The sequence below is a fragment of the Notolabrus celidotus genome, chromosome 11 (genome assembly GCF_009762535.1).
Source record: "Notolabrus celidotus isolate fNotCel1 chromosome 11, fNotCel1.pri, whole genome shotgun sequence".
Taxonomy (NCBI): Eukaryota; Metazoa; Chordata; class Actinopteri; order Labriformes; family Labridae; genus Notolabrus; species Notolabrus celidotus.
The window spans coordinates 35,740,409-35,802,443 of record NC_048282.1 but is presented as its reverse complement, the minus strand read 5'-3'; the positions used below and the strand labels follow the sequence as shown (position 1 = coordinate 35,802,443).

Here is a 62,035-nt window from a genome sequence, read left to right as displayed (position 1 = left end):
AAGTGGTGTTTGTGTCGTGATGCGTTCACTGACCCTCGAAAAGCTCGGTGTTGTCGATCTGACCCGGGAAGGACGAGGAGTTCTGATCCCCGGTCTCCACGAACTCCTTCCACTGCTCATACCAACGACGCTCCACCACGTACCTGAGACACACACACACACACACACACACACACACTTGAGATACACACTTTGACCACAGGGGGCGCCGCAGATACCGGACACCCGCTCCTGAATGGGGGAAACAAACCCGCTAACAAGTCTTAATATTTGACCACGACTGAGCTGGTCTCTCCAAGACTCACAACAGGACCCTGTTAGAACTGGTTTATGTGAGATCCAGAGCTCTGCAGTTCACTTCCAGACCAGGATCAGGACCAGGCTGCGACATGCACAGTCTTGTTCCTCAGAGAGAGTTCATTCAATTCTGACCTAGACCGAGTCAGGTGTTCGTCTTCATGCATCTCATGAGACTCAAAAACTGAACTAAGTGACGTCACCGTCCCAGGAAATCTCGTTCCCCTCTCACCTAATTCTCGTGACTAGTTGAACTATGTGTTGAGATAAATCTGCAGACTCATCCTGAGATTACTCTGACACACGTTGACCTCACTCTGACACTTGGCCCCACGTTTAGAATTTAAATCCAACATTTAGACTCCATAAAATCAGACTTTTTTAAAGCTCCTCTTTAAAGCTACAGTAAGGAGTTTTATGCAAGTTACAAAACAGACTGAAACTAACTTTAAATGACCTCAAATAAAAGACCTAGACCATCATGATGAAGGGCGATGAGTCCTGTAGGGTATTTTAAAGCAGAACACACCTGGAGAGAGGAAGGTGTCGGACCATATAAATAACCTTAGCAGCATTCTTCACCCTCCATCACTGACATTCCCAAACTACATGATTTACTGTACTCTACTGTAGAATTAAAGACAGGTATGATGTTTAAAAGACAAGAAACCTGCAGTTATACACACTTCTGACTCGCCGACCTGTCGGCTGAATATCTGGCTAACATCCGACTTTAACGCTCCGATACACGGGGAGCATCCGATTAAATAAAAGTGAAAAGAAACACTTGAAACTGTCGAAGGAGGGCGGGATGACATTGCTTTAAAAATGCTTATTAAGCAAGTACGGAGGAAAAAATCAGCAATACACGTTCTGACCACAGGGGGCGCCAAATTCAACAGAAACTAAAAGTTACTAACAGGTGCTTTAAGATAAATATGGAGAGGAAGTCGGGTGTTATTCTGTCATTATGTTGTGTTTGTTTCTGTTAGGGCAAAAACAAGTCATCAGCATCGAGTTGATAACATTGTTTGATAACAATAGACTGTTTAAATATGGACGTAGTATCCGTGACGTCACCCGTCTGTTTCTGAAGCGCGGTTTTGAGGCCAATCGGCGGTGGCGGCCATATTGCTGCTGTCGAGCGATTGTGACGTAAAGAGGCGGGCTTTGAGCCTCCTCGCCAACAGCTACAGTGTTCCCGCCTGTCAATCAAGTCAGCTGTGCCTCTCATTGGAAGACTTGTAATCTCAATATCTTCTAAACTGCAGCAAAATAAAAAATTCACCCCAGAGAAATGATTTATCCAGACTACACTCATCTTTTGAACCAGACTGTAAACATGTTTATTTCTGCTGTAAAGATCGGCTTCTTTGAATGGGTGTGTATGTGGTTTCTGGTACTTCCAGAGCCAGCCTCAAGTGGATCCTGGATGAACTGCAGTTTTAACACTTCCCCATTGGACTCATATTTTTAGACAGGGTGTTGCCGCTTGGTGATAACCGGATAAAAAAATACTCCCAGCAGCTTAAAGCTGGGGTTGGTACTCACGGAAAACTAGCATGAATTTGAATGTAGCATTTCCTCAGGACTCCGTCTAAGCCCTCCCCCCCCCGCTCACATGCATGAGCGCCGCTGATTCATGACCACATGATGGTGACTGATTCCAAACCGGTCCTCAGCACATCGTTTGTGTTTTGCACTACATCAACTCATGTCTCACTCAGCGGTAAGAAAACACCAAAACATTCTCATAGTGAAAGTTAAAAACACAAACAAACAGGATGCTTTGCAGGAGGCGGGCAGAACGGCAGGAAGGGATCTGATTGGTTTCATCATTTGGCTCCTGATGGCAGGGATTGGTTGGTGTTTTCCCAGGTTTACTCCGGCTGTAGATAGGAGCTTTTTTTACCTCTTCTTTAAGAACACATTATGTATTGATTACCATCAGGACAGAAAGATCATTTTAACCAGCAGAACAAAAAGTGGATCTAGATCTGAACACCAACCCCAGCCTTAAGAAAAAATAACATTTTAAATGTTTTAGTTTCAGTTTCTAATCTTTAAAATATGGCTGCCTTCCTGTTTTATTTATCACAATAAATTATAAAAAAATACCTTTAAAAAAACTGAACAGTCTACGAGGAAATGTTTGAAATGACCTTTTATAATTTAATGTGATAAATACAACAGGAAGGCAGCCACATTTTAAAGATTAGAAACTGAAACTAAATGTTTTTTATTAAAGCTCCTGTATTTTTTTTTCCTGTTTTCAAACTAGGGATGTGCAAGTTTTTTTTTTATTCTTTATTTTGTTATTGAGGTGTTTTTAACACATTTTTGACGTTTATTGTGAAAAAACAAGCTAAATACTGTTCTGCTTGATTATTATTGGTGATATTTATTAGCAACAGTCCTTTAAACTTCTCTATAATCAGATAAAGACCTGTGGAAAGTGAAAGTGAGGTCATATTATCTAACTTTTGATTCTGTTAAAGCAAAAGTGGAAGCTAAGCTGAGACCCTGAACGCCTCCTCACAGTGACAGTTAGCATGGGAGCTAACAGCTAACGGTCAGTTTAACGTCTCAGCTCGAGCTAACAGCGGCTAACAGGCTAACAAGCTAACACCGAGCCGTTACCGAGTTCAAACAAACACACCGACCTGCTCCTCCGTTAAACCCGGTATGACCGTGAGGTAACGGCAGGCAGGCCGTGTAACAGTGAGCCCGGCCCCTGTGTGTGTGTGTCTGTGTGTGTGTAGCAGAGCGACAGGCGGGCGGACTCTCACCAGCTGTCCCCAGCGCGGAGCTCACTCTCCCGCAGCAGAGACTCGATCTCCCGGCCCTGGGTCTCCAGGCCCGGAGGCTCCGCGGCGGAGCTGCGGCTGTTGGCCGTCATGGGTCGGATCAATCACTCATTAATGTCCGAACTGTTGGAAAGATTAAACCAGGCAGAGAAACCAGAGACAGACCGGAGCATTGATCAACCGATAAACGGGGAAGCTGCACAGAGCTGTGTTTGCGGAAGTAGGAAGTGTTTCACATTCGGATGATGACGACTTCCGGAGTAAGTATCCAGCAGTTCACCGGTCTGTCCACTAGAGGGCGACAGTCTGCAGAATCATTCACTGACAGTTACAGGTTCTCAATGTTAGTATGGATATGAAATATTAAATACAGTAAATATAATTTTGTTTTTTTTATATTTTTTGAAGTAATGTGATTTCTGTCCTTGTATTGCTTTACATTTTATTTGTAAATACATAGGAAAAATATTTGTTCATTTGAAAGATCAAATTAATGCTATTATTTTTATAAATAAATATTCATATATGTTTTTTGTTTTTTTTAAATGAACCTTTATTTAACCAGCTAAGTCATTGAGAACACATTTTTATTTCCAGTGACGACCTGACAAAAGGCATAGCTTTTTGAGGGGTAAAGGGTCAGGGATAACAGTACTGACAGAAACAAACACAAGGTTAAAAAAAACAACAACTTTAAAGACAAGCTAAACATGGGAGAACAGAACAAAGCAAATAACAAACAGAGACAGTAGGAGTCTAGGATTACAAGCAGGTGCAGGTGTGTTTAAGAGAGTCCATGAGAGAGTCCCTGAAGGCTGATTTTGAGATATAGTTGACCAGTTTAATAATAATAAAACAATTAATTAGATATTTGTGGTCTCAGATATATTGTGGGTTTTTATGATGTAAAGCACTTTGTAACGTCTGTTTTAAGAAGTGCTTTATACATAAGATTCAAGATTCAAAGGTTTTTATTGTCAATTTTCACTATATATATGAGACATACAGGAAAAACGAGATGCTGTTTCCCTCTTCCAGATTTTAAATATCTAAAATTTAAATATAAAATACAATAGAATATAATAAAATACAGTTAAATAAACTTTATTGATATTATTATTATTATTATTATTATTATTATTATTATTATTATATTTTCTTCATGAGTTGTTCTTTCTTTTTTCAATAAACAACAAGCAGCTTATTCAATAATAAAAAAGATCTAACAACCAACTAGACAAATAAAATGTAAAATTATTACAGCTTTTTAGAAATCATAAAATAAATCAAATTAAATTTGTTTTTAATTTTTTTGTATTTTATTTTATTTTTTGCAGCATTTTGACGAACAGAAAAAATAAATTGAAGTCTTTTTTAAAGATCTCCCTTGTTTTGTTGTTTTGAGCCAAGTCTCGTTTGTGATGTAAATATCGCGAGTGTTCATCTCGCTCAGCCAATCAGCTGCCAGTAAAGTCTCGCGTGGTTTCCAGGGAGGGAAAAGTTCCCCTGTAGTTCGCGCGCTGACAGGCTGCAGCACAAACACAACATGGAGGTGGAAATGATCGAGGCAGACTCTGAGAGGAAGCCGGCAGACAGCGGGCAGAAGGCGGACAAAGAAGGCGGGGAGACCTCGGGGAAAAGCTCCGGGACTTCCTACGAGCTGCCCTGGGTGGAGAAATACCGACCCCTGAAACTGAACCAGATCGTGGGGAACGAGGAGACGGTGAGCCGGCTGGAGGTGTTCGCCAGGGAGGGGAACGTCCCCAACATCATCATCGCAGGTCAGTCTGGACTCAGTTAGAGGATACAATCAGAGTAAGTCTACTTTAAGAGGACTTTAATCTGAATCTGGTTTATGGTCCAGGTCCTCCGGGGACAGGGAAGACCACCAGCATCCTGTGTCTGTCCCGGGCTCTGCTGGGAGCCTCCATGAAGGACGCGGTGCTGGAGCTCAACGCCTCAAATGACAGGTGAGACTAAAACCCAGAGAGGGGGACTACCTCACCTGGAGGTCCACGAGTGGGAATAAAACCCTGAGAGGGGGACTATCCCACCTTTAGGTCCACGAGTGGGAATAAAACCCAGAGAGGGGGACTACCTCACCTGTAGGTCCACGAGAGAGACTAAAACCCAGAGAGGGGGACTACCTCACCTGGAGGTCCACGAGAGGGAATAAAACCCTGAGAGGGGGACTATCCCACCTGTAGGTCCACGAGAGGGAATAAAACCCTGAGAGGGGGACTATCTCACCTTTAGGTCCACAAGTGGGAATAAAACCCTGAGAGGGGGACTATCTCACCTGTAGGTCCACGAGTGGGAATAAAACCCTGAGAGGGGGACTATCTCACCTTTAGGTCCACAAGTGGGAATAAAACCCTGAGAGGGGGACTATCGCACCTTTAGGTCCACGAGTGGGAATAAAACCCTGAGAGGGGGACTATCTCACCTTTAGGTCCACGAGTGGGAATAAAACCCTGAGAGGGGGACTATCGCACCTTTAGGTCCACGAGTGGGAATAAAACCCTGAGAGGGGGACTATCTCACCTGTAGGTCCACGAGTGGGAATAAAACCCTGAGAGGGGGACTATCTCACCTTTAGGTCCACAAGTGGGAATAAAACCCTGAGAGGGGGACTATCCCACCTGTAGGTCCACAAGTGGGAATAAAACCCTGAGAGGGGGACTATCCCACCTGTAGGTCCACAAGTGGGAATAAAACCCTGAGAGGGGGACTATCCCACCTGTAGGTCCACAAGTGGGAATAAAACCCAGAGAGGGGTACTATCTCACCTGTAGGTCCACGAGGGGAAATAAAACCCTGAGAGGGGGACTATCTCACCTTTAGGTCCACGAGTGGGAATAAAACCCTGAGAGGGGGACTATCTCACCTGTAGGTCCACAAGTGGGAATAAAACCCAGAGAGGGGGACTATCCCACCTGTAGGTCCAGGATTGGGGGACTACCTCACCTGTAGGTCCAGGATTGGGGGACTACCTCACCTGTAGGTCCAGGATGTGGGGACTACCTCACCTGTAGGTCCAGGATGTGGGGACTACCTCACCTGTAGGTCCAGGATTGGGGGACTACCTCACCTGTAGGTCCAGGATGTGGGGACTACCTCACCTGTAGGTCCAGGATTGGGGGACTACCTCACCTGTAGGTCCAGGATGTGGGGACTACCTCACCTGTAGGTCCAGGATTGGGGGACTAACAGGTGTCTGTTTTTACCTGCAGGGGGATCGACGTGGTGAGGAACAAAATCAAGATGTTCGCTCAGCAGAAAGTCACGCTGCCCAAAGGACGACACAAGATCATCATCCTGGACGAGGCTGACAGGTGAGAGAGACCTGATGGACCACTCTGGGTCCTGGTCTGTGAGTTTACCTGAAACAGAAGTATAGAGTGAAACAGTTCTTGTATCTAGATCAGTGTTTTTCTCTCCACCTTGACATGTGGAGACAAACGTCCTGCAGATGTTTTATCAGTAACTGGATCTTGCTCCTCTCTCCTCCTCGCAGCATGACAGACGGAGCTCAGCAGGCTCTGAGGAGGATCATGGAGATCTACTCCAAGACGACGCGCTTCGCCCTCGCCTGTAACGCCTCGGACAAGATCATCGAGCCGATCCAGTCTCGCTGCGCCGTGCTGCGGTACTCCAAACTGACGGACGGGCAGATCCTGGCCCGGCTGCAGGAGGTGGTGGAGATGGAGCGTCTGTCTGTGTCTGATGACGGTCTGGAGGCGGTCATCTTCACCGCTCAGGGAGACATGAGACAGGTGAGGAGGGAGGGGGGCGGAGCTTGATTTTAAGGGGGTTTAAATTAACAGGTACGTCAGCTAACGTCGTGTTCTCGTGTTTCCAGGCGCTGAACAACCTGCAGTCCACCAACGCCGGCTTCGGGTACATCAACAGTGAGAATGTGTTCAAAGTGTGCGACGAGCCCCACCCGCTGCTGGTGAAAAGCATGCTGGGACATTGCGTGGAGGGGAACATCGACGAGGCCTACAAGGTGGTGGAGCAGCTGTGGGCGCTCGGTTACTCTCCAGAGGACATCATCGGGAACATCTTCAGGGTCTGCAAGACGTATCAGATGGCCGAGTACCTCAAACTGGAGTTCATCAAGGTGAGCCAGAACTCCACCAACCAGTCTTTATTTAGTCCTCTATGATCTATTATCAACAAAGTCCCAACATCAAGACCGGATCAGATCCAGTCCCATCTTACAGACAGGACTCAGTCTGATCTCATCTTAATCCACCATGAGCAGAGCACTTTGCAGCATTTAGCAAGTTACAGTGGCAAGGACAAACTTCCTTTAACAGGCAGAAACCTCCAGCAGGACCAGACTCATGTTAGACCCACATCTGCTGAGACCGAGTTGGAGAGAGGGATAGAGGGAGATGAAGAGAGAGAGAGAGATGATAGTGGGGAGACGGATAGTAGTAGTTGTAGTAGTTGTAGCAGCTGGAGTCTGGACCACGTCCACAGCAGCAGAGATCCAGAGGAACCTACGAGACAAGGGAGCTCAGGGACTCCAGTAAGGTCTAAGAAAAGAGAGAAGAGAGGGAGACCAGAAGAAAGAAAGAGAGGAGAATACATTGGGAAGGAAAGGATAGAAGGAAAGGACGGGATGAGGAAAGGAGACATAAAGGATGAAGAAACATTGAAAGAAAGTAAGAAGGAATAAAAATGAGAAAGAAGTGAAGAAAGTAAGGAAAAGGGAAAGAAAGAAAAAAAACACGCCAGAAGAAAGAAAGAAAGAAAGAAAGGATGAATAACAGACCCCAAAAAAGGAATCTCCAGCAGAGATCCAGAGGAACCTACGAGACAAGGGAGCTCAGGGACTCCAGAAAGGTCTATGGTTAGTAACTTTAATGGGACAGGAAGAGTTAAAGTGAGAGACAGGCAGAGAGAGGAGAGAGAGGGAAAGACAGGATCCCAGTGTGTCAGTCTAAGCCTATAGCATCATAACTAAGACCTGGTCCAAGCCTGATCCAGCTCTAACTATAAGCTTTATCAAAAAGGAAAGTTTGAAGCCTACTCTTAAAAGTAGAGAGGGTGTCTGCCTCCCGGACTCTGACTGGTAGATGATTCCAAAGGAGAGGGGCTTGATAACTGAAGGCTCTACCTCCCATACTACTTTTAGAGCCTTTAAATGATAAAGTATTCCAGTGTTTAACGTCACCTGGAGGTCGTCATACTCCTAAAAGACATTCCCAACACCTGCTTCGAATAGAAGCCTGGTCTCTTACCTGGTTGTCTTCTCCTTGTTCCTGCAGGAGATCGGTTACACTCACATGAGGGTGACTGAAGGAGTGAACTCCCTGCTGCAGATGGCCGGTCTGCTGGGTCGACTCTGCAGTAAGACGGCGCCCCCTGCTGCCAGCTGAACACAATAACACCACCACCTGCTGCTCCTGCTGCTGCCTCCTCCTCACAGACATTTAAAACATCCAGTAATCGGAGCTTCAGTGTGTTCCAGCTTCATCTGCTGCTCTCGTTTCACCCTGACGTCACAGTTTAATAATGTAAAATGACAATTAAACTTTTTCTTTCGTAAGATGTTGATGTTTGGATTTCTGGTTTACTAGTGTAAATCTTTTTAAAGCTGCAGTGAGGAACTTTCAGCTGGTTATGAATCACACTCATTATGACCGACAGGCAATAAGACCGTCAGCAGAAGAGTAGACTGTTTCTTTAAAGGTATTTTAAATGTCTGAAACAGTCGACAGATGTTAGGTTTTTACATTTTATAAGGTCGATATGTGATATTTCTGACGATTCAAATTCATCAAGGTGAGATTTCAAACTTCTCTACAGGACAGAATAAGAGATTAGAGATATTACTTTACACACAGCTGGTGCCAAATTATGGAAACAAGAAGTTCCTGACATGAGGGTTAACTTTATTTTGAAAATCTGCACCTTTGTACATAAAAGTTACATGTTTCTATTCTAGTCAATGTGTTAACTTCCTCTGGATCCGCTCCTCTCTCTAATCCAGCAGGTCAGAGCCCTCCGGATCAGATACCAGAACAAAATGAAAACATCCTGTTAATTTTCAGAATAAAAGACTCTGTGTTATCACCAGATCGTATTTCACTTAACTACAACAACAAACCAAAGTCATGATGAGCGGAGCCAGGCCTGGAGTCAACAGGTCAGAGGTTTTCAGAGGACCAGAAAGACAACATGGATGAGGAGAGGAGGAGGAGGAGGATCCTTGATTCAGTGATTACCGGGGGGAAACCTCGGTCACATGACTCCAGCTGTCCAGCGGTCCTGCTCCGTGCTGCGTTCTGAAACACAACCAGTGGGTGTTGATGGACGTGAGAGCATGGAGCCGGACTGCAGTGGACGGACCTGACACGGATCTAGTGGAAGTACGATGTGAGCCCAGCCTCAAGTGGACACTAGAGGAACTGCAGCTCCTTCTTTTTTCCGCACTGAAGGTTGCAGCTTGGATGTAATAATTAAGTAGCCAACACTTCCCATTGTAGTGTAAGACAAAGCATCAATCAGAGAGCGTCCTCTGGTTAACCTGCACTGAATCTAGTCCAGAAAGACCAGAAAGACAACATGGATGAGGAGAGGAGGAGGAGGAGAATCCTTGATTCAGTGATTACCGGGGGGAGACCTCGGTCACATGACTCCAGCTGTCTGGAGGTTCTCTTCTTTCTGTCAGTGTATCTCAGCATGACATATATGCACTGTTTCTGCAGATCCTTAAAAAGTCGGACAATTTCAGGTCATAAAAAGTCCAATTTTTATTCATGAGGCTTCAATTTGAGATTTTCAGGGACATATCTGAGGCTTTATCTAATACTTGATCAAATCTACACTGCTTAGATTGTCTTATGTGACATTTTTTGGTTCATTTTTGTGGATTACTTGCTCACTAAACAATAACAGTATTTACGGCAGCTTGTTATGTTCACATTGATAGAAAAGAGAAGGAGAAAAAGTGGAGAAAATGCAAGTTGGAGGAAATTTGGCCTCGAGATGGAGGAATCAGGAGATGAATGGTGGGCAGAGGTAAACATGAGGGATCCTTTGTGCAAGAAAAGCACAAAAAATGAAGCTTAAGATATTTATTTATTAAGTCTTCCATGTATGAGTCAACCTGTGTGGATTTTTCTGCTGTGGAAAAATTGTTTAAATTTTCTCTTTGGGTCTAAAAATATCTTCAGAGATGTTACGTTTGATTGAGTCTGATCACCTGCAGATGCAAGACTTGAAACCTGATGAACTCTGTGTGTACCTAAGCTTCCCTCACGTCCCAAGTTCCTCAGCTCCGGTCAGGTTTGTACTCGTCACAGGATGTTCTAACACCGTCGTATCGTCACGTCCTCTCGGGTAAATGAAGCGACTAGTCCTCTCTTTTTGGATAACGATCTTTATTAAATTACAAACTGTGTTTACATTAAAAGTCAAGGAACAACAAACCTCATCAGTAACAGCTACTTCAGTACAAATCTCAAAGTAACAGTAATAAATATTCAGAAGTACAAGAACAGACGGCAGAAGTACGGTCAGTATAGAGAGAATAAAGTATCTGAGTGTTCGGGTCGACCCTGTCAGAGACGTTTCAGGAAACTTTAACGGAAGAGACGTTTTCAACTGCTAAGAGTTATTATGTGTTCTGAAGTCCTCCAGCAGGGGGCAGCATCAGACTCAGGCTGTATTTAAAGAGTGGACAGAGGAGGGAAGGCAGATTAGAGAAGTCTATGGGAGCTGATTTATTCTCTCAGGAGGCTTCTTCATGGTCTCAATCTGTAATTTCAAGATGTTCATTTAGTAGATTATGTTGTTTAATTTCAGGCTGATATATAAGCATCATTTAATCCCCAGTCGGCTCCACCCTCCTGTCCAATCACGATCACTTCCTGCTCCAGGAAAAAGCAAGACGGCGACCGTTTGGGTGCCGACCTCGTGTCTGCGTCCACTTTTTTCCCCCAGCCTGTTCCTTAAACTACGATTAAACTTTGGTAACGGCGGCTGAATGTGACACGGCTGCCATCGCCGACGTCTCCCTCCACTGAGTGACGTTTAAAGTGCATTTTAAGGGATCAAGTGCTCGCAGTCGGGGCTTCAGATCATAAATACAAAGATTAACGCGTCAGTGTGAGAAGCCTCTTTCAGGGCCGAGGACGAACCCTGAAGACGCCTTTGAATGCAACATGGAAGAAAGCAGAGCGTTCACCTGTACATAAGGATTCTGGGGGAGTCGTCTCAGAGTTACAGTGAGGCAGTTTTTACAGCTGAACGACGTCTCGGTTACTCACGAGGCCGATACCACGGTACGGTTAGCATGCTAAAAGTCCACAACCAGCAAAACCAGCAAAACAAGCAAAACAAGCGTGCTGCTAACGAAGAGAGGAGCGAGGCGGCGTCTGTGACATCGACGTTCAATTTAAAAAAAGGAGAAGAAGAAGAAGAAAAGGAAGGAGCACAGAGTGCGAGCGTCACAGGAAGAAGAGAAGCTTTAGGAGAGCTTCTTAAATAAATGATGAATGCACAGAGATCACAGCAAGAGGATCAAACCTTCATTTGGGACTCGTGCACGAGGCGGTCTGCAGAGTCGGACTGAAGAGGAGCGGCTCGCTGAAACTGCTGGAGAGATATTCTGAAAAACATTGAATCGTCTTCAAAATGTGTTTTTTTAACTTTGACTTTAAGACTCCCGGGTTAAAGACACGTCTCTGATCGGCTGAGTTTGAGTCCTTCACACCGACACTAAAGGAGACGTGTTCCCAAAACGTTTCTGTGTTTCCAAACGTCATCACATCTAACGACGGCACCACCAACCACAGTCAAACTAAATGATTCTAAGAATAATAATAAAGATGATTAGAAGAGAAGAATTTAAAAAAGAAGGTAAATGCACTAAAAGAAGAGAAGAAGTGAAGTTACAACACAACCTTAGAGAAATATGAACCATGTACATTTACATCTACAGCGTCACAACTGCAACCGCTTGACTCCAGAGAGGAGGGGAGGACGGACATCCTACAGAGAGCAGGATGAGAGAAGCAACATGGCCGCCGCCGCTCAAACCGCACGGGAGAGATCTTTAAATACTTCTGAGCTTCCTGACAAACCCGACACCTCTTCGGGGCTCTTTGGGAACGGGACTGTTTGGATCTGTCTGAGACGGATAGGAGAGTTCAGAGTGCACGAGGCATCTGAGGAAGAGGAAGAGAGGAGGAGGAGAACTGAGGAGGAAAGAGAGAGGGAGACAGAGCAGGGAACATCCTACGCTCCTACGCAGTCATCTGGATGGTGAGAGCTTCTGTGTGGTCGGGCCCGGTGGAGTTGGCGGCCTCTGGCAGGACGTTGTTGACGTTGCGGCCCCGGATGCCGTCCGTGGAGCCGACGCTGGAGGCAGAGTGAGTCCTGGAGCGGACCAGACGAGTCATCCCGGCCGTCGGCACTGAGGGGAGACAGAGACGAGCGTGTGAGGGGTTAAATCATCTGAGAGGAACTCAGTCCGGATCGCTCTGAGCTGATCTGAATCGTCCTGGATTCAAATCTGATGACGGTGAGTCTGAGGCTCCGTTCACACTGCAGACGCTCTGTTCAGTGTGAAACTCTAAAAGCTGCTCTGAGTCACAATGTTTGAATCTTACAGGAGCAGGGGAACAGACGGCTGCAGAATGTGAAGATGAAGGCGTCAGATCAGAATAAATCGGAGCTCCCAGGATTCCTTCAGCGTCTGATCTCAGTTTTGATCACGTTGTCAGTTTGTGAGATGAAGAGAAGCATCACAGACGAGATGCTCGGGGATCAGAAAGCAACAAACTGAAACTTCATGCAGATCAAAACTCAAGTTTGAGACCTTTAAACTACAGAAACGTTCAGACCGAATCTGGTATTTTTAAACCTCAGCTCTGAAATGTTGGGGTCTAAGCCTCACTTTATTTCAACACAGACACAGCAGCCGGCTCTCTTATCAGGTCCTTGTTCATCCTTCTTCTTTAGTACTGAACTTTATAATGACAATAAAAAGCTTTCTAAGGCTTCTGCATGATATAAACATCCTCATCACTTTTACACTTTTACTTTTACATCACTACTTTTAAGAGTAGGCTTCAAACTTTCCTTTTTGATAAAGCTTATAGTTAGAGCTGGATCAGGCTTGGACCAGGTCTTAGTTATGCTGCTATAGGCTTAGACTGACACACTGGGATCCTGCCTTTCCCTCTCTCTCCTCTCTCTGCCTGTCTCTCACTTTAACTCTTCCTGTCCCATTAAAGTTACTAACCATAGACCTTTCTGGAGTCCCTGAGCTCCCTTGTCTCGTAGGTTCCTCTGGATCTCTGCTGTAGATTCCTTTTTTGGGGTCTGTTATTCATCCTTTCTTTCTCTCTCTTTCATTCCTTCTCTTTCCTTCATTCCTTCCTTCCTTCTTTCTTTCTTTCTTTCTTTTTCTTCTTTATTTCATTCCTTCTTCCTCCCTTCCTTCCTTTCTTTTATTCATCTTTCCATTCCTTTCATTCCTTTCTTTCTTTCTTTCTTTCTTTCTTTGTTCTTTCCATGTTTCTTCATCCTTTCTCTCCTTTTCTTATCCCGTCCTTTCCTTCACCATTTATTCTCCTCTTTTTCTTTCTTCTGGTCTCCCTCTCTTCTCTCTTTTCTTAGACCTTTCTGGAGTCCCTGAGCTCCCTTGTCTCGTAGGTTCCTCTGGATCTCTGCTGCTGTGGACGTGGTCCAGACTCCAGCTGCTACAACTACTACTACCATCTCTCTCTCTCTCTTCATCTCCCTCTATCCCTCTATCCCTCTCTCCAACACGGTCTCAGCAGATGTGTGTCTAACATGAGTCTGGTCCTGCTGGAGGTTTCTGCCTGTTAAAGGAAGTTTGTCCTTGCCACTGTAACTTGCTAAATGCTGCAAAGTGCTCTGCTCATGATGGATTAAGATGAGATCAGACTGAGTCCTGTCTGTAAGAGGGGACTGGATCTGATCCGGTTTGAACAAAAAGTGTACCCCTCAGGAAGACGTGTTCTTCCTCTCTGCACGAGGGGATGAATGTTCGTCACGTGTCTCTGAGATATGAGCAGCAGCTGAGGATGGAGTGTGTCTACAGTGTGAACGGAGCTCTGAATATTGGCATGCAGCAAAGCCTGCTGGTCACTTTCACTGCAGAGGGAAAAAAAAATCAGTGTGATCAGCTGATCAACGGCATGCAGACACACACACACACACACACACACACACACACACACACACACACACACACACACACACACACACACACACACACACACACACACACACACACACACACACACACACACACACAGAAAGACAGACACACAGAGACACAGAGACACACAGACGAGGGCGAAGGAGTAACAAGAAACAAAAGCAAAGAAACAAAGATGGAGATGAAGGATGTGAGGAAGAGGAGGAAGAGGAGGAGGGGTTTCAGATTCTGGTTGAAATCCTGATACCTGATTTGCTGCTCAGACGGTTTGATACAACATGAGGGACTTTAGGAAACAAGACAGAGAGAGAGAGAGAGAGAGAGCGAGAGAGAGAGCAGAGAGGAAGGAAGACACTTTGAGAGGTAGTTGTAGCTCTAGTAGGAGCACACACACACACACACACACACACACACACACACACACACACACACACACACACACACACACACACACACACACACACACACACACACACACACACACACACACACACACACAGCAGACATGGGTTTGTGTGACTTGACACACTGCTGTGTTGTGTGTAACACTGCAAACTGCTACTTACATTTAGTGGGGCGAGCTGCAGACACACACACACACACACACACACACACACACACACACACACACACACACACACACACACACACACACACACACACACACACACACACACACACACACACACACACACACTTATTGGAATCATCACTACTCTCAGTAGAAGTGTGTTTTTTTAGTAGCTGTGATTCTTCTTCTTCTTCTTTCTCCTGTGGAGCGCTGATAACTACCTGGATAAAAACTAGGACAGACTGAAGGCTACAGATTTCAGTTTAGCTCTGACCTTCCTTACGGAATGTTCCATTTGTTCTCAGAATTCTGACATCAAAGATAGAATTATGACATCATCAAAGACAGAATTATGACATCATCAAAGACAGAATTCTGGAATTCTGTCTTTGATGTCAGAATTCTAGAACACCTGCTGTTGCTCTCCATACAGACTGTTTTTCCTGCTGACACCTGATTGGTTTAAACCAGGGGTTCACAAAGTGTGGGTCGGGACCCCCTGGAGGGTCGCGAGACACAAATGGGGGGTCGTGAGATGTCTTCCTGAATGTTTGGGGTTTTTTTAATTATCCAAAAATAGTAAATTTTACTCATTATGGTGAAAAAAAATTTCTGACAAAAATAGTAGCTAGATTTGAAATAAAACCTTGAAAATATAAAGTGTAAGGAGTTTTCAGTCTTTCTTTGTTTCCAGATGACTCCTGAGGTTAGGGTTAGTGAACAGTTAATGATCTAAAGCATCAGCAGCAGCAGGTTCATTCATAACACACAGGAAACACAGACACATGCTCATATAGGTAGGGTCATTTTCTGCAGACCAGCTGAATGAAGACACATTGAATCACTTGGAGGGATAGTGGGGGTAGCGAGTCTTTGGCACCTATATTTTGGGGGTCATGGGCTGAAAAGTTTGGGAACCCCTGCTTTAAACTACTCCATTTCAAATGGTGTCCTGTGCCAAAAATCTAGTCCTCCAAGTACCGATTCTAAATTTGATAAATAATCTTAATAGAGATTAATTACATTTTTAGAAATACGAATTCAGACATGTTTCAGTTTCATTCTCACATTTAACAGGCTCATGTTTAGTGTCAGAGGAGGAACATGGGAGAGACACAGAGACAAACAAGACAACATTCTATCAATAAAACATCTCTGTCCTCTTCCATCAGTAAGTTGTTAATAAAATCGCAGACACCTTGATATCTCGTAGACACACATCTGTAGAAAATACATTTGTTTGTTTAATAACAGAAGAAGAGTGTGAGCTAGGAGGAGATACTCACTGTAGCCCATCCCCTGGACAAAATACTTGAAGGCCTCTGCTAGTTTTCCAGGCTGAGGAGAGAAAAACACACTTCAGTACACAATGTTAAAAAATGAACATCATCTAAACATGACAGGCAGAGTTACAAACACTACACCCACTGACAGCAGTACGTCTGGTTAGTTTCTGATCCTTACACTTCTGTATAAAGAAGTGATCAAGGCTGGACTCTTTGAAGCATTAGAAACCTTTAATGATACTTTTATTTTATTATAAGTCTGTAATGAATAGACTAAGAAGAACTGAGTTTGGAGAAACACTGAAAACATCATGACATTAACAGAAGATTGAAAGATTCAAAAACGTTTCTCTCAGACTGAAAGCCTCGAACATTTCTGTCATAATGTTTTTCCAGAATGAAGAATGTACTGATCAGGATGAACAATACTCACTTTGAACTTTCTTCTTTACATATTTGGTTAAATTTAAGACCTAAAAAAGTGGATTCATCCTTTAAACTCACGGTGTTAAAACGCCTAATCGCTCAGACTCACCTGCACCACCTGAGGAAGCCCTCCACAGTCTGCCATCTAGTGGATAGAAATGACATGACATGATGTTACTCACAGAACACAAGGCCATCAAAAAGGTACGATTGATGCTACGGCTGAGCGATACATCGGTTTTATAGATTCATTCTTATTTTAGGATAAATCTTCATTTCCTTGTAACTTCCTTCCTTCCTTTCTTTGTGCTCTCATACCTCACACCTTCCCCCCTTGTTTACATCCAACAGAGACGAGACCATAGACTGTATAAATATGGACGTAGTATCCATGATGTCACCCATCTGTTTCTGAAGCGCTGTTTTGAAGCCATATTGCTGCTGTCGAGCGATTGTGACGTAAAGAGGCGGAGTTTGAGCCTCCTCGCCAACAGCTACAGTGTTCCCACCTGTCAATCAAGTCAGCTGTGCCTCTCATTGAAAGACTTGTAATCTCAATATCTTTGAAATGACTGTGTTCTGAAAAAATTCACCCCCCTCACAGTGTGTGCCGATAGAGAAATGAGCTATCCAGACTACACTCGTCTTTTGAACCAGACTGTAAACATGTTTATTTCTGATGTAAAGATCGGCTTCTTTGAATTGGTGTGTATGTGGTTTCTGGTACTTCCAGAGCCAGCCTCAAGTGGATCCTGGATGAACTACAGTTTTTAGCACTTACGCATTGGACTCATATTTTTAGACCGGAGGTTGTCGCTTGGACGAGACACACACAACAAGTCACGGTCTAATCAGTCTTTTGGAACCGGTTTGGTTTTTCAGGGTGAGTCCTCCGAATAAACCACAGTCCACTGAAAACTTAGTTCAAAGTTTGTTGCAGCTAGAAGCGGCGGCACATCGTATTTATTTCAACATTAGCGCAAATCACATATGCAGCCCATTGCATCACATATGAAACATTTCAATATACAAGTTTGATTTCATGGCTGTCTTTATAAAACATGCTACTGATGATGTCTTAAGATCAGAAACAGAGAAGGGAAACATTAAGTCATGAAGAGGTAGGACTCTGGATGTCATCATGAGTAGACTCCACTTATCTTCCTGTCTGTTTGCTCTGCATCTTTAACTTTTAGTTTGGAGGACTGCTGCTATTTTTATTTTAGTGGGGGTTGCTCGGTTTCTCTTCCACTGCAGGTTTTAGTTTGTGTTTTTGAGAGAAGACAAAAGCTGAAAGTGCCACACTTTATCAGCTCAGTTCACACATAAGTCAGCGAACAGCGACTGTCTCAGAGCGCCACAGGAGCCCTGCAAATGTTACACTAAATACCAAACTGCAGCTTCTCCTGCAGAACACAGAGAGAGAGAGAACCGTCACAAGGTTTGATTACAGAGAGACAGACAGGTACCTTCAGCAGGGTGGTCTTGGTGGGGTTAAGTCTGGCGTTACACTCAACCTGCAGGGCACACACACACACACACACACACACACACACACACACACACACACACACACACACACACACACACACAGACACACACACACACACACACACACACACACACACACACAGAGAGAGAAGATCTCTGTATTAATAAAATTTGACTTCACATACTGGCGGTTGTCATGGAAACAGGGCAGGCACTTACCACGACATCAACAGCAGGCGACGTGTCTCCAACCACGAGCAGAGTAGGACACCTGAAACACACACACACGTCAGACACACACACACACACACACACACACACACACACACGTCAGGCTCAAAGCAGCATGATGTGACGTTCATGTTTATATTTGTTTCTGATCCTTTACATGGAAGAACAGACGATACCTGAGTGTGGTGACTGTGTTTTCATTCAGTCCAGGGATTGGCCGCTCCATCTGCAACTCGGTGCGACTGAAACACACACACACACACACACACACACACAGCCACATAAACACAAACACAGAAATACACAACCAGACTGAAGGTGCTTTTCAACCACAGGAACTTTCCCCAGGAACTAGGAGCCTTTAAGGAATTACGTGCATTTCGACAGCAGGGATCAGGGTCTAACTTTAGTTCCTGGGTAGTTAAAGTCCTTCTACTTTCCAAAGGTCCAGGGACTTTAGTGGGCGGGGCCTGCAGTGCTGAACCTTTCTAATTGGTCGAGTACCCTCAGTGTTTTTATCTCCCCCTCCATCCACAATAACATCACACACACCTGTGATTCACTCGGTTTAATACCTCCTGAACATCGGTCTTCTCTGAGCCTGATAGTGTGAATGCGTCTCTGTCAGCTCCCGGTGTTCCAGTCGGAAGAGTGACCCTGCAAACTGGAGACCTTCAGCTGAACGTGTCAGTGTTTGTGGAGTTTACACAGCTGTTGAAACACAGAAGGAGTCCTCGGGAATGCAAACTAGTTTAGTTTTTATTCTCTAAATATCCTCATCAGATATTTAATGATCGTCTAAAGACGTTTGTGAGGGATGCATCCGGCTGAGAGTCAACAGTTAACAGGGTCACTCTTTAAACTGGAACACCGGTCCATCTCTGACATGGCTTTGCTACTCGCACTCGTCTCCTTCCAGTGAATCCATCTTCATTAAAGAAGGATCTCAAACAGCACAAGAGGAATCTCCTTCATGCTAACAGGCTAACTGTGGTGTCACTCATGATGATGATGCCGGCCTGTCTGTCTCCTTCTATTGTGTCATCTTTGTTGAAAGGCCTTCATCTCTTTCTTACTACCCTCTACTGGTCTGGTGGTGTAGTGCAGTTACTTTTCTTTTCTCCATACGTCACTGGCCTGATTTGCATAATCTTCCCAGGGACTTAGCCTACGTCGAAACACAGACAACAATGGGCAACAGGAACCTTGTAGTTCCTGGGGCTAAAAGTTCCTTGAATGAGTTCCTGGTTGAAAAGCACCTTGAGTCAACTACATACTGAATACTCCAGAATTAAGAGATTACATTAATATGGTTTTACTCAGAGATCTAACAACAACTTGATGACAGTGTCAGCCGTCATAATTGTTTACATAATAAAATATATTGATTCATTGAGTTAAGGCAGTATGAATGGTTCTGTTTGAGTCTACATGAGTGTTATAACCCAGTAAAGGAGGAACAACTGCACACAGACACACAGACTGCGTAGCTCCCTACCCGTCGTAGCTGTTGTAGAACATGGCCAGGTTCTCCTGTGGAATATCCTGAGAGATGTGGAGTCTGTACGTCTGGATGATCTCCTTATTATCTGTTAACTCATCCTGCAAGAGATTCACACTTTGTTCTTATAGAGTCTCCTGTATGTATCAGTGCTTGTGTGCGTGTGTGCGTGTGTGTGTGTGTGTGTGTGTGTGTGTGTGTGTGTGTGTGTGTGTGTGTGTGTCCCCTCACGGTGCTGAAGTGGTGTCCCATTATGTTGTCGACCAGGTTGCTCGTCCAGCCGCTCAGCTGCAGGAGAGAGAACGTTTTATTTGATGAGTAAAGACTGATAAACTGCTTTCAGGTCTCAAACACTGAAAAACATTTGCTTTTGTTTTTTTGTCCAGCTGACAGTTCAGACGCTTTCAGACATCAACAAACAATTCAGCTGCTCAAAAGACACTTCAACTCATTCTTACAGATGACAGCTCAACTGCTGCTTCGACTGTTTATCTCCTGTTCTGCTCTTTAAAGGCAGAAACACATTTTACCATATTATTAAAACCTACCTCTGACTCCATACAAAACATTCTAACCAAACTCCTTCACATGCATAATATTCAGTCACATTTAGGTTGAATTGAGGTTGTTTGTAGAACTACATGTTTGAAGCCCCTGAGAGGAGTTAAATAAACACTGATGCCTCCGTATGATCAAGAAATGTAAACAAGATTCCAACTTTTCTCAATAGTAATTCTCAAAGTGGGTAACCTCTGTTAGGACGTAGATTTCAAAGGAGATTTACAGCACGCATAACATTATATCTGCAGTTATCAGGCCCCTCTCCTTTGGAATCATCTACCAATCAGGGTCCGGGAGGCAGACACCCTCTCTACTTTTAAGAGTAGGCTTCAAACTTTCCTTTTTGATAAAGCTTATAGTTAGAGCTGGATCAGGCTTGGACCAGGTCTTAGTTATGCTGCTATAGGCTTAGGCTGCTATAGGTTGAGTCTGCTATAGGCTTAGGCTGCTATAGGCTGAGTCTGCTATAGGCTTAGCCTGCTATAGGCTGAGTCTGCTATAGAATTATAATGCTATAGGCTTGGACTGCTATAGGCTCAGACTGCTTTAACCTTAGATTGCTATAGGCTCAGACTGCTATAGGCTCAGACTGCTATAGGCTCAGACTGCTTTAGGCTCAGACTGCTATAGGCTCAGACTGCTACAGGCTTAGACTGCTATAGGCTCAGACTGCTATAGGCTTTACAATGAAAGATACAGTTGAAAAGAGGGGGAAGAGAGTTTACATCAGTAAACACTACCCACACATGTACAGTACAGAATCAGATCAGAGACTGGATGAGGGTCTAGAGAGGGATACACACCTTTGCGGCAGCCCAGTCCATCCAGCCTTTGGCACAGGGGTCAACGTTGATCAGAACTAGACCCTCAACCAGGCTGGGCTCATTCAGCTGAAACATAACAGCAAGCATCATCATCATCATCATCATCATCATCATCATCATCATCATCATCATCATCATCCCTCCACACAGTCAGTCCTGTCTCTACCTGTGACTGAGCTCAGAGATATTCTTCACACATGTAAGAAAACCAGTGAAGTGGATTTACTCACAGCCAGCTTGGTGAGGATGTAGGCTCCAGCTCCGACACCAATTCCAATCACACTCTTCACCCTGGGGAAACACACACACACACACACACACACACACACACACACACACACACACACACACACACACACACACACACACACACACACACACACACACACACACACACACACACAAACACAAACACAAACACAAACACAAACACACAGGGTTGAACTGCAGGCTCCTACTAAAATAGCTCTGGTTTTGAAGTGATGTCAGACTCACTGAAGCTGTGTGAGGACTGATGGCAGCATCTCAGCCAGCTCATCCATGGTGGGGTACTGGTACCTACACACACACACACACACACAGACACACACACAGAATGTTAAATGACTGATATGTGGAGGGCAGTATAATTGTACATGAAGCTTTGATAGAGCTTATAGTTGGACCAGGTCTTAGTTATGCTGCTATAGGCTTAGACTGACACACTGGGATCCTGTCTTTCCCTCTCTCTCCTCTCTCTGCCTGTCTCTCACTTTAACTCTTCCTGTCCTATTAAAGTTACTAACCATAGACCTTTCTGGAGTCCCTGAGCTCCCTTGTCTCGTAGGTTCCTCTGGATCTCTGCTGCTGTGGACGTGCCAGACTCCAGCTGCTACAACTACTACTATCTGTCTCCCCACTATCATCTCTCTCTGTCTTCACCTCCCTCTATCCCTCTCTCCAACACGGTCTCAGCATGGTCTCATGTTTGTCTAACACGAGTCTGGTCCTGCTGGAGGTTTCTAAATAAATTTGACCAACAGTGCCGAAGGGAGACTGCTCGGCTGCAGACTGAGAAATGATCCTGATCAATACAACATCCGGTAGTTTTGGCTTACTACAGATTTTGCTCGTTTACATTCTGCATATCACATTTTGGCCAAATCAGTACGTACACTGGTATAGTAGGCGGTTTCAAAAACATCCAAAGCTGCATTCTTACATACACTCTGGATTTAGTGTGTGAAGCTTTTAGAAGAGAAGAGGGACAGCTCAAAATGTTTTAGGATTGCTCTGTTGCAGATACACCACAGGATTTAAATGTGAAAGCTCTTTGATGAAAACTAATCAGGTGAAAGCCTTGAGAAAACATTGAAGTGTGTGTCTTTGGTGTGTGTGTGTGTGTGTGTAACCCAGGGTGAAATGGTGGAGGACTTGTTTACATGAGTAATTGCACCTTACAAAGGGCAGCGAGGGTGTCTTTATTAATAAGTGTGTGTGTGTGTGTGTGTGTGTGTGTGTGTGTGTGTGTGTGTGTGTGTGTGTGTGTGTGTGTGTGTGTGTGTGTGTGTGTGTGTGTGTGTTGTTTTTTTTTACCCTGCAGGGAACACTGGAGCATTCTCCTGTTGTCCTGGAGCATCAACGTGCAGAACTGAGAAATGCTGCGTCACTTCCTGCATGTCCTCGTAGTTAAACAGGCTGTTGAAGCAAGACTTATCTATACAAACACACACACACACACACACACACACACACACACACACACACACACACACACACACACACACACACACACACACACACACACACACACACACACACACACACACACACACACACACACACACACACACACACACACACACACATTATAGAGACACAAACTGATGTGTTAGAACAAACACAGCAGAGTAAATGACACACACACTAATGTTTTGTTTTCATCCTGACTGTGTAAATGTGTGAGCGTTCTCACTCACGGTTGAGTCCGATGTCATGGTAAGTGAGAATCGTGGGTCGGTTGCCTTTAGCAACCCCCCTCATGGTGACGTGCAGCACACCGTGGGCCGTCTCCACATCGTGCTCCTGAACGACATAAACAATAAACATCAACACCACTGTCTGCAGCAACAACAAACACAGACGGGAGCCTGGAGGGAGAGCTAATTAGAATCATGTCATGCTGAAGCGTCAATAACTGTCCTGCCGGGTTTCTCTCACACAAACCTACACGATGATGTGAGCGAGGAAAACAATGCACGTCATCCGGATTACACAAACAGAGCGAGCAGCTCAGGCTTTAGATTCAAAAACAGACTCTCCTCTGTAGGGCTCAATATGAAATATGTACGGTTATATTGTTTAATATTGAGAGAACAATATAAACTCAAAGTTTCTGTCTCTGTCTACTGCTGCTCCTCGTCTCTAATACATGTCTGCTGATCCAAAAAGCTGCTCTATGAACCACTGAATCAGATCCAGTTCATCTGAGTGCAGCTGATAGCTAGCTAAACGTAGTATGGGAGGTAGAGCCTTCAGTTATCAGACACCTCTCCTTTGGAATCATCTACCAGTCAGGGTCCAGGAGGCAGACACCCTCTCTACTTTTAAGAGTCGGCTTCAAACTTTCCTTTTTGATAAAGCTTATAGTTAGAGCTGGATCAGGCTTGGACCAGCTCTTAGTTATGCTGCTATAGGCTTAGACTGACACACTGGGATCCTGCCTTTCCCTCTCTCTCCTCTCTCTGCCTGTCTCTCACTTTAACTCTTCCTGTCCCATTAAAGTTACTAACCATAGACCTTTCTGGAGTCCCTGAGCTCCCTTGTCTCGTAGGTTCCTCTGGATCTCTGCTGCTGTGGACGTGCCAGTCTCCAGCTGCTACAACTACTACTATCCGTCTCTCCACTATCATCTCTCTCTCTCTTCATCTCCCTCTATCCCTCTCTCCAACACGGTAGGTCTCAGCAGATGTGTGTCTAACATGAGTCTGGTCCTGCTGGAGGTTTCTGCCTGTTTACTTGCTTGAAAAAGCTTGGTCTCCTTTAGATTCAAGCTACCCTGAGAGGTTGATGTATTCTTGTTAAAGAAAACATTCATATTGAAATCACTTCTTATTTGTTTCTGATGAATAGTGTAACTTAACGCTCATGTTGTGATGATAAGCTGTGACTTTGTGTTGATCCATGCTTGAACATTGTAGTGTTATGATTGGAAACACCTACGTTCAAACTCTGACTGAGTCTCGTCAGTCTCTCCACTCTGTGCCAGTTCAAACAAGTCTGTGCTTGTGTTCCTGCGTCTCTGCAGCATCTTCTGCAAACAATCAGCAGCAGCGTGGACAATCTGCCTTTGTTTACACCAGCAAACATATGCTCAGTGTGTGAGTGGCAGAGTGAACGTCTGAAGCTTGTTGGTCTTGAGTGATAAACAGGTTTCCATGGAGGTTTTTTTTTTGTTTTGTTTGAGTGGTGATGTTTTCACCAAACACCTATAAAAACACAACCTGCGATGTCGACAGCTGCTCATTGAGAAACTGACTCATTGATTCGGTGAGAAATCATCAGCCAAGTGTGAAGCAGATGCTGCATCACCTTCGTTTTCTAATTTCCAACAAACGGATGAATATGCTGGAGAACACGGCACATAACAACGAGCACATGAAATGCTAATTTTAGCTCACGATGCAGCTGCAGCTCTGAGGAACTGAACGTGGGCTGAAATGAGCTCAGAGGCTGTTTCATGAAATGTACACATGGAGCTGTTTACAGATATAAACATACAGTAAGATGACTGCTAAGAGGCTGAGCTGCCGGATAGTAATCTCATTAATGACCCAAGATGACGGCTTCTACTAACGGAGGTAAGGCTCTCACAGTGTTTATCAATCCACGTCACACACGTCAATGTTTGTAGTAATTCAGAATTATATCAGAATCAAAAATACTTTGTTTATCCAGAGGGGGAGTAAGTTATTACATTATGCTCTTAGAAACAGAATCTAAGAAAGTCAAAGTATTAATTGGAAAGAAGGAATACAATAAGATATAAATACAAATACAATTAAAATAAAATAAAATAAAAATGATTTTTTTCTTAATGTGGGCGCCGTTGGCCTAGCAGTCTAAGTGCGCGCCCCATATGCAGAGGCCCAAGCCCTCATCGCAGAGGTCGCAGGTTTGATTCCAGCCTCGACCTTTTACTGTATGTCCACCCCTACTCTCGACTCCCCACGCTTCCTGTCTCTCTTCAGCTGTCCGATCAAATAAAGGCAAAAATCCCCCAAAAATAAATAAAAAGTCATCAAAAATAAATAAATAAATAATAACATTAAATAAAAAAGTAAAATAATATTAAAGTATATACAGAAGAGCAGAATATTTAGAATAATCTATGTGGAAAAGCTCTGGGAATGAAGATGAGAAAACACTGTTTGAGTTTTCATTTTCAGATTTTCAGAAAGAGATGTAGAACACTTTATAATACTGACACTTTAAAATCCTTATTCATGAATACATTTAAGCGTTACTTGATGTCTGCAAAGAAAAGGGGAAAACTAAAACTTGGAAGTTGACAGACTTAAACTATGACTGAGTTATTAACTAGAAATCAAAGGTGGAGGAAATTCAAGTGTTTATGTTTGTGTTGTTTTAACCGCGGTCACTCAACATGAAGGTAAACAAGGCTTATCTACGTAGAGAGGGTTCTTATTTTGTCACTGAAATGCTCAGATTGTTATCCAAAAAGTCTGACAACATTTCGAAAAAGATCCTAAAAGAACTCGACTTTTAACAGGAGAGTAAAGTCCTTTTCTATCCAGCAACAGACGCTGGACTTCATAGACGAACACTGGATTATAATGTTGCAGAACGCAGGAAATGCTCGTCTACTGCTGTGTGGATTGGTTGCTCTGTTTGTTTTATTCTGGATTCAATCTAATAAAAAAGAAGAATCTAAGAAGAAAATAAATAGTTGTCATAATTCTGAGAATTTTAGAGCAGGGTAAGAAAGTGATTCAGTCCAGCACCGCTCTTTGAACCTTCAGGAACATGTCTCTAAAATGATTAGACTTAAATCAAAGACATGTCACCGTGTTGTTTACGATGAAGTCTGAGCTCGCTCTGCTGAACAGATTCTCTCACAGCGCTGTAGTTTGTTTATTCGTGTATCTATCCCTGCTCCACATTTACAAAGAGAGAAGTTATTAGACTTAAGATGAACACAGTTATTAAGTGCATTACTATGTTATTGTTTTAGAGGATGTATATTCACTTTAGCTTTAAAGTTGTGATGTTGATCTATTTCTGAATGAAGCGCTGTCACTTTAACAAAAATGATTGTCTCTATACAACCACACAAAACACATGGAGGTTAGCGATCCATGAACTGTATGTTTAAAGGTAAACAGGATGAGCAGGGTAACTAGCTAAGTGGCTAAAAGGCTGACTCCTGTAAGCTAGTAGCTGGTGAAGCGTGACTCAGAGGAGCAGGCTAACTGGCTAACTCACCACCCCAACTCCTAAAGAACAGGAGATCTGGTGCAAGTCCATAGAGGCAGATATGAGAGAGGAGGAGGACAGAGACAGAGAGAGAGAGAGAGGGGTTCGTGATGACAGAGGAGGAGAGAAGAGGTCAGAGGAGACAGCAGACAGAGAAAGAGGTCAGACGTGTTGTTATCCTTCCTGCCAAGTGAGGGAAAAAGAGATAGCGGGGGCAGAGTGATTAGATCAGGAGGAATAATCTCTGCAGTGATTGGCTCAGAGCTGGGAGGTCTTAAGGTTCAAACAACCAACCACTTGTTGCTCTTCATCCATCTTTAACTAGTTAATTCACTCCTTCTCTGCTGCTGCTGCTGCTGTGTCTCCCCCTCCTTAGCTGCTTTCATCTCACACAGAACAAAATCTCAGAGCCAATTAGAAAAATCATTACAAAGAACTGTCGGTGGATTACAGCGGAGCGGAGAGGGACCTGTATGCTGGTTTTAATTACACATTTTTCTCCCTCACTGCTCAGACTGCTTGTTATTGAAATATGAAACCAACAGAGCAGAGATGATCCACAGAGAAATACTCTGAATACTCCACATGTGAAATACAGACCGTAATCTAGAACTCAGAAATCACTGAAAATACTCGATCTGTGATTTAGTTTACTCTTTTAGATCTGTTCCAGACAAAGTCAATCAGCCACACCATTAGAGGTGTTTATATATCGATATCATCAATATATCATCGTCCTGATAAAGTATCGAGGGTCTGAATATCAATATCTGTCATGGATAAATTCACGTGTTTTTAGGTGCTGTGAAAATGATTAAATTCCATACAAAGCACTTCCTAACTTTTTAAATCAGAAGTGATGCTAAAGAAGGGCTGTTTTCAAAACCACCTGCTACATATGTAGTCTGTAGTATCTACTGCATACTGCGTTTGAAGGTAGTCTGGAGTCTGTTGGAACTTGGATCTGGTCTGCAGGATGCACGGTCAGGCATCACTGGATTTGCGGTTAAGGAAAGCTGAAGTAAACAACTATTTTATTTTATTTAAACCATTTCATTTTATTGTACTTAATAATAATACATTAAATAAACTACGTATTAAATAAATTAATATGGATTTATCTTACTACTATTTCCATATGTAACATTTCTATTTACTGCTAATTTAAATTTTATTAAAACAGTTTTATTTGATTTATTTATGTACTATTTTATGTTATTTTATTTATTAAATGAATTAGGCTTATTGAATATCTATTCATTATTACTTTATTATACTTTATTTCTATTTACAACTATTTCTACCCTTGAGTAACATTTCTATATACCGCTAATTTCAATTGTATTTAAACTATATAATTTTATTGCATTTGCTTAATAAATGAGGCCTATTGAATATTTATTTATTATTACTTTCATCATATACAGAAAAAAGAAGAAGTGGAACGTCAGCGCTGTGCATTGTGGGAAACAGTACGAGAGGGAGACTGGTCCGATGCAGTCTGAGACATGTTCCTGAATCAGTACAACATCAGGGTAGTTTTGACAAACTGCATATGTTGCTCTTGTTCACATACTACAGACTGAATTCAGGCCAATTCAGTACGTTCTGATAACAACTTGGCTGTTGTTTACTTCTGCGTTCTGAAACCGGAAATCCAGCAACGCCTGACCGAGCATCCTGCAAAACAGATCCAGCAGAGCAGTCATACAGACTAGCCTCAAACGCAGGATGGAGTACGTACTGCACACATAGCTGCAGCTCTGAGAGCGGCTGAAACGAGAGGAAAGATGGAGGATGCTCTCAAGTCTGCAGAGAGAGCTTCACTCACCTGTGATGGTGGATTTAACGTGACACGGAGTCCTACGTGATCGTTTCTGCATGTTATGAAATGCTGCTATGTGTTATAAATGAGCACGATGTACGAGACTGACACTTTTTTACTTGGTGCTCGTTCTACCAACCGAGCTACACAGGCGCCTTCAGAGTGGGGAGTTTGCAACAGGAAATGTGACAGGTTAATAACAGTGGCTCCAACCGTGACTCTCACTCCTCAATGCGTGTTAGATTGACCATCACCCTATTGTTACAGTGGTCTCCTTGTTACCATGGTACTGCATTCAGAAGACTAGCTACACGACCATCCTCTGAGTCATCGTCCAATAACTGTTTATGTCCTGACAGAACATGCAACAGTTTTTAAAGCAGCGTTATTCTCTTTCATGTTTTTCTCTCCTTCACTTTGTTGTTTTTGTATCAGACCGTCAGATGTGAACTTGATGTTATGGTTTTAAAACATTCACAGCAGGCTGAGCTGTGACTCTGATCTAAAATAACTCTGTTCGGAGGCATTGATGAAACCGACCCGCTGCTCTGACGTCAGTCTGATTAGACCCGCTGGTCAATATCCACGGTGATGATGGGGCTTAAACTCCCATCAGGTTCATGTTGACAGCTTGTTGATTACACCGCTGCTCCTAATCACACACTTACCTCATAAATTGATTATTCAATCGATTTGTTTTTGCTAAATTGTAATAACTCCAATATTTCTCTGGTTGCTTAGTTGCAGTGTTTGCGATGTGCAGCTTGGATAATTCACCAAAAGGCAAATATGCAATGTGATGAGTCTTTATCAGGTCATGTTCCCTTTCACCGGACGCTTACTCACAGCTTTCCTTTCATTTAAAGCAGAAATGAACGACTAAATGAATCCTGCTTCACACAAAGAACTGAGGTTAAAGACATCAAACTTATGTAGACACTTCCTGTTTCCACTTACTCTAAATGTTTTATACTACCGCCACATTCAAATCATTCACACACACATGAATGCACTGACAGCAGAGCATGCCATGTGAGGTGTCAGCCTGCTCATTCCCGGGTTTAAGGTGTTGTGTGTGTGGTGGACTCACCTGACAGTCAAAGTCCTGCAGATTACTTCCATTCTGTAGAAACAGAGAGAGCACAGATTCATCATGATTGTTATGAAATATATATTTAAAGTATTACTGATGTGAATGTGCCTGTGAAGTTACAACTCTTTATACCTTTGTGTAACATTTCTATATACAGCTAATTTTTATTTAAACTGTTTTATTTGATTTTACTTATTTAATAAATAAGACCTATTGAATATTTATGTTTACTATTATTAGTATTATTAATTTCCATTATTTCTTTATTTTCTCTTTATTTCTCTTAGTCTTGTATTACTACTTGCTACCAAATTTTCCCAGGGGATCAATAAAATATCTTCTTCTTAATGTTATTGTGACTGTTTTAAATCTGAAGCTACTTCTTTCAGATATTCCCTTCTCAGGTGTTAGGAAATATGATGCAGGCATTGCAGGCAGGTCCAACTCTTAGCCTGGTTTAGATGTTGTGATTGAATAACTGACTGAAGGAGTTTAGCTCCGCCCACTCACCTGTCCTGTCAGGAGTGGTTTGATCTCAGTCAGCTGGACGTCATGAAGCTCCTCCATCATAGGACCGCTTTGCTGTCGATCAACCTGAAGACACGCCTCACAGATTAGAACCAGACACAAGAACAGAGGAACAGACTGAGTCGACACGGTGTCACACTGAGTCATGTAGGTCACAGGATCTGGCTTCCTGTCAGGGTCTTTGGTTCTGTCACATCTGGACCGCGGGGGTCTGGTTTAAAGTCGGGATGAGCACTTCAAGCCGAAATACTGTTTGATAATCACCGCCATCTATTCGACGATTATACGACACCTGTTTACTCAGCAGCCTCTCTCTCTCTCTCTCTCTCTCTCTCTCTCTCTCTCTCTCTCTCTCTCTCTCTCTCTCTCTCTCTCTCTCTCTCTCTCTCAAACTGTGTTATCCAGCTGTGAGGATCTAATGGAAACAGCCAGTGATCTGTATTTGGCAGGAGTCCACCCAGTTCTCTGCGTGTGTGTGAGTGTGAGTGTGAGTGTGAGTGTGTGTGTGTGTGTGTGTGTGTGTGTGTGTGTGTGTGTGTGTGTGTGTGTGTAGGCAGACAGGTTGGGTAACAGTGTTCAGCAGAGAGGTTTGGATGGATGTGGATCTTCCTGAGGGCTCTCTGGCTCTGACCCAAACTGATAACTGACTGAAACCAGACCCATCAGACCGCACACACACTCACACACAAACTCACACACACACTCACACACCATCAGGTTCTCAGTGTGTTTCGTGTTTCATCATATTTACAGTTTTCTTCCTGCGGTCACTTGACTGGAGATCAGGACAGAATAGTTTAAACTGTGTGGTTTGGGGTTGAATTACAGGTTTGTTTATCTCGATTTTTTGTCGAACCTTTGTTTTATTTATATTGAGAAAAATGATGTCATAATAATTATCGTTATCGATTTATCGCTCATTTATCACAGCCCAACCAACAGCCATCTTTGTTTTCTGACCTTCTTTACGACCCGGTTAGATTCAGTTTCTCCTTCTAGCAGAAGAACTGAATACTCTACATTACCACTGCCAGCCAGCAAGACATCATATACCATCATATCGACATATCAACATGGCTGCAGGTGAGGATGTGCTAACTAGCACAGCAAAAGTGGTACGAAACTGATGCTATGATATCCTGGTTTCCTGCTACCTCACCTGGAATACTGTATCAACCAAATAAAATGTGCTACATCCACATGCAACCAGCAGGTAGCATCCATATCCTGTTTGATAAATGGACGTAGTCTCCGTGACGTCACCCATCTGTGTCTGAAGCTGATAGTCGGCGGGTGCCATATTGGAAATGTTGACTCAACCGTCTGTTGAGGAACAAAATCCCCCCCCCCCCCGTAAAGTGTGTGCCGATCAAGAAATGAGCTATCCAGACTCCACTCGTCTTTTGTACCAGGCTGTAAACATGTTTATTTCTGCTGTAAAGATCGTCTCTTTGAATGTGTGTGTATGTGGTTTCTGGTGTCTATGCAGCCAGCCTCTAGTGGATGCTCAATGAACTGCAGTTTTTAGCACTACCGCTTCATATTTTGAGAGCTGAGGTTGCCGCTTGATAGAAACAAACCCCCAAAAGTTGATTTAAGCATTAGTCCCGCCTCTGATAAGACAAACTACCAATCAGAGTTCATAATGTCTGTAATGACACCTTAAAGTGTTAAGCTTTTTTTATCTCTTTTTTAAGAACACATTATGTATTGATTACCATCGGGACATAAAGATCCTTTTAACCAGTAGAACAAAAAGTGGATCTAAAGGCTGGCACACATGACTTTGGTGTAAACAAACATGGCAGAGAGATTTTTGGTCCATCTCTTCTCTTTGTGGTAGGGTTTGGATAAAACGTTATATAAACATGCATGCTGTTGCAACAAATCAACCAGTTGGTCTTCCATTTAGGAGGTCCAAGAGACTTTTGTTTTCACCAGCGCCATGTTTTTGTCTGTTTTTACTTCTTCTTCCGTCAGCTCCGACCAGACAAAAATCACCCTGAACACACCCCACACCCACAGGAACATCAGACACCATGTCGTTTACAAACATCAGACAATCTGGCCTGTGCTGTCTTTGATCATAAGGGGGAGATCAGGACAAAAATCAGCCTGATTATCCTGTAGTGTGTTCCCCCCTTCTATCTGACTACCAGCCCCAGCTTTAAAGACCAATCAAATTCCAAGGTGGCCCCGGCCCCGCCCCCTTCTGGACGCGCCCCTGCGCTCAGCTTTAGGGTCTCCATGTTGAACTGAGTGTACCACCATGCTCCAGCTGCCCGCCCACACACACACACACATACATACACACACACACACACACACACACACACACACACACACACAAATAACCTGCTCTGTTGTTCTCTGCTGATGAACATTAAACAGTTAATGAGCCTGAGTGCTAATGTTAGCTCCAGGCAGCTCGTGTCTTGGCAACCGTTACTACGGGAGACGTTGGTGACACGGGGCGCACGCGCTCACACACACACACACACACACACCTGTAACATAACAGCTCGTCGCCATCACAGACTCTATGTCACAGACACGGAAACCCCCGAGTGTTCCCTCTAAGCTCGGGTTGTTGTCAGACGTTAGTTAGCTGCTGGTCGTTAGCTGGTTAGTTAGCAGTCAGTAGGTTAGTTAACGGTCACTAACTAACTGACCCACACGGTGAGAACTCCCCGGGATGAACTCACCGTCTGCCGGTACTGTCAGAGGCTCTGAATCCCGACCGTTAATTCCCCCGAGTCCGCCGGTTAACCGTTAACCGTTAACCGTTGGTTGGTCTGCTGGTGGTCGCGAGGCTCCTCTCCTCAGAATGAGCTCGTTGTCTGTAGCACGCGGACAGTCAGGGGGCGGAGCTACGTCACTCAGGGGGCGGAGCTACGTCAACGTAAACAACAGGTCAGTCATTCAGCAGCCCAAAAACACAACAGGTGTCAGATTACAGGAGTCAGATTTAGAGTGTTTTTAATATTCAATTCAAGTTTGCTTTATTGGCATGAACAAAGACATGTTATTGCCAAAGCACATAAATTCATACAATACATTATAATTATTCACAACACACTACACTCATCGGACAGTTGTGCTCAGAAGTTTACATACCCTGGGAGAATTTGTGATTTTTTTGACCATTTTCAAAGAATATAAATGATAAGAGAAAAACTTTTTTTTCACTCATGGTTAGTGGTTGGGTGAGGCAAATTTTTTATCAAACAACTGTGTTTACTCTTTTTATATCATAATTACAACAAAAACTACCCAAGAAATCATAAATTCTACCAGGGTATGTAAACTTATGAGCACAACTGTATATACATTAATCACACACTATATTCATTACTTATTATATTCATCACATACATATCAACCACATATTACATATATTACATATTCTATATGCATTAATGAACGATTACCCATACAGCATATCTCAATGTCGCTCACAAAACCTCCACCCAAAATCAAACCCCATGGGATGGTGCGTCCCTCAGGCTGTGACAGGCAGACACATATTTAGCAGCCAGAGGAGCTGCTGACCCTTCCCCCAGGAGAACTGACAGTTTCTCTTCTGGGGTTAATGTTGGGAAGTTTGGTACCATGTTAGTAATGTCCCTGTAGTGGGAATCTCTTAGAGAAGAGAACTTGCTGCAGTGGAGGAGGAAGTGCATCTCTGTCTCTATGTCCCCTGTAGAGACACATAGACGCTCCTCTCTGGGCGGCCATGTCTGTCTGTGTCTCCCTGTCTCTACAGCCAGCTGGTGGTCACTCAGCCTGTATTTGGTCAGGATACATCTTTGTTTTGTATCTCTGACACTGTACAGATATTCAGATCATTTATATAATATATAATAATATATTTTTAATATTTATGTCTGTGTGCGGAGACAGAAAGCAGACTGTATCACTACCTTATTACCTTTAATCTTATCATTGATACCCACACAAATAATATCTAAACATGTGATTTTATTTATAATATATATATATATATATATATATATGTACAATTTTCGATGCAATAACCGATCCATCAAGGAATGAAGGTGTACAAATTTAAAATAATTTTATTACAATTTTCTGATTTTGTCTGTCCCTTGTTGTTTTGCATTTTCGTTACTCCAGGTAGAAAAAAAATCTACTAAAATTTTGTGTGAACTAAATAAATTAGCAAATTCAAGACCTAACATTTTAGTCTTACTTTATTTATTATCTAGTTCAAATTTAAGTATAAACTGTCTTAAATTGTTATAGACACATATTTTATTTATTCACTTAACTTCCATTTTTTTTTATTTTATTAATATTGTGGGTTATTTATTTTTATTTATTAGATCTTATGATGATTTTTACAGATTACCTCCCAGCTTTTTAATATTTTATTCTGTTTTACTTTGCTGTATTTTTTTTTTGTGTAGCATCTTAGTTTCTTTTACTAGTTTAATATTTTAGTGTTTTATTATCTTATTAATTTATTTTATTTTGGTGAGCTTCATTTCCTGTTTTGAGTTTTAACATCTTATTTTGTCTCCAGTGTTTCCTCATTAAGATATCATGAGAGCATTTCTTCAGTTCATCACCAACTTCTTTTTTCATTTTTCCTTTATTTTTTATATATTTCTATTTATTTATTATTATTATTATTATCATTATTGCATGTATCATGTTCTTAACCTTACATATGGACTGTGGGATTGGGATTGGGATTGGGATGAGGAGATGGGGGGTCTTATTATTATTTTATTATTTGTATGATCACTTCATTCTATTTTTATTATTTTTATGTACAGCCCTTTGTGTTACATTCTCATTGTATGAAAAGGGTTTTACTAATAAAGTCTGGTTGATCATGTTGGAGCATCTTTTAGTGGGCTAAGTGCTCTTAAGATGTGATTAAGTCCAACTCTAAGCTATTTAAATATAGCCTACTAAACTGCACCACTTTACACTAAAGTAGCACAAAGCTAAACCATACTCTTTAAATAACATTTTAAACACACTTTAATGACATGCTATCATATGGTTTAACATCCATCCTGAACAGTTCGCTGCATCTGTGATACCATGAGTTTAATACAAGACATATTAGGCGAGTCAATCACAAAGGACATACAATAACTAAAATGTCATGTATAGTAATTTAAAACTTGTATGAAAGTTAGTTCAAGGCTTTTCTTTCCATAAAAATCATCACATCATAAATGTGTATTTTACAACTGTTTGCCTCTCTTGCCCCCACATTAAACATGATCTCTGAGACGGCTGCTGTTTTGAAAAAGCAGAAGTCATGTTTTGAAAGAAATACACCAACAGAGAGCTCATTGAAAAGGCCAGGATGTCCTCTACATGGTACAAGAGGCTCCACAGAGAAAGTTTAAAATAAAAGGTTACAGATCTGTCCATCAGAGACCCACGACACCAACAGAGGACAGAAATGAATCTCTGGGTCTGCAGAAGATAAAAGTAATCATGTGACAGCCTGATTGTCTGGTCAGTGTGTTTGTCTTACATATGAGGTGTTTGGATGAATATATGCTGCACTGATATACATGTTGCATTTTACTGGAGTGGAAACCTGTGCTTGGTTTAAGATCATTACACACATGCTGAACTGTCCCCTGAGGATCAGGTATCACTGAGAGACTTCAAACACAGCGCTGCTTTTAGCTTTGTGAAGAGAAACAGGGCCAAAGTCAAACAGGTCAAACACACACACACACACACACACACACACACACACACATACACACACACACACACACACACACACACACACACACACACACACACATTATTACTTCTGTGTTAAAACAATGCAGCCCGTCTGTAGTTTGCACATGAATGTAGGAGTATGGAAAGTAAACTCGTGATGAAGCCAGATGGGATTTTTTGGGTTGGATTCTCGTTCTTCTGGCAGAGAGAGAAAAGAAACCGTCGACACTTCGGATTAAAAACAAACCAGTCTATATTTCCCAGACATGTTAACTCTTTACATAGACAGAGAGAAGAAGAAGAGACCTTTAAAAGCAGCAGTGGACTCATTCAGGTCTGCTGAGTCACATTTAAATCAGAGGTAAAGCTGTTTGAATGCAGCAGAGTGGAAAACGTGATTTCATTTCTATCATCAGTGCTTCGTTCCTGACCTCAGAGATTAAAAAGGTCATAAAGAGGCTGAACAAGTAGCTTTGGTTGTTCATACACTTCCCCCTTCCTTAGATATAAGATCATCATTTTAATAGTTTAGAGAATTCATTTCAAAAGCCAAGCAAAGAAGATGAATACTGTAACGTCTGAATATGCTCTATGTTCTATTACTAACAAAGACCCAACATCAAGACCGGGTCAGATCCAGTCCCATCTTAATCCACCATGATTAACTTTAATGGGACAGGAAGAGTTAAAGTAAGAGACAGGTAGACAGGATACCAGTGTGACAGTTGCCCTGGCAGTCTGAGCCTATAGCAGTCTGAGCCTATAGCAGTCTGAGCCTATAGCAGTCTGAGCCTATAGCAGTCTGAGCATATAGCAGTCTGAGCCTATAGCAGTCTGAGCCTATAGCAGTCTGAGCATATAGCAGTCTGAGACTATAGCAGTCTGAGCCTATAGCAGTCTGAGCCTATAGCAGTCTGAGCATATAGCAGTCTGAGCCTATAGCAGTCTGAGCCTATAGCAGTCTGAGCCTATAGCAGTCTGAGCATATAGCAGTCTGAGCCTATAGCAGTCTGAGCCTGTATTAGTCTTAGCCTATAGCAGTCTGAGCCTATAGTAGTCTGAGCATATAGCAGTCTGAGCCTATAGCAGTCTGAGCCTATAGCAGTCTGAGCATATAGCAGTCTGAGCCTATAGCAGTCTGAGCCTGTATTAGTCTTAGCCTATAGAAGTCTGAGCCTATAGTAGTCTGAGCCTATAGCAGTCTGAGCCAATAGTAGTCTGAGCCTAAAGCAGTCTAAGCCTATAGTAGTCTGAGCCTATAGCAGTCTGAGCCTATAGCAGTCTGAGCCTAAAGCAGTCTAAGCCTATAGCAGTCTGAGCCTAAAGCAGTCTAAGCATATAGCAGTCTGAGCCTATAGCAGTCTGAGCCTATAGCAGTCTGAGCCTATAGTAGTCTAACCCTATAGCAGTCTTAGCCTATAGCAGTCTGAGCCTAAAGCAGTCTAAGCATATAGCAGTCTGAGCCTATAGCAGTCTGAGCCTATAGCAGTCTGAGCCTATAGCAGTCTGAGCCTATAGCAGTCTGAGCCTATAGCAGTCTAACCCTTTGTCAGTCTTAGCCTATAGCAGTCTAACCCTATAGTAGTCTAAGCCTATAGCAGCATAACTAAGACCTGGTCCAAGCCTGATCCAGCTCTAACTATAAGCTTTATCAAAAAGGAAAGTTTGAAGCCTACTCTTAAAAATAGAGAGGGTGTCTGCCTCCCAGACCCTGACTGGTAGATGATTCCAAAGGAGAGGGGCCTGATAACTGAAGGCTCTACCTCCCATACTAATATGCTATATCAAGGTAAAGAGTCCCAAGTATCATTTTTACGTCATGCAGTTTATCGAACGTTGTATTTAAACTGTTTCTAAAGAATGAACTGAACTAGAAGAGTTAAAGCATCTAAAAGCAGTAAGATCAACTGAAACCTCTCATCACTTTGATCTGATCACCTTAAATAAAGATGTTAAATAATAATAATGTTTGTTCCACAGCTCTGTTGACCCATTTTACATTTCTGACACGTGGACCGGACTCTAATGGACTGACCTACACTTTCAGTCGGACACACGCAGCTGAGAGATCTGGAAAATCCATATTCAGGCTTTTTGTCAATATGCTGAGCCACAGGGGGAGAGTGACACACACACACACACACACACACACACACACACACACACACACACACACACACACACACACACACACACACACACACACACACACACACACACACACACACACATACATATACAGGGACAGAAGGGAGTGGTGTCCTGTTGGTCAGTGAACAAACAGAGAGACCATCTGCCTCACTGGGCTCCTGTATAAAACACAAACACTGTATACAGTATAAACAAAGAACAGATACTACGAAAACCTGCAGACCAGCGTACGGACTCATTTGGCCAAAATGTGATATGCAGAATGTAAACAAGAGCAAAATCTGTAGTATGCCAAAACTACCCGGATATTGTATTGATTCAGGATCATTTCTCAGTATGCATCCAACCGGTCTTCCTCACGTACTGTTTGCCAAGTCAGTCGACTTCCTTTAACAGGCAGAAACCTCCAGCAGGACCAGACTCATGTTAGACACACATCTGCTGAGACCGTGTTGGAGAGAGGGATAGAGGGAGATGAAGAGAGAGAGAGAGATGATAGTGGGGAGACGGATAGTAGTAGTTGTAGCAGAGAGAGGAGAGAGAGGGAAAGACAGGATCCCAGTGTTTCAGTTCCCCTGGTAGTCTGAGCCTACATTAGTCTAAGCCTAAAACAATGTAAGCCTATAGCAGTCTCAGGGAGCTCAGGGACTCCAGACAGGTCTATGGTTAGTAACTTCAATGGGACAGGAAGAGTTAAAGTAAGAGACAGGCAGAGAGAGGGAAAGTCAGGATCCCAGTATGACAGTCTAAGCCTATAGCAGTCTAAGCCTAAAAAAATCTAAGCCTATAGCAGTCTCAGGGAGCTCATGGACTCCAGAAAGGTCTATGGTTAGTAACTTTAATGGGACAGGAAGAGTTAAAGTAAGCGACAGACATAGGGAGGAGAGAGAGGGAAAGGCAGGATCCCAGTGTGTCAGTCTGAGCCTATAGCAGCATAACCAAGAGCTGCACCAAGCCTGATCCAGCTCTAACTATAAGCTTTATCAAAAAGGAAAGTTTGAAGCCTACTCTTAAAAGTAGAGAGGGTGTCTGCCTCCCGGACCCTGACTGGTAGATGATTCCAAAGGAGAGGGGCCTGATAGCTGAAGGCTCTACCTCCCATACTACTTTTAGAGACTTAAGATAAAAAAGTATTCCAGTTTTAATGTCACCTGGAGGTTGTCGTACTCCTAAATGAGATAGGGCAGCTGAGGATACAGGAAGTGTGGGGAACAGAGAGAGGGGGAGGTCATGCAGCAAATGGTCACGGCTGGGAGTCAAACCTGTATAGTCTCTGTAAAGGGGGTGCGCTTAGACCGCTAGACCAACAGTGCCCCTCCATCCTTCTTCTTTAAGATGCACTACACCTCACATTGAACCTGTGTTATAACTCATGTCCAAATAGGCCTATCAAATAACAGATGTATGTAGAACTGCTTCTTCCAAGGTTTCAGGAGGACCTGAACGCACCATTTGGAATTGAATCAAATTCTGCAAATGAAACAATCATCAAATCTGAATGTTTTTATTTCACTGAGTTACCCAACCGAGCAATTCATCAAGAGAAAAGACAGGACAGAAAAGGATGAAAACATGGATGCATTGAAGTATTGGTTTAATATCTGTATCAACCAACTACAGACTGTTTCTGATAACAACATCAGGCAGCAGACGTCACCTGTTGGAGAAACTCTGGAGTGAAATGAGAGAGCAAAGGGGGAGGTTTGTTTTCATGGTGGAACGTGAGAGAACGCCTCAGAGAGAGATCAGTGTCATGCCGTCTGCACGAAGGGTTGTGAGGCGGTCATGAAGGGAACATCGCACACATCCCAAGTTTCCCGTTTGCTCCTTCTTTGCTTCGTTTTCAGTCGATTCAGCCGGTTCCAGCTTCCTGTTGTGTTTCCACACTGATCCAAACTTATTTAACAACCAGATAATCTTTCTATCAAAATACATCTTCAGCTTTGTACAACTCCTTTCTCCAACAAGAGTAGAAAACTATTTACATTCTCAGAAGCTTTGAGTCACAGCGGAGGAAACTCACGATGACTGAAAAGTGTTGAGTAACCGTGTGTACGACTATTTCTCCATGTCGCTTAGAAAAGTTGTTTCTCTTTTAGCGCCCGGGATAATCTCTCTGGATGTTTGTGATATTTAATGATTCTCAAGACGCCTCCTGGGCTTTCTTCAGAGGTTATCAGAAGACATAATGTTTGTTTCCTCTTAATAAGAGGTTGAGTTTTAAACCATGAGATAAAAACCTTGGCTTCATGTCCATATATAAACGTTTAATCTTATGACATAAAAACAGCTGCTCTAAGCTCGTGTTGTAAAGTTTATTAGACGCATTAACCTCGCTCTGCCCAACGGCTGTAATGAGAAATATTCACAGAACTGAAAGTGTTTGTATTTACAGAGAACGTGTTCTTCAGAAAGATCCACCTTTCTGGAGTTAAAGTGGACGAAACCTTTACATAGAGTCTGCGAGAGAGAGAGCACGACACACTGAGTTATAAGCTGTTCCCAAGGGTAAAGAGCGTTAAGAGGAACGGACGTTAAAACTGTTTTTTTTTACTTTTTTCTCCTAAAGTCAGAAAATGAAAGAAGTGATATAAATCTAGAAAAGTTGAGGAAGACGTGAAAAACTATTAACACTTGTTTTTTTTAAATGAAATAAAAAGGAAAAGAATAACTGCTGAGTGACAGTACGACGTCTTAAAAGCAAACACACACGTCAGTTTCAGTCGTTTGTTTCTGTACAGCTTAATAATCCCTCCTCATGTTTCTTTCTGCCGTGTGAACATGTGAATATTAACACTTCTGTTTTAATAGCAGAACCTAAACCTGCGCCGTAACGCCTTTCAAACAAAATGTCCTGACCTTTCATTGTTAAAAAGTGGAAATAAATCTGCAAAGTTACAGGATACCGTTTTTAACTTCGTCTTTTAAACTGAATGTTTTTACACGTAAAGGAAGTTTTAACGTTCAGTCCGGTAAAGTCTCTCCTTCTGGAAACTTATAAAAGTATAAATGTGGAAACCTTTTTACTAAATCCTCACGTCTTTAAAAACCTCTGTTTCAATCATAGACTGTACATAAAGATGGATGACACAGCAGCTCCCTGAAAGTGAAACCAAAACATGTAGCGCTCCCCCTGGTGGCTGCCTGCCGCCTCCAGCTGATCTCCTCTGCAACAACTCTAACACTGAAATATGTCAGCGCCCATTACAGTATTTTGGCTTCACTTTTGTACAGAGGAACAGGGTGGAGAGGTGTCATCCATCTTTATTTACAGTTAATGTTGTGTCTGGATGAGGTCACGCAGATCTCGGGGGAACTTCAGTCTAAGCTCTGCGGTTAGCTTTGCCGAAGTCTCGACGGTGCCCCGTGTCAGTTCAGATACTAAACTTTAAAAACATCAAACAGGAAGTGATGTCATCCCGACGTCAGCTGGTTACAAACTAAAACCCGACTCCACAGGTCTGACGTTGTGTTTCTGTTTCTCTCAGTCACTTTATACAAACTGTTAAAATCAGCTCTGTGACAGTTCAGCTTTTCTCCTCCACAGGGGGGCGCTGTGCTGCGACGCTCAGGGAACACAACAGACTCAAAAGTCCAGTCCGTCAGGTCGAGAGTCCGCTCCTTTCTGTCTCCTTCTTTAGTCCACCACAGACGTGCAGGGGTCAAAGGTCAGAGGGTTCAGAGTCTGAGGAGGGAGATGTGTCAGCGCCACACCGACAGACGTCTCATGGTGCACAGGTCGCGCAGCAGCCTCCTGATTCGCTGTTTGAGCTGTGGGAGGCGGGACAAAGGGTCGGGAGGCTCGAGCTCGCCGGAGTGGTCCAACCAGGACTCCAAGACTGGAGAGAGGGGGAGAGAGAGAGAGAGAGAGAGAGAGAGAAAGAGAGAGAGAGAGAGAGAGAGAGAGAGAGAGAGAGAGAGAAAGAGAGAGAGAGAGAGAGAGAGAGAGAGAGAAAGAGAGAGAGAGAGAGAGAGAGAGAGAGAGAGAGAGAGAGAGAGAGAGAGAGAGAGAGAGAGAGAGGAGATGAGTGCGAGTAGCAAAGACGTTTCAACACGGCTTTAAAATCCTTTTGAACTCAAAAAGCCGTGGCAGAGATCGGCCGGTGTTTCAGTTTAAACAGCGACCCTGTTAACTGGAGACTCTCAGCCGGATGCATCCCTCATAAACGTCTTTAGACCATCATTAAATATCTGATGAGGATATTTTGAAATATATTCTTGTCTATGTTCTTTAGATGCAGAGTTAAACTTGTAGAGTTAAAGGAGAGTTATTTTGCTCCTCCTCTCATCACCTGAGCTTCACAAGTATTACAAATAGATATTCTGTGTCTGTTACCATCACTTCAAAACACTTCATGCACATAATTATTGCGTCACCTCACCGATAACATCGAACACCCTGATAAAATCATCACAAAATCATTCTTACTTTCACTTTCACTTGATGCTACAGACCAAATATATTCACACACCTTATTCAAATCCTAAAAACCTGACTACAAGCTATCTAACGTCTTCAACCAACACCTGAGGGTCACCTGAGTACGTCTGCATCAGGTGACTCAGAGCCCTGAAACTATTAACCTGGATCAACGGTCTCACCTGAGCGCTCCAACAATCAGGTCAGTTTGATCGATCCTGCTAAACTTCCACTGTTCTATAATGTGACAGTGTGTTTTCAGCTCCTTTTAGTGTGTGTGTGTGTGTGTGTGTGTGTGTGTGTGTGTGTGTGTGTGTATGTGTTACCATCCAGCTCTCTCTCTATCATGTCCATCCTGGCGCTGATCTGCTGGTGCAGAGACTCGACATGTTCCTGCAGGTTCAGTTGACACTCGGCCTCCGGCGCCGCCTCCACCGGGTTCGTCTGAGCGTGTGTGTGTTGGTTGCCGTCTGTGTGTGTGTGGTTCTCTCTCTTTATTCTGCTCGTGTCTATGTGTGTGACGGTGTGTGTGATGACAGCTGGTTTCTGGTCGTCCTCTTCAGTCTTGATTTCCTGCAGGGGACAGAATCGGGATTGTTATCAGGGACGTCTCTGCGAGCGTCTCCTCACACTCTCAGGAAACCAGCAGGTAAAAATAGTCCACCATTCCCCAGAATGAGCCTCTAACTGGTTTTGGTGGTCTCATAGCAACAGCAGAGAGGAGCTGCTTCTAATACCGCTCTGAATAACAGCTTTGTCTTTTTATAACCACGCCCACTGACACATCCTTTCTTCCCTTCATGTTTCTGCTGCTCTGGAGGAACCGCTCTGAGAAGAAGCATCGAAACATGACGACACTATATCTAAGAATTAAACCCTCCTCTTTAAAGTGTTCTGTGTGTTTTCATCTTAGCTTGCACTGACTGTGATTTCAGATGAAACGACCTTCAGGTTAAAGGTGAAGCTGGCGGCTTATGATGGTTTGTTTTACAGAGTTCCTCGTATCAAACTAAAGGATCGGTCTTAAACGGAGAGGATTAAGAGCACGGGGTGTCACAGTGTCATGAGACTCAAAGAACCACCAGATCTGTGTTCTCTCGTCCGTCAACACCCACGTCCGTGTTTTCAGAACGCAGCATGGAGCAGGACCTCAGGACAGCTGGAGTCATGTGACCGAGGTTTTTCCCCATGGTAATCACTGAATCAAGGATTCACCTCCTCCTCCTCTCCTCATCCATGTTGTCTTTCTGGTCCTCTGAAAACCTCTGACAAAGTAATATGCAGGTTTTTGGATTGGCCTGTTTGTTCTTGCATGTAGCTTGGAGGAACAGTCTCAGGAACTGTTATTTTGGGGGGCATGGACTTAACAGTTTCGGAACCCTTGTTCTTGAAGGAGTTCCAAGCAAGATACTTCACCCACAGGGGGCGCCAGACTCCACCTCAGAGCGACTTATTTCCATGTTGTATGAACATCCAGTTACATGTCGTTTAAAGGACTGGTCTAAAGGTAAGAAACCTACGATCCAGCTCTGTGCTCTCGCAGGACCTCCGGACAGCTGGAGTCATGTGACCGAGGTCTCCCCTTCTGTAATCCCTGAATCAAGGATTCTCCTCCTCCTCCTCTCCTCATCCATGTTGTCTTTCTGGTCCTCTGAAAACCTCTGACCTGTTGACTCCAGGCCTGGCTCCGCTCATCATGACTTTGGTTTGTTGTTGTAGTTAAGTGAAATACGATCTGGTGATAACACAGAGTCTTTTATTCTGAAAATTAACCGCCTGACTTCCTGTCCCGCTCCATCTGCTCTGTTGAGATTGATGCGTCGTGCTCCGGCATCTGGCACAAAGAGAAGTCTTGCGTATCTGATCCGGAGGGCTCAGACCTGCTGGAACGCAATGGAGCGGATCCAGTGGAAGTTAACACATTGACTAGAATAGAAACCTATCAGATCCGGTGCTGAGATGGACCGGAGACGGACCTGGTAAAATTTGGCCTTGACACAATCTTTTTAAGGGGACCCACCTCTGCTTGTTCTCTCTTCTGTGCTGTTGCTCGCAGCAGCATCAGGTTGAATATATGACTGAAGTTTTTCTCAAGCTTTGGAACTTTTTGATTCTTATGTAAAAATGATCGACTGTCTTGTTTTGTAAAGTAAAGATAGAACTCAGGACGAGGAGAACGCACTTTAACGTGACATGTTTTTGATTTTAGAGTCTGACCCATGTTCCATCTGATAACATGGAGGGGGCGGGCTTTTGACTTATACTGCAGCCAATCAGCAAGGGGAGGGCTGAATGTTTTGGCTTCTCTTTTGGGGAGCTTGGTAGTCGTTCAGTCTTTTTTAATCCAGAGGCTCAGCTTGACACTGCTAAGCTAAGCCATGAAAATAACCTTGTTGTGATGCAAGTCTTGTGTATCTGATCCGGAGGACTCCGACCTGCCGGATCAGAGACGCAGCCGGAACGCAACGGAGCGGATCCAGTGGAAGTTAACACATTGACTAGAATAGAAACCGATCAGATCTGGTGCTGTGACGGATCGGAGACGGACCGGACACAGATCTGGGGGAATTAGGCCGTCACAGCGGTTTAAAAAAAGGTAGCTGCTGATGTCATCGAGCTCACCTGGCGAGCTTTGACTTATTATGGATTCAACCAGGATGAGAGACGTGTTTCTAAGAGGGGGGTTTAGAAAAGTAAGAACAGCAAATACACATAAAACTGTGAATTACAGCCACACTCTAATATCTGTTTATTCATCTCAATATTCTTCCCCTCATAAGGATACTTTCTCACACAGGTCAGGACGATGATATATCACCGTATCGGTGTTTTGTCCCACCTCTAATATTTTTTAGATGACATATTTGTCTCATGTTTGGAGGCCGAGTTTTGGGGTTCCAGCTCAGAGGTTGATTTTTCAGAACAGGAACCTGCAGATCGTCACAATCTGACTCTGATACAGACTTGGACTCAGACGTGGAGCCGCTCTGCTCCCCCTCACTCCTTACCTTCTGCTCATAGTCCTGCTCCTGCTTCACTACGACCGTCTCCTCTGCTTTCTCCCATGATGCTCCAGGCTTCTGGTAGCAGTGCTCGCTGCTGACGTAGCAGAGGGGGGTGTCTCCTCTCGGGCTGGACGCCAGCCTCGACCCTTCCTCTCTTCTCCATGGTAACCTCCACAGCTGCAGATCGGGGTGTGACGGGGAGCTGGGAGCACAAACAGGGAGATGAAACATTCTGATGGCGTGCGTGGACTGAATCAGATGAACGGACGCTCGTCTGTCGCTGTAACTCACTGTAACAGGCTGATTTTGAGCTGCAGCCCGCTGAGGACCTGATTGAGACCGTGTGTGTGTGCCAGCAGGCGTCTGGTGTGTGAGATCTTGGAGGCGTTGATCTCTGAGTAGTTCTCCTTCACGCAGGAAAGGCCAAACATGTGACCTGATATCAGCAAATCAGGCTCTGACAGGAAGCGCTGAGCCCGCCTCCAACCTGAACGTCACAGTCAGATTCAAATATTCAGATTTACTGCACAGACAGTGACGTCCTCACACACCAACATGTCAGACGGATCAGACCGTACCTGCGGTGTGTCTGCAGTAGTAGCAGATGTAGTTGTGAGGGACGTTGTCTTCGTATAAACCCATACAGGTCCCGTGCTGCCAACACAGACACGACTCACACTGCAGAGACACACATACACACACATACACACACACACACACACACACACACACACACACACACACACACACACACACACACACACACACACAACAAAGGTTACAACAAATACAGACTTCATTCAGATCAAGAATCTGTGGGAAGGAGTCCAGAATGAGAAGGTCTCTGTCTGTAGCCTGAGTAGAATCCACCAATCAGGTGTCAGCAGTCAGTATGGAGAGCAACAGCAGGAGCGTCATGACCTCTCTACTCCCATGGTTGTTAATGTGAGGAGGACTTCTGTCTCTCTATAAACAGATATCTGCATGAAGAGCAGCTCCACCAACAAACAAACATTGTAGACGTAGTTTTCTTCTCCTCTTGAGGACAGACCTGACAAAGCTTTTTACTTTCAGCTACAACTAACCTGTAATTACAGATTCTGATTCAGAGACATGTTGGATCTGGATCTCAGGGTCTGGGTTTTAGTCTGAGAAGGGTTCTGGTCTCTATCTGTAGTCTGAGGAGTATCCACCAATCAGGCGTCAGCAGGAGAAACAGTCTGTATGGAGAGCAACAGCAGGTGTTCTAGAATTCTGACATCATCAAAGACAGAATTCCAGAATTCTGTCTTTGATGATGTCAGAATACTGTCTTTGATGATGTCACAATTCTGTCTTTGATGATGTCAGAATACTGTCTTTGATGATGTCACAATTCTGTCTTTGATGATGTCAGAATACTGTCTTTGATGATGTCACAATTCTGCCTTGATGATGTCAGAATTCTGTCTTTGATGATGTCAGAATTCTGAGAACAAATGGAACATTCCGTGAAGAAGGTCAGAGCTAAAGAAACATCAGTGTCTCTAATCCTCTTTAGTAGACCTCCATTCAACAAACAAACATTGTAGACGTAGTTTTCTTCTCCTCTTGAGGACAGACCTGACAAAGCTTGACTTTGGACTTTGGACTAATCTGCATCATGATGTTGTTATTTCAGCAAACTGAAGACCCGTTAATTACAAGAACATCACAAGAACATCAGTTTCTGTTTCAGGTTCATACCGCTGAAGGAAGCCAGAGGGAAGCCTCTGTGGACCTGTTTACAGTGAAGCTGAGACTCACTGTGTGTTCGTCTTACCTGGATCATGAAGTCGTTCTCCTCGTCCACCTCGCACACACACCTCACCACCTCACACTCCTCTGTATCCATAGACACAGGCCAAGAGGGCGTGTCCTCTCCGCTCTCTGCCGTTAGTGTCGACCAGTCGCTGCCGTCGTCGACTGAAATGTTAAAATGGAGCAGAGGTCAGAGACGAGTCATCTACACCTCTGTACAGTTTCAGTGTGTGTGTGTGTGTGTGTGTGTGTGTGTGTGTGTGTGTGAGAGAGAGTTCCCACCATGTGTGTCTACATCGTGGAGATCAGAGGACAGCTTCAGAGTGATCGGAGGTCTGTCTGAGCTCTCATCGTCACTGCTGCCGAGTCCTGACAGAAAGAGAAGAAAGAAACTTACAACTTGTGTGTGTCATTCTTCATGTGGCCACACGGGGGTGCCCTTGTGCATCTTAGCTTGTGTGCAGACATATTTCATTACCTCTACCTCGGTAATGTGACTCTGAAGGACGGTAAAAGTTCTCGTTTTTGTCCCCGACAGGCTCAGACTTATTCTAAAGCTGCTTTTTGACTGCAGGAACTTCTCCCAGGATCTAGGAACCTTCTGAGGAACTAATTTCATTTCCACAGCAGGAACCAGGGTCTAAATTTAGTTCCTAGGTAGTTCATCTCCCCCTGAAAAGTCCCTGCTTTGGGGGTAGTACTCTCCTAAGGTCCAGGAACTTTAGGGGGCGGGGCCTGCTATGCTAAACGAGTACCCTCAGTGTTTTATTCCCCCCTCAAACCACAATAACATCACACACACCTGTGATCCACTTGGTTTAATAACTCCTGAACATCGGTCTTCTCTGAGCCTGATGGTGTGAATGCGTCTCTGTCAGCTCCCGGTGTTCCAGTCTGAAGAGTGACCCTGTAAACTGGAGATCTTCAGCTGAACGTGTCAGTGTTTGTGGAGTTTACACAGCTGTTGAAACACAGAGGGTGTCCTCGGGAATGCATCCTAGTTTAGTTTTTATTCTCCAAATATCCTCATCAGATATTTAATGATCATCTAAAGACGTTTGTGAGGGATGCATCCGGCTGAGAGTCTCCAGTTAACAGGGTCGCGCTTTAAACTGGAACACCGGTCCATCTCTGACATGATTTTTGAGAGCTAGCTTGTTGAGTTGAAGCTGAGCTAAACATTTAAAATACTAAAGTCCCTCAGCAGGAGGTCCCACGTTCCGTGAGGTGACATTAGCGTCTTTGTAAATAGAGTCTACGTCGGCGTCGCTGCTGTTTCCGGGTCTCGTGTCTCTGTGAGGATCTGAAGTGTAATCATAAAACAGATGTGAAAATATCACCTTGTCTCTTTCTAAAGCTGACCTGACAGTTTTTGACTCCCACCTGAGTGGCTCCTCCTCTTCTTCTTCTTCTTTTTCTTCTTCTTAAGTTTGACTCTCAGGAAGTTCTTCCTCTCCTTTCGGTCCAGCCCTCCAGGTTTCTCCCTCTTCACCTCTGCTTACAGACGGGCAGGATTCATTTTAACCATGTTTGATCTTTGCAGGGTTACATGTATCTGCAAAGCCACCCTACCTGCTCCCATGATGCTGTGCTCTCTGTCCACATGCTCACAGGTGTCATCCTGGTCCTCACTCCTCCTCTCCGACATGAAGTCGCCCCCCTTGGACGATGTCCTCTTCCTCCTACAACAACGGGCCCCGTTAGTCCTGAACAAAACCTCCCTCCTGTCAAAGTCAGTATTCTGGGATTCGAACCGTTGATCTGACCTGGGTGGCTCCAGCTCGCCGCCTCCCTCGTCCAGCTGCTGGTCGGAGTGGTAGTATTTGATGTGGTAGTGCAGCAGGCTGGCCTTCCTGAAGGACTTGGTGCAGCCGGCAGCGGGACACTTGAAGGGGTTGTGGTCGAGCTCGATGGAGAGGATGGGAGGAGGCTGGTTCTTTATCACCCGGTACACTGAGGGGAGACGGGGAAGTACTAGTACTGTATGTGTTTCTCATAAATTAACATAAAATATTTATTTATTTATATAAACCACTATAAAATAAAGATGTGCTTTTTTTCATTAATTACTATAAAATAATATGATTTGTTAAATAAATTGCAACAAAATGAAATGTTTTTTTTCATAATTAACTTTTAAATAATATTATTTTATTTCATTAATTACTATAAAATAATATTAATAGTTTAATAAATTGCTACAATTTTTTTTCATAATCTAATTTTAAATAATATTCTGTTTTGTCCATTAACTACTTGAAATAATGTTTTTTTCATAAATTATTTAAAATAATATTTATTTAAATAAAGTACAATAAAATATTAATTTTTCACAGTTGCTTTAAAATGATATTATTTATTTAAATACATTACAATAAAATGTATATTTATATATTTTTTTACTTTAAAACAATTCGTTTTTCCATAAGTTACTTTTTAAATAACTCTGTGTACTTACATGGTTCTCTGCTGAACTTGTGTGTGGTGGGCAGGTGGGACTGACGTTCCAGCAGGACATCTGAGACACGAAACAACAGAGATGAGATATTTAGAATAGTTTAATAAAACATTAAATATAACTTCAGTTCAATTTGAAACGCTTCTTAAAGCTAAGTTATGCAACAAAGAGAGTTCAATGAAAATCAGACAGAGAAACAACATCACATCAACACAGATAATCAGATCTAAAGTAAGGGCAGTGATTTTGGAAGGACTGTAGGATAAGACACAGATTTCCTCTGGATCTCTTCCTGTCCCATTAAAGTTACTAACCATAGACCTTTCTGGAGTCCCTGAGCTCCCTTGTCTCGTAGGTTCCTCTGGATCTCTGCTGCTGTGGGCGTGTCAGAGTCCAGCTGCTACAACTACTACTATCCGTCTCCCCACTATCATCTCTCTCTCTCTTCATCTCCCTCTATCCCATCTCCCTCTTATCCTGTCTTTATAGACCAGCTTCATTTCAGCTACTGTCTCTTTAAGACCCGCCCAGCACTCTGGAAGCCTCCTCTACTCTTGCCATGCTTCAGAGTCTTCCTATCTAAAATGACAAATTATGACACATGACCATAAGGAGACTCTTTTAAGGGGACTCTTTTAAGGAGACTCTTTTAAGGAGACTCTTTTAAGGGGACTCTTTTAAGGGGACTCTTTTAAGGAGACTCTTTTTAGGGGACTCTTTTAAGGAGACTCTTTTTAGGGGACTCTTTTAAGGAGACTCTTTTAAGGGGACTCTTTTAAGGAGACTCTTTTAAGGGGACTCTTTTAAGGAGACTCTTTTAAGAGGACTCTTTTAAGGAGACTCTTTTAAGGGGACTCTTTTAAGGGGACTCTTTTAAGAGGACTCTTTTAAGGAGACTCTTATAAGGAGACTCTTTTTAGGGGACTCTTTTAAGGAGACTCTTTTAAGGGGACTCTTTTAAGAGGACTCTTTTAAGGAGACTCTTTTAAGGGGACTCTTTTAAGGGGACTCTTTTAAGGAGACTCTTTTGAGGGGACTCTTTTAAGGAGACTCTTTTTAGGGGACTCTTTTAAGGAGACTCTTTTAAGGGGACTCTTTTAAGAGGACTCTTTTAAGGTGACTCTTTTAAGGGGACTCTTTTTAGGGGACTCTTTTAAGGAGACTCTTTTAAGGGGACTCTTTTAAGAGGACTCTTTTAAGGAGACTCTTTTAAGGAGACTCTTTTTAGGGGACTCTTTTAAGGGGACTCTTTTAAGAGGACTCTTTTAAGGAGACTCTTTTAAGGGGACTCTTTTAAGAGGACTCTTTTAAGGGGACTCTTTTAAGGAGACTCTTTTAAGGAGACTCTTTTAAGGGGACTCTTTTAAGGAGACTCTTCTAAGGAGACTCTTTTAAGGAGACTCTTTTTAGGGGACTCTTTTAAGGAGACTCTTTTGAGGGGACTCTTTTAAGGAGACTCTTTTAAGAGGACTCTTTTAAGAGGACTCTTTTAAGAGGACTCTTTTAAGGGGACTCTTTTAAGAGGACTCTTTTAAGGAGACTCTTTTAAGGAGACTCTTTTTAGGGGACTCTTTTAAGGAGACTCTTTTAAGAGGACTCTTTTAAGGAGACTCTTTTAAGGGGACTCTTTAAGAGGACTCTTTTAAGGGGACTCTTTTAAGGAGACTCTTTTAAGGAGACTCTTTTAAGGGGACTCTTTTAAGGAGACTCTTCTAAGGAGACTCTTTTAAGGAGACTCTTTTTAGGGGACTCTTTTAAGGAGACTCTTTTGAGGGGACTCTTTTAAGGAGACTCTTTTAAGAGGACTCTTTTAAGGGGACTCTTTTAAGAGGACTCTTTTAAGGAGACTCTTTTAAGGAGACTCTTTTTAGGGGGACTCTTTTAAGGAGACTCTTTTAAGGGGACTCTTTTAAGGAGACTCTTTTTAGGAGACTCTTTTAAGGGGACTCTTTTAAGGAGACTCTTTTAAGAGGACTCTTTTAAGGAGACTCTTCTAAGGAGACTCTTTTAAGGAGACTCTTTTTAGGGGACTCTTTTAAGGGGACTCTTTTAAAGTTACCTTTGTTGATGTTGGCGGGGTTTGTAGGGGCCGGCTGGGCGGGGTCAGCTGTGATTGGCTCATCGTGAGCCGCACCGCTGCCACCTGAGAGAGGACAGACTCATCAGCGATTGCAGCAAGATTGTAAACAAACAAACAAACAAACAAACAAACAAACAAACATCTTATCATTCAGCCTTTACATCAACAGAGAGAGGTCAGAGGTCGCCGCGTCACTCACCGTCATCTGTTTTCCTCTTTGCTGCTGGATGTGAGGATGAAGGTTCAGCTTTCCTCTTCCTCTCCTCCTCCACGTCCTCACCTCCTTCCTTCTCCTCTGACATCACCTCCTCCTCCTCCTTCTCCTCCTCCTCCTCCCTCTCCTCTTCATCCTTCTTCTCCTCTTCCTCTTCCTCATCCCCCTCGTCCTCACTCTCTTTTCCGTCCTCACCGCTCTCCCCTTCCTCCCATCCCTCGCTTCCGACGGCATACTTCTCTGATCTGGACTTCTTCTCATGCACACAGGAAAACAGACACACACACACACACACACACACACACACACACACACACACACACACACACACACATAAACAAATGGGTGAGTTAGGATGGAGGAGGACTCGCTGATGAAGACATCCAACAGGAATCAAGCATTCCTTACTTCCTGGAAAGGTTTGACTTTGGTGGGCTTCACAGTCCGAACCACGCCGTCGTAGAAACGCACGGTGTAGGACTCTAAAACACACAGACACAAACAGCTGTTTGATCAAAACTCTGAAAACCCAGCTCACAGTGCCGGCCTCCATCTGTCAGTGGATCACCAACTTCCTGACGGACAGGAGACAGCAGGTGAGGCTGGGGAGCATCAAATCCAGCACCCGGACCATCAGCACTGGCGCCCCCCAGGGATGTGTTCTCTCCCCACTGCTCTTCTCCCTCTACACCAATGACTGCACCTCAGGAGACCCCTCGGTGAAACTCCTGAAGTTTGCAGATGACACCACCGTCATCGGTCTCATCCAGGACGGAGACGAGTCTGCTTACAGACAGGAGGTGGAACAGCTGGCTCTCTGGTGTAGTCAGAACCATCTGGAGCTGAACCCGCTCAAGACGGTAGAGATGACAGTGGACTTCAGGAGAAGCCCCCCCCCACTCCCCCCCCTCACCATCCTGAACAGCACTGTGTCTACTGTGGACTCTTTCAGGTTCCTGGGATCCACTATTTCCCGGGACCTGAGGTGGACCTCCCACATAGACACAATCAGAAAAAAGGCCCAGCAGAGGATGTACTTCCTGCGTCAGCTCAGGAAGTTCAACCTGCCCCAGGAGCTGCTGATCATGTTCTACACCTCCATCATCCAGTCTGTTCTGTGTACCTCCATCACTGTCTGGTTTGGCTCTGCAACCAAACTAGACAAACACAGACTGCAGCGGACTATAAGGACTGCAGAGAAAATCATCGGTGTCGACCTGCCCCCCATCCAGGACTTGTACCGGTCCCGGGCCAGGAAACGGGCAGGGAGCATTACCGCTGACCCCTCACACCCTGGACACAAATTCTTCAAACTCCTCCCCTCCGGCAGGCGCTACAGATCACTGTGCGCCAAAACAACCCGCCATAAGAACAGTTTCTTCCCCCAGGCTGTCACTCTGATGAACACTAAACCATAACAGTGTCATACCTGTTGGATCAATACTCTCTGTAAATATACATGTAGATATACAATGCAACAATTCTCAAGCAGAATTCCATATTTCTATTTTTGTATTATTTAACTTCTATTTTATAATGTAAAACTACCTCTGCAACTCACCACTGCACTTTATCATATTATTTTAGCCTGTACATATTAGTCAAGCTATTTGTTGTTTCTTTGTATTTATAGCTAAGGTTATTGTTATTATATTTTCATTTTATTTTTTATTGTAGTTCTTATTCTTATTCTTATTCTTATGCCTTGTACAAAGAGAGCACAGTTTACCAAAGTCAAATTCCTTGTGTGTTCAAGCATACTTGGCGAATAAAGCTGATTCTGATTCTGATTCTGATTCTGAAACATTGACTCTACACTCTGAATCAGGGTTTAACTCGACGCCTCTCTGCGTCCACGTCGAATTCATCCTCAGCGCTGCTTTTCTTTACGACAGAGGACGCTGAATTCTGCAGACAGAGCTGCAGTAACTCCTCCAAAGCCCCCTCACTGACATCTCTCCTGTATTGCATGTTAGGTGTGAGTGTGTGTGTGTGTGTGTGTGTGTGTGTGTGTGTGTGTGCAGCATATACAATAACAGAGATTGAACTGTGTGCTTTTAAAGCCTGAACTCTAATCCCTCTGATATTGCTGACCTCCTCAGCGCATACACAACCTCCAGACCCCTCAGATCTTTGGACACGAGTCGCCTTAAAATCCATCGCTCACATCTGAAACTCTGAATCTGACCCCGAACACCTACACACCTTCATTTGATGACCTTTGAACCCTAATTAAGAGGCGTATAATACATTATTACAGTATTCTAATTGTGTGTGTAAGTGTATTTCCTCATGCAATCATCATCTGATTATTCCTCCTCTAAGTACAGCATCATAAATCAGGTGTGTAACACAGACTCACCGTCCCTGTTGACTCTGAGGATTTTGGCCGGGTAGAAGCGACAGTCGGTCCAACAGGCCAGGACCTTCGTACCTGAAACAAACATCTGAGACAGCGAGGAGAGGAGACACAGATCCATCAGAGAAGAAGAGAAACAGGCTGATCCTACTACAAGTACAAATAAATGATGTTGCATTGCTGGTCTGTGAAGCATGCGCAGCCTGCGTGTCGTACCGGCTGTGAGCATGGAGGATTCAGACCCTGCCTCCTCAGGCTGACTCTCTCCAGCGGCCTCAGGAACGGCGAGGTCCAATGGAACCATTCGTTGTGTCTCCGGCTCCATTGGCGGTAGTGGATCAGGACTTTCTCCGTGTCGTAGTCGATCTTCTCGATGGTGGCGGCGTACCTGACGGGAGGAAAGTGGAACGTTTTTCAAAGCGGTGAAGTTAAAAAGAGACTGATTGAAACTAATCTCAGATTATTCCAGACTCTTTCCAAACAGAGCCGGTCTAGACCGTACTCTATGTTCTATTACTAACAAAGTCCCAACATCAAGACCGGATCAGATCCAGTCCCATCTTACAGACAGGACTCAGTCTGATCTCATCTTAATCCACCATGAGCAGAGCACTTTGCAGCATTTAGCAAGTTACAGTGGCAAGGACAAACTTCCTTTAACAGGCAGAAACCTCCAGCAGGACCAGACTCATGTTAGACACACATCTGCTGAGACCGTGTTGGAGAGAGGGATAGAGGGAGATGAAGAGAGAGAGAGATGATAGTGGGGAGACGGATAGTAGTAGTTGTAGCAGCTGGAGTCTGGACCACGTCCACAGCAGCAGGCGTGTTGTAAGCATGTGTGTGCGTGTGTGTTGGGCATACCACTTCTTGTGGCAGTCACGGGCTTCAAGCTGCGCCCCGACCTCAAAGGTGATCCCTGATCTGTCAGGAGGAGTCTTCATCTGGAGGAAAACAGAGAAAACATGACTCCTTCAAAAAAACCTTCAAGTTCAGGAGTCAGTATGGAGAGCAGAAGCAGGAGGAACACAATCCAGCATGGTTGTTAATGTGAGGAGGATTTCTTTCTCTCTATAAACAGATATCTGCATGAAGAGCAGCTAACAATCTGTTCTACATCAAACATTTACACTGAGACACTAATCTGCTTGATGCTGTGTCACTAAAGACAATCAGCGCTTAGATTTCCTGACTTCCCTGAACGCACCTCCATTCAACAAACAAACATTGTAGACGTAGTTTTCTTCTCCTCTTGAGGACAGACCTGACAAAGCTTTTTACTTTCAGCTACAACTAACCTGTAATTACAGATTCTGATTCAGAGAGATGTTGTATGGAGAGCAACAGCAGGTGTTCCAGAATTCTGAGAATATGAGTGTATCACTTCCTTATGAGTAGGCGCGCTGCAACACTATCTCACTAATGCACTCTCTAATGTCAGGAAAATACTGCATGGTTGACTAGAGACCAGGTTTTCGATGGACTAAGGTAAAGTCACCTTCTTTGTCTTCAACATAACAACATAAACTTTTTCACTTTGAAATAAAATAAATAAATAAATAAATAAATAAATCAGTAAATAAATCACTAAATAAATAAGTAAATGCATAAATAAATAAATAATTTAAAAAATAAATAAGTAAATAAATAAATCAGTAAATAAATAAGTAAACGAATAAGTAAATAAATAAATAAGTAAATAAATCAGTTAATAAATAAATAAATAAGTAAATAAATAAATCAGTAAATAAATTAAATAAATAAGTAAGTAAATAAATGAATGTATCAGTAAATAAATCAGTAAATAAATTAAATAAATAATTAAATAAATAAGTAAATAAATCAGTAAATAAATAAATAAGTAAATAAATAAATCAGTAAATAAATTAAATAAATAAGTAAGTAAATAAATGAATGTATCAGTAAATAAATCAGTAAATAAATTAAATAAATAAGTAAATAAATAAGTAAATAAATAAATAAATCAGTAAATAAATTAAATAAATAAGTAAGTAAATAAATGAATGTATCAGTAAATAAATCAGTAAATAAATTAAATAAATAAGTAAATAAATAAGTAAAAAATAAATAAATAAAATAAATACAATAAATAAATAAATCAGCTGTTTCTTTACATACAGTAGAGTTTTTATATAATCGTGAGATAAACACGTTAAGAGTTTTGTTTAGTCGGGTTATCAAAGTGATCTTCTTTACGTCACGTGACGACAGCACACATGATGACGTCGCTCGTGTTTCTGAGATAACGGTCAGTGACAAACTTTAACCTGAGCTCTGTTCTTCACGGTTTCAACATCAGACAAAAAGAAAGTTCTCCTAAATTAGAAAGATTAAACACACGCTGTCAAACGATGAAACTCCACCGCGGAGAATAAAACAAACTTTCTCTAAAATCAACTCTTTGACATATTTTTGCTCCATCTGTTAGTTTCCCCTCACAACGAAGCTGATTGGGCAACAAGCAGCTGAGAACGAAGCTGATTGGTCAACGAGAAGCCGAGAACGTCTGTTCTGAGTTTTCATTGGACGACGCAGCAGGAAGGGTCCCGCCCCCTCGCGAGCCATTTAAGATATGTGACAGGAGCTAAAGATGCTAATGCTCTCTGTGTTCCTGTTAGCTTCAAAGAGAACAACCGACTGAGAAGAGAAGGAACGCAACATGCTGACAAAGCACGCGCTCGTTTCCTGCATTTAAACCCTCAAACAGACGAGCAGCTCGCGGAGGTTTATTCATTGAGCGCGTGTTGTTAGACTGAGTTGTTTCTTCTCTCCATTGACTTTCAATACATAAGCTAACGCAGCTAACAGCTAGCTCAGGCTGAATTCTCAGTGACAGCTGCTCAAAGATCAAACTTCTGCTTCAGTAATGTCTCTGTCAGGGACGCGGAGACCTTTATAAAGACCTTAATGCAGTTTAAGTTTCACTCTGAAAGTTAAATCAGTAAATATTCATCACAAAAGCTGGATTACCTCTCGCGCTACTTGTGCACTGCACTCTTTAGTACTGGGATGATCACACAGAGCATGCGCGGGGGGATTGTTCAGCTGGTCTGTGTTTATCCGTCAGTCTATTGGAGGACTGTGTTTTGGTGTTTTTGGTTTCCTCCTCTTTGTTTGGTTAAAAGTGAAAACAGTGTGTGGGACCAATCACGTCAGGCGCTTCACGCTGAGTTTGAAACGTCATCACGTATTAATATAATGTGTTATGTACTTTTATACAGTCTATTGTTATGTATTATATTATATTTCTATTTATTTTATTATTTAACTACTATTTATTTAATGTAAAAACTACCTCTGCTAATCACCACTGCACTAATATCATATTATTTTAGTCTGTACATATTAGTCATGCCTACTTGTTCTTTTGTATTTATAGCTGATATTATTATTATATTTTTAATTTTATTTGTGTGTCTTATTCTTATACCTTGTACAAAGAGAGCACAGTTTACCAAAGTCAAATTCCTTGTGTGTTCAAGCATATAACAATCTGTTCTAGATCAAACATTTACACTGAGACACTAATCTGCTTGATGCTGTCACTAAAGACAATCAGCGCTTAGATTTCCTGACTTCCCTGAACGCAGCATCAGAAATGATGGATCCCACCTCCATTCAACAAACAAACATTGTAGACGTAGTTTTCTTCTCCTCTTGAGGACAGACCTGACAAAGCTTTTTACTTTCAGCTACAACTAACCTGTAATTACAGATTCTGATTCAGAGACATGTTGAATCTGGACCTCAGGGTCTGGGTTTTAGTCTGAGAAGGGTTCTGGTCTCTGTCTGTAGTTTGAGTAGTATCCACCAATCAGGTGTCAGCAGGAGAAACAGTCTATATGGAGAGCAACAGCAGGTGTTCTAGAATTCTGACATCATCAAAGACAGGATTCAAGAATTCTGTCTTTGATGATATCAGAATTCTGTCTTTGATGATGTCAGAATTGATGATGTCAGAATTCTGTCTTTGATGATGTCAGAATTCTACCTTTGATGATGTCAGAATTCTGAGAACAAATGGAACATTCCGTGGAGAAGGTCAGAGCTAAAAGAACATCAGTGTCTCTAATCCTCTTTCATAGACCTCCATTCAACAAACAAACTTTGTAGACGTAGTTTTCTTCTCCTCTTGAGGACAGACCTGACAAAGCTTGACTTTAGACTTTGGACTAATCTGCATCATGATGTTGTTATTTCAGCAAACTGAAGACCCGTTAATTACAAGAACATCACAAGAACATCAGTTTCTGTTTCAGGTTCATACCACTGAAGGAAGCCAGAGGGAAGCCTCTGTGGACCTGTTTACAGTGAAACTGAGACTCACTACAAACTGAAGTTGTGGCGCTTCTCTGGATAAACACAGTAAACAATAACTCTTATAGAATATTTAAACATCATTTATGGAGAGATCATCTTTTTTTCAAAAAAACAACAGACATCTCCGGGCTCAGCTTTTCAGGAAGGGAGCCAGCTGAGGGTGCTTGGTCAGCTTCTCTGTGAGAGCAGTATATTTCTTGGCAGATGCCTCCTTGTGCCTGAAACAAAAACACATACCCACTCACTTTATTGACACTAACTTCTATGCTCATGATGTGTGGCCGCAGCTAGCCGGCTAGCCAACGGTTCAACATGATTAAAGGAAAGCTATCTGTACGCGTGTGTGTGTACATTTTCATCCTTTCACTGGTGACTTTTATCTGCAGGGTAGTGTCCTGGCAGTAGGTTTGGTACTCCTCTACTTGTTCTTCCGTCATTGTGAGCTGGTTCTTGTGGTAGCCCTGCTGCTTCCTCTCCAGCTCCTGTGTCACCTAAACCCAGAAATATAAACGTGTTAGTGCTCCCACAAACCGTTTAAAGTCAGAGGAGGCGTAGTATCTGGAAATCTTCTTTATTCTAGCTTTTGTCTTCGACTTTTCTCCAGACAGCTCGGTTCACAAGTTAAAAATAATAACTTGTTAATAATTTAAGCTACGACTTACGAACTAAGCATGCAGGCGCAGCTAACCGCATCACAAAAGCCAGCAGAGCATTGAGTGTGTAAATCACAGAGAGGATGGACCGCCCTGTGACGTCACCCATCTGTTCCTGAGCGTTGTTCTGAAGCCAGTCGACGGCGGCAGCCATATTGGAAATGCGGAACTCAACCAGGCAGAGTGTGACGTAAAGGGGAGGAGTTTGAGCCTCCTCGCCAACAGCTATGTGTTCCCGACCGGGAGTCACGTCAGTCATGTCCTTATTTGGGCAAAAACTCGTAATCTTAATATCTTCTGAACCGTCACATTAGAAAAAAATCCCCCCCCTGTACAGTGTGTGCCGATACAGAGATTAGCTTCTGTAGCCAAGCCGTTTTTGTACCAGGCTGTAAACATGTTTATTAATGCTGCAAAGATCGTCTCCTTTGAATGGGTGTCTATGTGGTTTCCTGTGTTTCTGCAGCCAGCCTCAAGTGGACACTCGATGAACTGCAGTTTATAACACTTCAGCATGGGCTTCATCGTTTGAGACCGGAGGTTGCCGCTTGGTTCTAATCCACTGAAACAACCCACTCACTACACTGTCCCTTTCTCATGAAACAGCTTTACCTTGTTACAGCGCTCCTGAATGAGGTTGGCCTGCTCCACCATTCTCTCTTTGAAGTTGGACAAACACTTCTGGTACAGCTCCTTGGCCTGCTTCTTGTCAAGAGTCTTTGTCTGGTCCAGGTCGATCAGGAGTGAAGCCAGGACGTCGTCCCTCCTCTCCTGAAACCACTTCTGCTCCTCTGCAGCCACACGCTCCTGCGACAGCACAAAATGATACGGCTCAGTGTGTTTCAGTTTAAACAGAAGCATGGATGATTGTGTTTCAGAGTGCTTTGGCTGCAGACAATGAATCACTTTGTTCCAGGTGAACTTTGTGGGAGTTAAAAAAACCTCTCCCAAACACAGGCAGCGTGACTTCATTGATTGAAGTCATTAAATGCCAGAGCTGCTGAAGCTTTGTTGACATGATGGCTGTTAAGTTTGGAATCTGTGTGGGTTCGTCTCACCAATTCCTGCTTCTGGCTGCGGACTCTGGCTGCTCCGGTCGCCGTCCACGGTGAGAAGTACGACTGCACGTCTTCCTGCTCCTTCTGCCTGCAGGCCACGATGGCTGTTACCTACGGGCACAGAAAGGTGATGGAGGAAGAGTTCATGTTGTAACTAAGAGGGCGTCCAACGAGGACTCTCAGGTTTCACCAATGAGGTGATTGAATGTGTCGCAGCATTTAAATATTTTGGGGTTTCTCTTAGATGAAAATCCGCTTTTAATCGTCACATTGAGAGTTTAACCAACAAACTGAGGGTGAAGTTGGGTTTCAGGTAGGAAGGGGCCTGGTGGTGGAGGAGGTCAGTGAGGTAGGAAGGGGCCTGGTGGTGGAGGAGGTCTGTGAGGTAGGAAGGGGCCTGGTGGTGGAGGAGGTCAGTGAGGTAGGAAGGGGCCTGGTGGTGGAGGAGGTCAGTGAGGTAGGAAGGGGCCTGGTGGTGGAGGAGGTCAGTGAGGTAGGAAGGGGCCTGGTGGTGGAGGAGGTCTGTGAGGTAGGAAGGGGCCTGGTGGGGGATGAGGTCAGTGAGATAGGAAGGGGCCTGGTGGTGGAGGAGGTCTGTGAGGTAGGAAGGGGCCTGGTGGTGGAGGAGGTCAGTGAGGTAGGAAGGGGCCTGGTGGTGGAGGAGGTCTGTGAGGTAGGAAGGGGCCTGGTGGGGGAGGAGGTCAGTGAGGTAGGAAGGAGCCTGGTGGTGGAGGGCTTTGTGGGTGAGGAGGAGGATTTTAAACTGTATACAGTAGGGGACATGGAGCCAATGAGGATGTTGGAGGACGGGGGAGATGTGGTCACGGGAGCGGGTGCAGGTGAGGAGGCGTGCAGCAGAGCACATGTGTAGACGAGTAACAGCGTGTGTTCTTTATTGTATGGGACCATGAAAGTGTGAAGAATCAGGGATGCTGAGCTGGTTACCATGACGCAGCTGCAGTGTTTTTACCTCTTCCCTCGACTGTTGTATTTGGAGAGCCACTGTCTCCTCATCCTCCTTCAGAGCCTTCATGATCTTACTCAGAGCCAGAGTGGACAGAGGCCTATCAGCTGGATCCACCTGAGCCCACACACACATACACACACACACACACACACACATCTTTATCACAGCGTATGATCTCAGGCGGTTACAGCTGTTCGTCGTCTGTACCTGGAAACTGGTGGCCATCTCTCTCCTGAAGTCCTCAGCCTTCTCCTCATTCGTTGACTCCCGTGGTTTGATGAAGCTCCTCTTTGAAGGGACGGCTCTGTGATCGTCTGAGTGGTAGGTCACCTCGATGCGTCCGTGAGCCGTTAGGAACAGTCGCTCGGCCACGTCTTCGCTGGCGGGTTTGGATGTGTTCCTGTGGAAACGCTCCCCCACTTTCTGCTCACACACACAGAGGAGGACAGAGGAGAAGAGCTCGGACTGATGAACAGACGCTAGGATACAAACTAAGAGCTCTCCTGTGAGCGTGAATATGTATCACCTGTAGCCATCCTTTTTCCACATCAGAAAGGACCACACCTGAGAGCGGGAGATCCGGATCAAAGACGGCGTATCGGTGGTAGAGGAAGTCAGGCCGGCCCTCGAAGTCCTCCTTCAGCTCAGACCGCGACTCAAACTTCCGAACCAGACCGTCAAAACGAACACTGCTGAACTCC

The 62,035-nt window shown here is 43.5% G+C and overlaps 4 protein-coding genes across 14 annotated transcripts in view; 1 reads left to right on the top strand and 3 right to left on the bottom strand.

Moving 5' to 3' along the window:
* Positions 1-4,581: 4,581 nt before the first annotated feature.
* Positions 4,582-8,666, top strand: rfc2 (replication factor C (activator 1) 2). The gene is made up of 6 exons (XM_034695152.1): positions 4,582-4,885; positions 4,969-5,074; positions 6,338-6,439; positions 6,622-6,880; positions 6,967-7,227; positions 8,384-8,666. Exons 1-6 carry the CDS (start codon positions 4,651-4,653, stop codon positions 8,492-8,494), a joined length of 1,074 nt encoding a protein of 357 aa, XP_034551043.1. The 5' UTR covers positions 4,582-4,650; the 3' UTR covers positions 8,495-8,666.
* A 1,814-nt stretch (positions 8,667-10,480) lies between these two features.
* LOC117821101 (protein NDRG3-like) lies at positions 10,481-32,994 on the bottom strand. The gene is made up of 16 exons (XM_034695151.1): positions 32,831-32,994; positions 30,108-30,191; positions 29,595-29,627; positions 23,163-23,268; positions 22,780-22,900; positions 21,700-21,762; positions 21,435-21,495; positions 21,184-21,270; positions 20,051-20,107; positions 19,817-19,920; positions 18,495-18,560; positions 18,307-18,358; positions 18,066-18,113; positions 16,706-16,741; positions 16,171-16,222; positions 10,481-12,537 (listed from the first exon to the last, which is right to left on the bottom strand). The coding sequence occupies exons 2-16, from the start codon at positions 30,165-30,167 to the stop codon at positions 12,368-12,370; spliced, it is 1,116 nt and encodes a 371-aa protein (XP_034551042.1). The 5' UTR covers positions 30,168-30,191; positions 32,831-32,994; the 3' UTR covers positions 10,481-12,367.
* A 6,494-nt stretch (positions 32,995-39,488) lies between these two features.
* On the bottom strand, positions 39,489-58,061 carry LOC117821100 (PHD finger protein 20-like). 3 transcript variants are annotated; one of them, XM_034695148.1, is made up of 18 exons: positions 58,040-58,061; positions 55,180-55,259; positions 54,532-54,703; positions 54,319-54,403; positions 52,365-52,438; positions 51,942-52,209; positions 51,722-51,805; positions 49,663-49,722; positions 48,971-49,157; positions 48,777-48,886; positions 48,567-48,698; positions 47,487-47,573; positions 47,227-47,369; positions 46,004-46,103; positions 45,717-45,912; positions 45,429-45,627; positions 42,747-42,993; positions 39,489-41,839 (listed from the first exon to the last, which is right to left on the bottom strand). In XM_034695148.1, exons 2-18 carry the CDS (start codon positions 55,257-55,259, stop codon positions 41,703-41,705), a joined length of 2,361 nt encoding a protein of 786 aa, XP_034551039.1. In that variant the 5' UTR covers positions 58,040-58,061; the 3' UTR covers positions 39,489-41,702. The 3 variants fall into 3 exon arrangements, with proteins under 3 accessions (XP_034551039.1, XP_034551038.1, XP_034551041.1); XM_034695147.1 differs by lacking the exon at positions 58,040-58,061 and adding an exon at positions 57,307-57,459; XM_034695150.1 differs by lacking the exon at positions 58,040-58,061 and adding an exon at positions 57,307-57,456 and having other exon boundaries at positions 48,588-48,698.
* Positions 58,062-58,718: 657 nt separating this feature from the next.
* ccdc135 (coiled-coil domain containing 135) overlaps positions 58,719-62,035 on the bottom strand; it is a 13,481-nt gene continuing 10,164 nt past the window's right edge. For 5 of the 9 annotated variants that reach the window (XM_034695141.1, XM_034695140.1, XM_034695139.1 and 2 more), the window contains 7 exons: positions 61,861-62,035; positions 61,542-61,757; positions 61,338-61,448; positions 60,368-60,478; positions 59,922-60,116; positions 59,008-59,147; positions 58,719-58,874 (listed from right to left, as the gene is read on the bottom strand). The exon at positions 61,861-62,035 is cut by the window's right edge and continues 31 nt beyond it. In XM_034695141.1, the coding sequence (XP_034551032.1) occupies positions 58,787-58,874; positions 59,008-59,147; positions 59,922-60,116; positions 60,368-60,478; positions 61,338-61,448; positions 61,542-61,757; positions 61,861-62,035 (1,036 nt within the window). In that variant the 3' untranslated portion in view covers positions 58,719-58,786. The remainder of the gene's footprint in view (positions 58,875-59,007; positions 59,148-59,921; positions 60,117-60,367; positions 60,479-61,337; positions 61,449-61,541; positions 61,758-61,860) is intronic. The other 4 variants (XM_034695138.1, XM_034695144.1, XM_034695145.1 and 1 more) reach the window with 1 other exon arrangement.

Excerpts from the sequence above, each read along its gene's own strand:
- rfc2 (XM_034695152.1), top strand. The coding sequence starts at position 4,651 with ATGGAGGTGGAAATGATCGAGGCAGACTCTGAGAGGAAGCCGGCAGAC. Across the intron at positions 4,886-4,968 it reads CCCCAACATCATCATCGCAG|GTCCTCCGGGGACAGGGAAG; the intron begins GTCAGTCTGGAC and ends TTTATGGTCCAG. Across the intron at positions 6,881-6,966 it reads CTCAGGGAGACATGAGACAG|GCGCTGAACAACCTGCAGTC; the intron begins GTGAGGAGGGAG and ends TCGTGTTTCCAG.
- LOC117821101 (XM_034695151.1), bottom strand. The coding sequence starts at position 30,167 with ATGATGGAGGAGCTTCATGACGTCCAGCTGACTGAGATCAAACCACTC. Across the intron at positions 29,628-30,107 it reads AACCACTCCTGACAGGACAG|AATGGAAGTAATCTGCAGGA; the intron begins GTGAGTGGGCGG and ends CTGTTTCTACAG. Across the intron at positions 21,271-21,434 it reads ACATCCTCACCAAGCTGGCT|CTGAATGAGCCCAGCCTGGT; the intron begins GTGAGTAAATCC and ends GTTATGTTTCAG.
- LOC117821100 (XM_034695148.1), bottom strand. The coding sequence starts at position 55,259 with ATGAAGACTCCTCCTGACAGATCAGGGATCACCTTTGAGGTCGGGGCG. Across the intron at positions 54,704-55,179 it reads CGTGACTGCCACAAGAAGTG|GTACGCCGCCACCATCGAGA; the intron begins GTATGCCCAACA and ends TCCTCCCGTCAG. Across the intron at positions 47,370-47,486 it reads CCACGATGTAGACACACATG|TCGACGACGGCAGCGACTGG; the intron begins GTGGGAACTCTC and ends TTAACATTTCAG.